The 72,089-nt window shown below is 41.6% G+C and overlaps 2 protein-coding genes across 2 annotated transcripts in view; one reads left to right on the plus strand and one right to left on the minus strand.

The window, feature by feature from the left end:
- Positions 1-10,492: 10,492 nt before the first annotated feature.
- On the minus strand, positions 10,493-38,192 carry LOC122692861 (zinc finger protein 721-like). Its single transcript, XM_043900674.1, is given in 8 exon segments — positions 10,493-11,708; positions 13,534-13,698; positions 16,238-16,364; positions 26,481-26,553; positions 29,744-32,021; positions 34,951-35,046; positions 35,552-35,678; positions 37,784-38,192. Coding segments are annotated over 8 exon segments (4,029 nt in total). The 5' UTR covers positions 37,799-38,192; the 3' UTR covers positions 10,493-10,560.
- A 26,854-nt stretch (positions 38,193-65,046) lies between these two features.
- The window catches only part of LOC122692862 (zinc finger protein 420-like), a 9,859-nt gene continuing 2,816 nt past the window's right edge, over positions 65,047-72,089 (plus strand). Inside the window, exons 1-3 of the mRNA XM_043900675.1 lie at positions 65,047-65,079; positions 67,922-68,048; positions 68,555-68,650. Coding sequence (XP_043756610.1) covers positions 65,047-65,079; positions 67,922-68,048; positions 68,555-68,650 — 256 coding nt within the window. The remainder of the gene's footprint in view (positions 65,080-67,921; positions 68,049-68,554; positions 68,651-72,089) is intronic.

Below are 72,089 nucleotides of genomic sequence, written 5' to 3' on the forward strand. Positions count from 1 at the left end.
CTATAAGGAAAAAAAAAGCAATCTTGTGAATCAGTAATAATAATGTGCCAATTTTGAGGAATAATAATAGGTGATGGGATCTCTGGTTGTAATGCACACATAGGTTTCATAGAAGAATTAACTTTTCTAAAGTCTGTTAAGAGACACCATTTGTTAGATTTCCTTTTTATAACAAAAATAGGAGAGTTCCAAGAAGAGTAAGATTCCTCAATATGTTTCCATTTTAATTGTGTGTTTATAAGTTCTTTAGTAGCTTGTAATTTTTCTTTCACAAGGGGCCATTGCTTTGTCCAAATAGGCTTATAATTTTTCTCAGTTGTTTTAATAATTGTTTTGTTTGTTAAATGAGCAGTGGCCTCTAGGAAAAATGTGGAAGGTATATCTGAGTTTGCCATTGCATAAGTAAGTCCTTTCCTATTAGATTAAGGGGTGCATCTATCACATAAGGTCTTAATGTTGTAGGTTGGCCTTTTGGTCTATCATATGGGTAGATTTGAATATTTTGATAAATTTCTTGAACTTTGGTTTGAGAAATTCCTGCAATTTGCAAGAGACCTTTTGTATAGGTCAGGATTTGGGCCATAAGTGTTAGGAAATAATAGTAATATTAGATCAACTGCCAAGGAGACCAGAAAATCTTTTACCATTAATTTTGATATTTATATTTGGTAGGGCATATTCAAATACCAATGATGTCCATAAGGATTGTTTTTGACCTGTATTGCCAAATCTGCCTGTCCATACAATATTAGAGGAGTTAATAGAAATGTAAGGCAAAAGAAATAATCGAGCAATTTTGTCCATAGAATCTGAGCTGACATCATAATTTGAATCTCTTCTTTATAATCTGAACCAATTATTCCAGGGTGAACAGTAATTCCTTTAGAAGCCAAATTAGATCAGCCAAGTAAAAGACTGAAGGTTTGTGGGGGCAGGGGTCCAAAAAGTCCAGTAGGTACTCTAGAAGGGACTGCTTAAGGGTAAAGGAAAAAATCATTTAGGGCTGGTATATTAATGGCAGCACTGCTGGACGTTGAGGGTTAGAGGGAAAAGATAGAATTTGCCCCTGGTTTTTGTTGTAGGGGACCTGGGGGGGTCCCCTGTTTGGAGTTTCCTGGAATAGGTTTTCCTTCAATATCAAATTTAAATTTACAATCTTTGGCCCAATGCATTCCTCTATGGTAGCAAGGGCGAATTCTTGGAGGTTTTTTATTAGCCTTCTTAGGGCAGTCCCTTTTTAAATGGTTTTTATCTCCACATGTAAAGCATCCTTCATTTCCCTTTTTAAAAGGTAGTAGCCATTGTTCCAGCTAGTATTTGCATCTTTTGAGTTTTTGATCCTAGATTGTGACAAGCCTTCAAATAATCAGTAATAGTCTTAGTCTCACAAATTGCAGCTATAGCTCTTTGACATTTCTGATTTGCATTCTCTCTCTCTCTCTTTGATTTGCATTCTCTTAAACAAGTAATTTCTCTAGCTGTTTCTTGGTTTCTTCTCTGATTTAGTATGGGAAATAGCAGCTTCTAATCTAGCTAAACAATTAGCATAACTTTCATTAAATTCCAACAAAGGAGAGACTTTTGGAGTTGCAACCGTTGGCAGAGGAGGAGCATTTGGAGCAGCCAGGGCAGGGTTAGTAAGACAACTTTGAGATACTTTGTATTGTTTTAATTGGGCCTTTTGTAGAGTTTTATCATTTAATTTATACTTATGTAATAAGTGTTCTGTCTGTTGCTGAATATTGGAAGGGCTAGAATGTACCTTGAAATGGCAGAATTACAGCTTTAATGAGAGCCCATAGGGGCTAGAGATCAATTGGAATATTTTTTCCTTGTTTGGCAGCTCATTTAACATTTCCTTTGACCCGGAGCCAAATTTCTAAATCAAAACTGCATTTATCAGGGAACTAAGGATTATGTTCAACTACTGTTTGAAGGCAAGCCTCTATTCATTGGCGTGAAACCAGAACTCCCTGAACTTTAAACAAATGGTGAAGTAAAGTAGAAAAATAATGGGGCTGGCCAGCCGTTTAACCCATGCCTTAGTACTTACCGACCTCAATAGGTCCCTGAGTCACTCCGCCCCATATGCCACGTATACCAGTGTCCCTGTTTCTTGGCGCCATTTGTTGGGGTCCTTTAATGGACTGGAACCTGGTGGTATGGAGTCGACGATAAGAAAGTAAAAGAGAGAAAGAGGCTGATATCCCCTGGTTTACGTAGAGGACCAATAAAGCCCTTGACACAGGACTTGAATCACTCATGAAGGTACCAGGCGCCCTCTCGAGGGGTGAAGGCACAAAGTGCCTTCTCAAGAGGGTCTTAGAAGCCCGGGCAAGAAAGTGAGCATGATGGGTCTCCACGCTCCAGAGTCAGCCAGGAAAAGAGAGAGAGAGAGAGACAAAAAAAGATCCAGGGACCTAAGTTCTGATGGAGCAAAGGTGCTTTAATGATTTTTCTATGAGTATATATAGGCTGTGGCACGAGAAACTTCTTTCAGGAATGATAGAAATCAGAAAACCAAACGTACAGCAACCGTTACCAAGGGAACAAGGGGTAATGTTAGTCACAAGGTCAGGCGACAATCCATATCTCAAGAAAGGGGAGCAAGACTAAGCAGTTTTGTCCTAAAGAGAATGTTTACTAAAGGAGATGCAAGCCTGCCTCACACAATGACCTCAGTCCCTGGGAGCAGCGTGCTGTTCCGCTTGAAGAGAGACAAAGGACTCATGAGAGACAGCACGTAGGAATCCTCCCGTCAAACATTCCCTGACACTGGGAAAAATATCAATAACCTCAGATATGCAGATGACACCACCCTTATGGCAGAAAGTGAAGAGGAACTAAAAAGCCTCTTGATGACAGTGAAAGAGGAGAGTGAAAAGTTTGGCTTAAAACTCAACATTCAGAAAACTAAGATCATGGCATTTGGTCACATCACTTCATGGGAAATAGATGGGGAAACAGTGGAAACAGTGCCAGACTTTATTTTTTGCACTCCCAAATCACTGCAGATGGTGATTGCAGCCATGAAATTAAAAGATGCTTACTCCTTGGAAGGAAAGTTATGACCAACCTAGACAGCATAATAAAAAGCAGAGACATTACTTTGCCAACAAAAGTCCGTCTGGTCAAGGCTATGTTTTGTTTTTTTTTGTTTTTTTTTTTTTTTCATTTTTTTTACAAACCCTTGTGTCGAGGGCTGACTTTCAATAGATCGCAGCGAGGGAGCTGCTCTGCTACGTACGAAACCCCGACCCAGAATCAAGGCTATGGTTTTTCCAGTGGTCATGTATGGATGTGACAGTTGGACTGTGAAGAAAGCTGAGCACCAAAGAATTAATGCTTTTGAACTGTGGTGTTGGAGAAGACTCTTGAGAGTCCCTTGGACTGCAAGGAGATCCAACCAGTCCATCCTAAAGAAGATCAGTCCTGGGTGTTCACTGGAAGGACTGATGCTGAAGTTGAAACTCCAAAACTTTGCCCACCTCATGTGAAGAGCTGACTAATTGGAAAAGACCCTGATGCTGGGAGGGATTGGGGGCAGCAGGCAAAGGGGATGAGAGAGGATGAGATGGCTGGATGGCATCACCGACTAGATGGACACGAGTTTGGGTGGACTCTGGGAGTTAGTGATGGACAGGCAGGCCTGGTGTGGTGCGATTCATGGGATTGCAATGAGTCGGACATGACTGAGCGACTGAACTGATGACTTATTATCAGATAGATAATCCAAAAGGACCTACTAAATAGCACAGGGAAGTCTACTGAACAAAGTGAAAGATCCTACATGGGAAAAACCCTGAAAAGGAATAGATATAGGTCTATGTATAACTCAATCAAGTTCCTGTAAACCTAAAACAAACACAACAATGGAAATCAACCCTACTTCAATAGAAAATAAATATTAAGTAAGCCAAAACAAACAGACAAAACAGGAAGCGTGAAAAAAATGCTACTAACCTGTGGCCACTTTTGGTTACTGAAAAACACAGTTAATACTGAATACTCCAGGCTAGGGGTAAAGAAGGAAAAAAATCTGTCCTCAACAAATATCCTCAGGTAGGCCTTGGAAAAACAATCAAAACAGGGCAGACCACCAAGAGGCTACTCTTGAGAGGTCAGTTTTACATTTCTTAAAAAAAAAAAAAAAAAAAAAAAATAGCGAAAAAGTTTCAACCTCCTGAAATCTTAGAAAAATGCAAATCAAAATTACAATGAGGTATCACTTCTCACTGATCAGAATGGCCTTTGTTAAAAAGTCTACAAACAGTAAAGTTTGGAGAGGCTGTGGAGAAAAGGGAACCGTCCTACACTGATGCTGGTAATGTAAATTGGGAACAGCCACCAAGGAGTATGAGGCGCACGTTCCTTAAACAAAAGAAAAGAGAGTGAAATTATGACAACTCCCTAACCCCATACAAAAAAAAGGAACTTGAAATCAATTAAATATCTAAATGATGGGATGATTACTCTAAATCTCCTGAGAAAAATAAATGCTTTGATATAAATCACAGCAAGTTCTTTTTGGAACTACCACTTAGAGAAATGAAAAATAAAACAAAAGTCAACAAAATGGATCTCATTGACCTTTAGGAAACCCTAAAGGAAAGAAAAAGTCAACCCTCAGAATGGGAAAAAAAATGTAACAAACAAAGACCTACATGGACTTCATCTCCAAAACATGTAAACTGCTCATGCAGCTCAAACTCATATGGAACAGCTAAACAAGAGAAATTTTTTTGCCTAAAAGTCTGAATACAACTTATATGTTCTTTTAAAAAAGAATCCTTCTAAATTATATTTTTTAATTGTGTCTGTGCACACGTAGAAAGCAACTATTTTAGACCCTGGCATGGGTTCCAAGCCAGGAGATAAACACAGAAAATGGAAAAAATCATTCCTAAAAAGCTCTAATGAAAAATTAAAAAATTAAGAGTTGTAAAATATGCAAAGACTCACTGACATATCAACTAAACCTTTGTGATTAAATTATACCATGGTTCAAACACCCCTTGAAGGAAGTAGACAAAAAACCTAGCGATTACTTCTTGCTAGAAGTAATCTGAAATATATGAACAAAGCATTTTCATAGATCTGGGATACCTGCTAATTATCTCCTTCTTACCAAATATATGTTCATTCAAGCATGTTATATCTTTTAGATAAAGTCATAGATGATTTTGATATAAAACTGATCAGAATGTAAAAATATAGGAGACCAAGGATTTTGGCTCCTATGGAGTTGAAGGAGCCAAAACAAGCTGAATTCTAACTACATATCTGGTTCATAAATGGCCATTGTGAATGGCACAGAGGTGAAACAGCCATGTAAGAAATCTTAGTTAAGATTGAACTTAAAGCATTATACAGATTTTACAGGTTTAATAGATTACAATTTTACAGGCTTAATAGATTTGTAAACCTAGAAAAAACAATCCTTTAGACTATTTATATACTATATATCTAACAGTTTTTTACTTTTCAATCTTGAATGAGCCATATAAATAATTTTAGATCAATAATAATGCTATCCAAAATTGTTTTGAATATTTGGTCAAATATTCAGGAAATGGTAGAGCTTGGGATTTGCCTCAGTGGATCGGAGCTTGAGTTTCTCTAAAAAGAACAAAGGCAGCACACAGACAATTCTAATGGATGTTTTACCCAAATGAGGTAACTGGCAAAAATATCAGAAACAGAAAAAATGAATCATTTAATGTTAACATTTTCATGCACACATACATACACTACTTAGGAACTATATACATATTAAAAGTGATAGAGAAAACCTATTCATGTCAATAAAATCAAGAATAGATTTCCCTGTTTAAATCTTATAATTTATTTCTGGCTGATTCTCTGTCTTTTTTAAACATGCTAGGGCAAAAACACATGACGGTATGATATAAATTAAAGCTCTTGCTTCTGAACGTTTTATTCTTTAGAAAATCTCTATCACTAATGTTGAGTGCTATTTTAGATTTAACAGAGTTGAACATATACTAGTAATAAGATTCTTGTAAATATTATAGAAAATACAAAGATGTGAAAAGAATTCTATTTTGGGAATATGTTGTTCAGTTGCTCAGTCGGTCCGACTCTTTGCGACTCCATGGACTGCAGCACGCCAGGATTCAGTCTGTCACTGTTTCCATTGTTTCCCCATCTATTTGCCATGAAGTGATGGAACCGGATGCCATGATCTTCATTTTTTGAATGCTGAGTTTTAAGTCAGCTTTTTCACTCTCCTCTTTCACCTTCATCAAGAGTCTCTTTAATTCCTCTTTGCTTTCTATCATAAGGGTGGTGATACCTGCATATCTGAGTTTACTGATATTTCTCCCTGCAATTGCGATTCCAGCTTGTACTTCATCCAACCCGGCATTTCGCGTGATGTACTCTGCATATAAGTTAAATAAACAAGGTGACAATATACAGTCTTGATATACTCCCTTCCCAATTTTGAACCAGTCCATTGTTTCATGTCTGGTTCTAATTGTTGCTACTTGACCTCCATACAGGTTTAGAAGGGGGCAGGTAAGATGATCTGATACTTCCGTCTCTTTAAGAATATTCCACAGTTTCTTGTGACCTACACAGTCAAAGACTTCAGTGTAGTCAGTGAAGTAGAAGTAGATGTTTTTCTGAAATTCTCTAGCTTTTCCTATGATCCAGTTGGTGTTGGCAGTTGGTTCCGTGGTTCCTTTTCTGCCTTTTCTAAACCCAGGCTGTGCACCTGGAAGTTCACATACTGTTGAAGCCTAACTTGAAGGATTTTGAGCATTTCTTTGCTAGCTTGTGAAATGAGTGCAATTGTGCAGTAGTTTGAATATGAGTGCTGAGTATATTAAAAATGGAAATAATCAGACCTGAGCTTAAGTAATGAAAACTCACAAAACTCAAGAACCCTACTAAACACAGGTGAGTGTTCATTTTTCCAAAGCAAACAGAGGAAAACACGGATTTCTCATTAACTGTGGCAGCTTATTCACACGCCTCACTAAATCGTTCAAAGATTTTTATTAAAGATAAAGAGAAAAAGTATGAACACTTAGTGCTGGAATCTCAGAGAGCCACCTGAACCAATGGAACATGAGGTGTAATGGGATAAATGTTAGCAGTGATCTGAAACTCTCCTGAAAAAAATATCAGTTTTATGCAAATTTCACTTCATATATAACTTCCAATGTTCTGTATATTAAAAGTACAGTTCAGCATGAGTCCTTCCTGCCAATATAGAGAAGAGTGTCTCACATTTTTCTTCTCCATTTTTTCCCCAAACTTTCTGTAGAATTCTGAACCACTGAGGTAGTTCTATTTATAAGGACATTTTCTTAATCCTTTTCTAAATGTCTGAAGTTGCACCTACATGTAAATTCATCACTAATTTCCCCCTATTTCTCTAAGGTCCCAAGACTGAAGCACATCCCAATAGGATTCTCAGGACCTATGCCTCCCTGGGTTGATCTCACACAAAGGAAATGTTTTCACCAGTTGAGAGTCATTAATTCATGTTGAGAATCTGTCATACTCCATAGAAAGCCGGGATACAGACAATGCAGAAGACTCTAGGACTAAGGGAGATGTAGTCTAAAGAGCCGGTCTTCACTACTATAAGAAAAAAAGGAAAAAAATAAGTTGATAACAAATGCCCCGGGCAGAAATATTAGAAGCAGAGAAGGTTTGCAGACTCTCAGTCCAGGAATTTCAGGAGGAAAAGCAGACACAGCCCCAGACCTGGGACAGGACATGTACCCGAGAAGCTGCCATTTCCTCTTCTTCCTCCTGCTCTGTCTTCTCTGGGGATGTTATGCTGCAAATTCACACCTGTGTCTTGAGATACGTTCAAAGGCATCCGGACAGCTCTTTAACCTGCAACCACCTCACCTAGACAGAAGGACCTTGAAAAGCTGAAAAGACCCACCTCTCCTGTTCTGTCTCAGGAAATATTCAGGAACAATCACTTCCTACCTGGAGACCAGCCTGTGAATTTACTTGTTGATTGTTCACTCCCCACAGAGAGCTCCTAACCCTCTGTTCACACAGACCATGTGAGCTGACTGACTTCCCCGGTCCAAATCCAGCTAGACCAATGCTGCTGCCTCTCCTCGGACTGAAGCCGGGCCTCAGCTCTCACAAATGGACCAGGAGCCACGTTCTTAAGCCGGGATCTCCCTCAGAATCCCCTGAAGCACTTCCTACACACCACACTGATGCCCCCACAGGACCAAGAGAACTCTGTGGGGAGGTCGCTTCCTGACACTGGTCACGTGACCCTGATGGGAAACAGACGGAAACCACTTGGCTAAGGATTCTTTCTGAATCATTTCAGTGAACACAAATCACTCAAGGCCAGGGCCCCACTCTAAGAAGCTACGAATCAGCAGGTCTGAGGCGCAGAAATGAGTCTTTACCAGGCTTCCCATGTGTTCTGATGTGTCTTCCCCAAGCCCACATTCAGACACCCAGAGCGCAAGCCCTCACACTCAGCACACCTGAGACCTCTCTGTAGCGAGGATTTAGAATGGGAACTTCTGAGGGAGGTCAAGGCTAGAATCAGGCAGAGAAAGTTCCAGTACTTAGGGTTCAGGCCTTTCTAAGTGACCCTGGGTGAAGCGCTGTGGGCTCCTCAGGCTGAGTGTGGATGGGTCCATTCAAACCAGAGGAGCAGGATTCTGGTGAGCTCTGAGGGTGTCACTGAAGGGGGGCCTGTGCAGTAGACACTGGGGTTCAGCAAGACTGCTGGTCTCAAGGAAGGGGGTGATCTAGGGCAGGTGCTCCCAGGACTGGCTGGTGTGAGTTCAAGGACCTGCAGGCTGCCTGTTCCCCAAACAGATGCTGAGAACAAAGGATGAGAACAAAGATGCTGAGAACAAAGGACAACTGAAACAGGTGAGTACATTACTCTAGGTCCTGAGAGAATTCACAGCAAGCTCTGAGTGACGTCATGGATAGAAATGAGCAGAGAAAGAGGCAGTAATTGCGGTTCAGATTTTTATAAGAGGCCCTGGGTGAAGTGCTGTGGGCTCCCCAGGCTGAGTGTGGATGGGTCCATTCAGACCAAAAGGACTCCGATTTTGGTGGCTCTGTGAGGGTGGCATTGAAGGGGAGCTTGTGAAGTAGCCCTGGGGTTCAATAAGCCTGCTGGTCTTAAGAAAGGGGGTCTTCTGGTGCAAGTGCTCACAGGACTGGCTGGTGTGAGTTCAAGGACCTGCAGGCTGCCTGCTCCCCAGACAGATGCTGAGGCAGCAACAGCATGGAGTAGTTCAGGGGAGCTCTCAACAGTACTCTGTATGATCCTTGTTATTAGAACCGTCACAATGTCCCTGCAGTTACAGAGAGGGGGAAAAGTACAATGGAGAAATGATGGGAAATACATGATCAAATGATTTGAGGCTTAAGGGCAGTAAGGAAACTAACTGTTACAGATGCCATCCCACTGTGCTGCCAAAGATTTCACTGTCATGTGCTCTTCCATGCAACCTTAAATAAGATGGGAGAGGTTAACAGTGGAGGTAGGTTAACACTTCATTCATTCACACCAACTTTACCACAAGAAGCCATTCAGTTTTATTGATTAACATGTATGAACATCACACACAATCAGAATAAAGCCTTTTATACTCCATTGTGTAACTTTGATTAAAAGACAGATTGCAAGCATAAACAATATTCATTCCTCTGATATAATGATCTGACAACTGTGATTTCTACGGTTACAAAATGGAGGCTAATCATTTAAGAAAGAAGACTTACAATAATTACAGGAATTTTCTGGGAAGGGTTTCCCATACATTTTAGGGTATCAGAGGTTATTTGAAATATGTTAAACATTCATAATTTCTGCTGATATTATAAAACACATCAAGATTTCAGTGAACTGTCATTATATTAACCTTTAAAAGCATAACTTAATAACTTACGTCTTTAGTATGTGGAATTATTCCCTGAACACTTACATCATGGTGACCTACAGGGATGTGTGACATGAATGACAAACACCACCATTTAGATGTTTACTGTACATGTTACATTACTGTGTCCTTAATCTTCTAATGGAGAATACATATAAATGATTTCTCCCTAGATAGAAGGGCTTCTCTCATCTTTGAGGTACCAACTATCAAAAACATAAGTTTGCATGCACACTAGAAATGAATCATACCTTGGAGTAAGTAGAGAGTTGAACTACATTCATTCTCAAATAATCACAAATCATGTCAGTATAAACAAGGATACATTGCTAATAATTGTACCTTTATAAACATCAACCTTTCATCTTGTGATCCACACTAACATATCAATTTTCTATCTGTTTTAACTGTTGATTACTATCTATAGTACTTCTCTGTAAGAGGAACTTCGGAAAACAGGATTGATGTAAAGTTTTCTAGTATGGATTTTCTGGTATTTATTTAGATTTCAATTTTCATTAAATCATTTTCTACACTTTTTTTTCTTTTACATTTATACATCATTCCATATCTTTCTCATATAAATGGTCGCGTGTTTTCCGATGTGTATGTTTAGGACAAACTTCTTCCATCACTTATTTCATTATGAGGGTTTCTCTCCAGTATGTGCACTGAGATGCCTAGTGAGATGACTGCTATGCCTAAAGGCTTTTCCACATTCTTTACATTTATAAGGTTTCTCTCCAGTATGAATTCGCTGGTGTTTAGTAAGAGTTGAGGATTGACTAAAGGCTTTTCCACATTCTTTACATTTATAAGGTTTCTCTCCTGTATGAATTAACTGATGTTGTGTAAAGCCATAGCGCTGGCTAAAGGCTTTGCCAAAATCCTTACATTTATAAGGTTTCACTCCAGTATGAATTCGCTGGTGTTTAGTAAGAGTTGAGGATTGACTAAAGGCTTTTCCACATTCTTTACATTTATCAGGTTTCTCTCCAGTATGAATTCGCTGGTGTTTGGTAAGGGTTGTGTTTTTATTAAATGCTTTTCCACATTCTTTACATTTATAAGGTTTCTCTCCAGTATGAATTATCTGGTGTTTAGTAAGAGTTGAGGATTGACTAAAGGCTTTTCCACATTCTTTACATTTATAAAGTTTCTCTCCAGTATGAATTAACTGATGTTGAGTAAAGCCAACGCGCTGGCTAAAGGCTTTGCCACAATCCTTACATTTATAAGGTCTCTCTCCAGTATGAATTCGCTGGTGTTGAGTAAGACCATAGCGCCGGCTAAAGGCTTTGCCACAATCCTTACATTTATAAGGTTTCTCTCCAGTATGAATTTGCTGCTGGTGTCGAGTAAGACTTGAGTTCGGATTAAAGGCTTTGCCACACTTTGCACATTTATAAGGTTTCTCCCCAGTGTGAATTTGCTGATGGTGACTAAGATTTGAGAAATAAATAAACACTTTGCCACATTCGCTACATTTATAAGGTTTCCTGCCAGTATGGATTTGCCGATGTTGACTAAGATTTGAACTCTGATTAAAGGCTTTGGCACATACTGTACACTTCAAAGGTTTCCTTCCTGAACATGTTTTCCTGTGTTTACTTATATTAGATGAGGTACTGAAGACTTTCCTACATTTATTACACTTGTAATGTTTCCGTGGATTCTGAATTCTCTGCTGCTTAATCAGATTTGAAGACTGATTAGAAACTTTACCATATTCACTACAATTGTAAGTTTTCTCTCCACTATCAATACTCTTATTTAGAGAAAGATCTGATGCTTGATAAAAGATATTCTTACATTTACTACTTTTAGAATCCTTGTGTGAAGATTGAGCTCCCTGATGTTCCATAAAGTTTGAGTCTTGTTCAAAGTTATGCCCAGGTTCATTGCATGAATAGACCTTCACTCCATCATGAATAATTGTGTAATTATTGGAGCTGGAGGTCTTACTTAAGGTCTGACTCATTTTGTTACACATGGAATGTACTTCCCTATTAACCATATCATGCGATGTATTGAACAATGCTGGTTGGATTACATCTCTTCCATTATCATCAACATTATACATCTTGGAATGGAGAGAAAATATCTGTTTCTGGAAGAATAATGACTTCCTAATCACAGATCCCTCAAATTGATTATATTGTGAGTTTTCCCCATCATTTTTAGATTTCTGGTTTTCAGACATGTTTAAATATATGTTGAATCGAAGCCTATGCTCAGAGTGGTTTGAAGGAGTATGTACAGTAGAGACTGGAGGACTTCCCAGATTTTCCACATTTCCTTTCAGAGAACAAGTATGTTTCAAAAAACGATGTAAATTTTTTCTGAAAAACATACACTTCTCGGCAGATGTTGAAGACTGAAATGAGTGTTTCCCCCAGTTTGACTCAAGTAGCTCATTTCGTTCTATAGTAATGTCTGCATTATGTGTAACTGTCTCAATTTCTTTATGTCCATGTAAACATCCTCTCTGTCTTTCACACGCCCTTGTATGTTCTGAGTCTTTCATTAATTGCAAGTTTCTGAGGTGAAATCTTTCATATATTCCTAGGTTTGCTTTTGGGAACAAATCTTCTACCCTTGGTTTCTTTGGCATCAAATCCTGGGTGTCTTGAGGAGATACAGCTGAAAGATACCAAAGAAGTTGCCAGAGGATTAGGCAGACATGGACTTCATCTCTCTCCACAAATGCATCAAGCATACATCAGAAATGGAACACTTCTCACAGAGCCCAGCTGAACACTAGCAGAGGACCTTGGAAATCTAAAAGGACAAGAAAGATTCCTGCTGAGCTAGGTAGGGCAAAAGAAAAAAGAAAGAAAAAGAACAGGAAAGGAAATGGGATGGGGCCTGCAACCCTGGGGGGATCTGAAGAGAGGAGAGGTCTCCACCTCCGGGGAAGGGCCTCACTGGGGGAGCCCAGCTGGGACAGAAGGGGAGCCTCATCCTCTGTGGGAGGAGAACACGGCAGCAGTCAAAGGCAGCAGGACAGAGGAGACCTGCACATGGGGTACTGCCCCCAGCCCTGCCCACCCAGCCTGAGAGGGTGTCCACCGCTGCAGACAAGGGCTGGGTGCTGAAATGTGGGGTCTGGAGAGCAGACCCAGGCAGAGCACTGCTGTGGGCTGTGAGGAGACGTCCTGTGGGAATGGCAGGGAGGGAGGAGCTCTGCAAACAGGAATGCTTGGGGAGGAAGCCTGAACCACCATAGAGCAGAGCGCCATTGCTGAGTCATGCCCCAAGCGAAGACCCACCATTGTTTGTAGCCTCTCTCCCCCTGTGCTGGCCCCTCCTCAGCAGGCATGAGGAAGGGCTCCATTAGGGTGGGTGCTCTCATGAACCCAGCTCTTGCCTCTTCCACTGTGCCCCTCACTTCCAGGGTAGACTGGTGGACTTTGGGAAACCTCGGGAGCAGCGGCCTGTAGTTTATCCACATGCCCAGAGCGGGCTGAAGCACTGCTGAGCCCCAGGGTCTGGGAATTTAAGGAAGCACACCTGATATCTCCACTGGAAGTTGCACAAACTCGTTTCTATACCATCACAGCTGTCTTTGTAAACTCAGCACCTTTAGAACGTCTGAGTGGACAAGGACAGCTACCCCAGTCACAGCAGGTGTAGCTGTAGCAGCGGTAGACTTCGTAGGCTCCCACACTGGGGGGCAGGGCCAGGCCGGAGTCTGAGCTGCCCCCACAGCACCACAGCAGGTCCAGCTCCATGATGAATGCAATCCTGGGCCCTGACTTCAAGGATCTATGCTGGTGACCTGGTGAAAACAACATCTGAGAGACCCCAGGGCCATGTGCCAGGGTACCCATGGGTGAGGTGGGGCCAAGGGCAGTGCCAACCAGGGTCACACGAGACTCACCCAATGGGTGAAAGTGACACACAGAGCACATCCCAAGGGGAACATCCCCAGAGCAGCAATCCTCAGGGGCTTCTCTCCTGGGGGTGTGCTCCAATCCCACCTGCCTCCACACAGATCAGGATCACAGCAAAGAAACAGATCTGGGGGCTCTGCTCCACAAACCAGGGCGCAGACCCACCACAGACAGGGCGGTGACAGCCACAGAGCAAAGGGGAAGCTCCCCTCAATATCCAGGGCAGGCTCGGGTCACAGAAACAGCAGTCAAAAGTCCATCAAGGGGGTTAGGGCACAAACCTCTAGACCAACCTCACCCACCAGGGGACAGACACCAGGAAAAACAGGAACTAGGGTCCTGCAGCCTGCAGAATGGAGACCACAAACACAGAAGATGTGACAAAATGAGAGGACAAAGAAGTGTGTTGTAGAGGAAGGAGCAAGATAAAAACCTGCTTAGATAAAAACTAAGTGAAGATGAGAGAGGCAATCAAATGATTACTTTTTGCTTAAAGTCCTCTTAAATTGAGACACCAAACATTTTCACAAGTGCTAGGTGCCTACTAATCCTTTCATTTACTTCTTATCACCTGTGTTTTTACTTGAGAATGTTGTATTAGATGTTTGAATCTAAAAATCATAAATGATATGACACAGAACTAATGCCCTAGCAAGTGAGGACATATAAGACAGAGTCCAGGGAAGCTCGGGATGAACAAGATAAGTTAACAAAGTAGTAGTTCTTAAGAAATTAAATAAGAAGTGAGACTTTAAAAATATGATGGATCTAAAAATAAAAAAAATATGATGGAAACACATGGGACTCTACTCAGTACTCTTTGGAGACCTAACTGGGGAGGAAATCTAAAACAGAGTGGCTATATGTATGTATAATTGATAATGTTTTCTGTACAGCAGCAGAACTTTGTAAAACAGCTACACTCCACTAAGAATTTAATAAAAAGATTTCTATATTTTATCGAAAAATCTTAACAGTTTGAAACAACCATTACAAATATGGAAAATGTTCTAAGTTCTATATGCCAATTTATTTTAAAATTTTTTGAGGTAATTGAATATATTAAAGTGTTTTACCATTCAGGAATTGGGACAAATACACTTAAGTATTTAACATGAGTTCGTATAAAGAGAAGAGAAACTTTAAAGCAACCATGAGACTTTCATTTTCCCATTTTAGGGAGGTTTTGCTTTATGCAGTGAAGACATTACTTAAGTTTGAAATGAATAAGGTCATATCTGCAGTTTCCAGTGGATTAGAAACTATAAATCAGAAAAACAAAACAAAACAAAACAAAACAAAAAAACAAACCTGTCCCAACTATTCCTAGGACTTTGGCAGTATGTCTATGACTCCAATTACACAGTTCTGTTTAAAGGTAGGAACAAACTTTAAAAGGAGTATCATATAGTCACTCAGAAGTGTGCACAGTTTTCCAAGGATCGCCAAGAAATGAAAGAGCAGCCAACTCATGCAGGTTGTCACAGGCCAAGAGGAGAATTTTAGTTCTCACTGTGAGTGAGAAAAGCAATCACTGGAGATGAATTCATGAATGATTCAAGAGACAGAATGGGGCAGGTGATAGCCATCTATGACAGCAACAGAAATAAACCCAGACTTCTCCAAAAGCATTTCCACTGAATCAGATCTTCCCAAACCACATGATACAGGATGACTTCCTCACTGACCCTCACAGAATCAACCATACGTATATAGAGCCACTCTGTTTTAGATTCCCTTCCCAGGCAGGTCTCTCACTGTACCTCTCACCTGAGTCATCGGCTCCATCCATTCACACCTACCTGGGTATATGCCTGTTGTCTGCATTCTCCTTATATTCCTGAGATCCTTCATTTGCTCCAGAAAGGTGACCAAGGCTGGCTTAGAGACCACAAGACCTGTTCATCAGAGAAAGGAATATTTGTTGTGCTAGAGATTCATCAGTTTCCAATCCAATATGTATTCAGGCGAGAAGAGAACACATGGGTGAATGTTAAAACAGCCCAGAGAATGATTCCCCAGATGCTCCCCCCCGCCCCCCAAATACTTTATTGAAAGTACCTATATAATGCTAACTAATACAAAAAGTTAGGTCCTGAGATTCTGGTCAAGTGCCACTAAGGCAAAAGTAAGTAGTGGAAATGTGAAATTAAGAGAAGGTACAACTATTTAATACCACAGAACTTACACAATTACCAATGACCTAGAAGGAGGCAGATTACATAAAGGAAGATAAAGGTTACAAGCATTATGAATCATCATAACGAAGCCTTTCTTTCTAAACTCACAGATACTCATTTCCACCTACAAAGCAGAGATCTGAAACAAATGTGCAGAGCAGAAAATTTCAGAACACATTCTAGAAATGAAGGAACCAAAACCCTGAGGTTTAGATAAGCGACTCTGGAAGGCAGTTGTCCTCACCCAAGGAGGCCAGGTTCCTATAGTTCTCTACCATCATGTCCGTGTACAAGTCCCGCTGACCGAGGTCCAGGCATTCCCACTCCTCTTGAGTGAAGTCTATGGCCACATCCCGGAAGGTCAGCCGTCCCTGAAATACAAAGTACAGATGCCCTGGGGCCATGGGAAGTCTTCCTTATGTGACCCAAGATGGAAACAGCAAGTTCAGAGACCTGGTTTTCCTTTAGGCGAGTGGCTGCTATTACACAAGAATATAATTTTACACAGTAGTATTTTCTTTTTTGGGTGTTAATTCTAGAAAGTCTTGTAGGTCTTCATAGAACTATTTAACTTCAGCTTCTTCAGCATTACTGGTCGGGGCATAGACTTGGATTACCGTGATATAGAATGGTTTGCCTTGGAAATGAACAGTGATCATCCTGTCGTTTTTGAGATTGCATTCAAGTACTGCATTTCAGACTCTCTTGTGGACTATGATGGCTACTCCATTTCTTCTAAGCGATTCCTGCCCACAGTAGTAGATATAATGGTCATCTGAGTTAAATTCACCCATTCCAGTCCATTTTAGTTTGCTGATTTCTAAAATGTCGATGTTCACTCTTGCCATCTCCTGTTTGATTGCTTCCAATTTACCTTGATTCATGGACCTAACATTCCAGGTTCCTATGCAATATTGCTCTTGACAGCATCAGACCTTGCTTCCATCACCAGTCACATCCACAACTGGATGTTGTTTTTGCTTTGTCTCCGGCTCTTCATTCTTTCTGGAGTTATTTCTCCACTGACCTCCAGTAGCATACAGGGCACCTATCAACCTGGGGAGTTCATCTTTCTGCCATTTCATACAGTTCATGGGGTTGTCAAGGCAGGAATACTGAAGTGTTTGGCCATTCCCTTCTCCAGTGGACTACATTTTGTCAGAACTCTCCACCAGATTTGGGTGGCCCTGCACAGCATGGCTCATAGTTTCATTAAGTTAGACAAGGCTGTGATCCATGTGATTAGATTGGTTAGTTTTCCATGATTGTGATTTTCAATCTGTCTACCCTCTGATGGAGAAGGATAAGAGGCCTATGGGAGCTTCCTGATGGGATAGACAGACTGAGGGGAAAACTGGGTCTTGTTCTGGTGGGCAGGGCCATGCTCAGTTATTCTTGAATCCAATTTTCTCTTGATGGGTGGAGCTGTGTTCCCTCCCTGCTATTTACCTGGGGTCAAGCTATGGTTGGTTTCCCTGGTGGCTCAGATGGTGAAGCATCTGCCTGCAATGTGGGAGACCTGGGTTTGATCCCTGGGTTGGGCAGATCCCCTGGAGAAGGAAATGGCAACCTACTCTAGTACTCTTGCCTGGAAAACTCCATGGATAGAGGAGCCTGGTAGGCTATAGTCCATGGGGTCACAAAGAGGAGGACACGACTGAGTGACTTCACTTACTAAACTATGGTTGAGGGAATGAAGATAATGGTGACCTTCCTCAAAAGATCCCATGCATGCACTGCTAGTCTGTGCCCCCAACCCTGCAGCAGGCCACCACCAACCCTTCTAGAATTAACACCCCCCAAAAATGTACTTTTCATTATAGGGGACTGGAATGCAAAAGTAAGAAGTCAAGAAACACCTGGAGTAACAGGCAAATTTGGCCTTGGAGTACAGAATGAAGCAGGGCAAAGGCTAATAGAGTTCTGCCAAGAGAATGCACTGGTCATAGCAAACACCCTCTTCCAACTACACAAGAGAAGACTCTACACATGGACATCACCAGATGGCCAAAACTAAAATCAGATTGATTATATTCTTTGCAGCCAAAGATGGAGAAGCTCTATACAATCAGCAAAAACAAGACTGGGAGCTGACTGTGGTTCTGATCATGAACTCCTTATTTCCAAATTCAGACTTAAATTGAAGGAAGCAGGGAAAACCACTGGACCATTCAAGTATGACCTAACGATTATACAGTGGAATGGGAAGTAGATTTAAGGGACTAGATTTGATAGACAGAGTGCCTGGTCAACTATGGACAAAGGTTCATGACATTGTACAGGATGATCAAGACCATCCCCAAGAAAGAAATGCAAAAAAGCAAAATGGCTGTCTGAGGAGGCCTTACAAATAGCTGTAAAAAGAAGAGAATCCAAAAGCAAAGGAGAAAAGGAAAGATATACCCATTTGAATGCAGAGTTCCAAAGAATAGCAAGGAGAGATAAGAAAGCCTTCCTCAGCAATCAATGCAAAGAAATAGAGGAAAAAGACAGAATGGGAAAGACTAGAGATCTCTTCAAGAAAATGAGAGATACCAAGGGAACATTTCATGCAAAGATGGGCTCGATAAAGGACAGAAATGGTATGGACCTAACAGAAGCAGAAGATATGAAGAAGAGGTGGCAAGAATACACAGGAGAACTGTACAAAAAAGATCTTCATGACCCAGATAACCATGATGGTGTGATCACTTACCTAGAGCCAGATATCCTGGAATGTGAAGTCAAGTGGGCCTTAGAAAGCATCACTTCGAACAAAGCTAGTGGAGGTGATGGAATTCCACTTGAGCTATTTCAAATCCTAAAAGATGATGCTGTGAAAGTGCTGCACTCAATATGCCAGCACATTTGGAAAACTCAGCAGTGGCCACAGGACTGGAAAAGGTCAGTTTTCATCCCAATCCCTAAGAAAAGCAATGCCAAATAATGATCAAAGTACTGCACAACTGCACTCATCTCACATGCTAGCAAAGCAATGCCCCAAATTCTACAAGCCAAGTTTCAACAGTGTGAACCATGAACTTCCAGATGTTGAAGCTAGTTTTAGAAAAGGCAGAGTAACCAGAGATCAAATTGCCAACATCTACTGGATCATCGAAAAAGCAAAAGAGTTCCAGAAAAACATCTATTTCTGCTTTATTGACTATGCCAAAGCCTTTGACTGTGTGGATCACAATAAACTGTGGAAAATTCTGAGATGGGAATACCAGACCATCTGACTTGTCTCTTCAGAAACCTGTATGCAGGTTAGGAAGCAACAGTTAGAACTGGACATGGAAGAAGAGACTGGCTCCAAATGTGAAAAGGAGTACGTCAAGGCTGTATATTGTCACCCTGCTTATTTAACTTATATGCAGAGTATATCATGAGAAACACTGGGCTGGAAGAAGCACAAGCTGGAATCAAGATTGCCAGGAGAAATATCAATAACCTCAGATATGCAGATGACAGCACCCTTATGGCAAAAATGAAGAGGAACTGAAAAGCCTCTTGATGAAAGTGAAAGAGAGGAGAGTGAAAAAGTTGGTTTAAAGCTCAATATTCAGAAAACTAAGATCATGGCATCTGGTCCCATCACTTCATGGGAAATAGATGGGGAAACAGTGGAAACAGTGTCAGACCTTATTTTTGGGGTCTCCCAAATCACTGCAGATGGTGATTGCAGCCATGAAATTAAAAGACGCTTACTCTTTGGAAGGAACGTTATGGCCAACCTGGATAGCACATTTAAAAGCAGAGATATTACTTTGCTAACAAAAGTCCCGCTAGTCAAGGCTATCGTTTTTCCAATAGTCATGTATGGATGTGAGAGTTGGACGGTGAAGAAAACTGAGCGCCGAAGAACTGCTGCTTTTGAACTGTGGTGTTGGAGAAGACTCTTGAGAGTCCCTTGGACTGCAAGGAGATCCAACCAGTCCATCCCAAAGGAGATGAGTCCTGGGTTTTCATTGGAAGGATTGATGTTGAAGCTGAAACTCCAGTACTTTGGCTACCTCATGCAAAGAGTTGACTCATTGGAAAAGAGCCCAATGTTGGGAAGGATTGGGGGCAGGAGGAGAAGGGAAAGACAGAGGATGAGATGGCTGGATTGCATCACCGACTTGATGGACATGGGTTTGGTTAGACTCTGGGAGCTGGTGATGGACAGGGAGGCCTGGCGTGCTGTGATTCATGGGTTCACTAAGAGTCAGACATGACTGAGCGACTGAACTGAACTGAACTAAATATATCTTTCTGACAGTTTTTCAGAGTCTTCAATGGGCAACAGAAATAATTTAAAATGAATAATGTTGCTGTTGTGTTGTTTGACAAATATTTTAACAGACATTCTTTAAAGGGCAGAGCCGAAATTTTATTTCACTTGCTGGACTGTAGACTCTGGACACAGACAAATATACAGAGATAACTCTAATGAAAGTTAATAGAAACTTCTGTATTTGTAAATCATACTAATAATGAGAAAAATGTTAGTTACTCCGTTGTGTCCTACTCTTTGGGACCCCAGGGACTATAGCCTGGCAGACTTCTCTGTCCATGGGAGTCTCCAGGCTAGAATACTGGAATGGGTAGCCATTCCCTTCTCCAGGGGATCTTATGGAAAAAAAAAAGAAACAATTCGATGTAATCATGCTAACATGTTTATACACAGAGACGTATACTACAATGAGACTACATACTCAGTAATAGTAATAGAGAAAAACTGTCATGTCAACAATATCAGGATAATTTCTAACTGATTAAAAATATACATAAGGACTTCCCTGGTAGCACAGTGGAAAAGAACCTGCCTGCCAACGCAGGGGACAAAGGTTCGATTCCTGGTCGGGGAAGATTCCACATGCCTCGGAGCAACTAAGACTGGGTGCCACAACTATTGAGTCCGCACTTCAGAGCCTGAGCTCTGCAACAAGAGAAGCCGCAACAGTGAGAAGCCTGAGCACCACAACTAGAGAAAGCCCTTGCACAGCAACGAAGATCCAGTGCAACCAGAAATAAATAAAATTATAAAAAAAATATATATATATACATAAATATTTGAGGATGATATTATTTTAATTTTTAAAAATAGACTAGGGTACAGACATATACAACGATATAAAATAAAGTGGAGCTCTGATTCTGAATTTTTAAATTTCCTGGAAGCCTGTATCATTTGCACTGAACTATATTTTAAAACTTGACACAGGGGAAGAAAAGAAAAACAAAAAACAACCAACCACTTAACACTGTTGAACTTAGATTAGCACTAATATGATTCTTGTAAACATTTTGGAAAATACAGAAATAGGATGAAACTATGTCTGTGATGTGAGCGTGGAGCGGACTGGAAATGATAAGACCGAGGCTTGAGTGATGAAAACCCCCACTCCCCAAACCCAGCATCTCTCCTAAACACATGCGAGTGTTGTCAACTACAAGCTGGCACTTGCCAAGAGTATTGCCAGCAACCGAACGACAACAAGGGCGTTTGTCATCTGCCTCTGTGGAAAATGAACCCTATGGTGCTTCAAGTGCTGACTTCAACCGCCCCTGAGGGAGTTCAGGCTGCACTGAGGCACTCTGCTCCAGGGAATCTGGGGGAACAGGTCTTTAGAGAGTTAGGTATTTTCGGGAGCTGATTCCATGATCCCAATCCTTGCATCTCTTCATATCTGTGTGGGCTGGGCTTAGTCACTTAGTTGTACTCTGTCTGTGGGCATTCTCCAGGCAAGGACACCAGAGTGGGTTGCCACGCCCTCCTCAAGGGGATCTTCCCAACCCATGGATCAAACCAAGGTCTCCCGCACTGCAGGCAGATTCTTTAGCATCTGAGCCATCAGGGAAGCCCCTTCACATCTAGAAAAGCACCAAATCACTGAACGGCGACATCAGCTCCTCACGACTGGCAGAAAAGCTTTTCTAAAGTAAATGCTTGACTGCACTGAACTCCCCCTTCACTAAAATCTTATCTACTGACCTTCCCCGCTGCCTCTTTAGTGCAGTCTCTCAGAGTTATCTGAGGTGCTGTCTTCTGGGTTGCTGTCCTTATTTTGCTCTAAATAAAACTTAACTCACAATTTTCAAGTTGTGTGTCTGTTTTAGCCAACAGTGTTCATTGTTTAAAGGGAAGAGAAACCAAGATGATAAAGAGTTTCCCCACTAACTGTGATAGTTGCGCATATCCCTCAGTTTTTCTTTCCAAGACCCTTTTTGAAGAGAGACAAAAAAAAAAAAAAAAAAATGCACTGGAATCTCACAGAAGCACCTGAACCAGTGAACATCTGAGGTCATGGGGGTAAGAAGTACATGGAAAAATGCGTTACCACTGCCAGGTATTTTAGCAATATTATGAAAACCATGATCTCAATCTACTATGAAAAATATCCGTTTTATGCAAATTCCACTGCATATATACCTCGCATGATCTGGAAACTGATAGTACATTTAATAGTAAGTTTAAAAAAAAAAAATAGTAAGTTTTTCTTATCGATATAGAGGCTAGTCATTGTACTTTTTTCATTTCTGAAAATTTTCTGAAAAGTTCTAAACTGCTGAGTTCACACTACTTTAAGGGCATTTTAAACTCCTGTTCTAAAGAACTGAATTGCATCCACATGTAAACTCATCATGGCATTTCCCCTACTTCCCTAGGATCCCAACACCGAACCACATTCCAACGGGAGTCTCAGACACCTGTGTTCATCTCTCACAAAGGGAATATATTCACCAGTTGAAAGTCACTAATTCATGTCGAGGATTCATCAGGACAGAAAGAAGAAAAGGCTGTGGGACACAAGCGAGAAGCAGGCTAAAGAGCCGGTCTTCACGATTATGAGAAAAAAAGACAAAAGAGGAAGTTGACAACAAATCCCCAGGGAGAAACCCTGGACTCAGAGAAGTAAAGGTTTGCGGATTCTCAGTCCAGGCATTTCAGGAGGAAAAGCAGACACAGCCCCAGACCCGGGACAGGACGTTTACCTGAGAAGCTGCCATTCCCTCCTCTTCCTCCTCCTGCTGTGTCTCTTCTGGGGATATTATGCAGCAAAAACACGTCTACGTATTGAGAAAACAGCATCCACACAGCTCTTTCACCTGCAACTGCTGCAGTGAAAAAGAAGAAAGAGTTTTCTTGGTTCTCTCTCCCTTTCCCGAGCTCTTTGGTCACTTTCTCTGTTCCTGAGCTGTAGTGGGTAATCAAGATGAGGCTGAATCACATCCTGGGTTTGGTGCTCAGTTTCGTCACTCTCTTTGCAGACTACCCCTGCTATTTCTTCTCTTATTTTTCACATTAGAGAGAGCAGGCCACAGAACAATTCACAAGAGAACATGGACCCAACTTCCAAGCAACCTGACTCTGACTCTGAGGACGTTTAAAACTATGCAGGAGGCAGACCTTCCAGGAGCCCTGAGCTTGAGCCCTCAGCTCTGCCAGCCCCAGAGCTCTGGAGGGAGGATTTAGGGCGGGAACTTCTAGAAACAAAGAACCTCAGCCTGATTCCCTGGGGAGGGGCTCTTTCTCGGATGGGTGTGGCCCTGCCAGGCCTGTGCCCTTGGGGGAGGGGAGGGGAGGGGTGAGTGTTTGGTGGGAATCACCTGGGGGCCCTGGGTTCCTGCAAGGCTTTGCTCTCAGGATTCTAGGAAAGATGGCCTGAGTCCTTAGGTTTGTTGTTGTTGTTTTTACTCCCTTCTGTAACCTGGGGACACTGGTTTTCACAAAATGATTTGCACTGTGAACACCTCTGTGCAGGTGGGGGCCCTCCTACTTCAGAGACAAGGGGCCTGGAGGTGTTTCCATCACAGCTTTCTTTAAAAATAAACCAGAGGCAGCAGTGGACCTTGGGTTAACAGTCTATGGGCAGGGACAGATGCCTTTCAAAATGATGCCCTAAAAGCTATCTGATGACCAACCAAAGAAATAATGATCAGTGTTATGTCATTAGTGAACTTACCCACAAATTAGTACATGAAAGGGATTCTCTGGTGGTTCAGATGATCAAGAGTCTGCCTGCAAAGTGGGAGACCCAAGTTTGATCCCTGGGTCAGGAAGATCCCCTGGAGAAGAAAATGACAACCTTCTCCAGTATTCTTGCCTGGAGAATTGATGGATGGAGGAGCCTGCAGGGCTACAGTCCATAGGGTTACAAAGAGTCAGACACGACAGAACGACTTCACTTTCACTTTCAACACAGAAAAATGTTGCTGCTCTACCTCATGTTGGTATTTCTAGGTTTTATGAATCATCTGCTACAGTTTGTTCTCTGATCTTTTTAAATAGCTCTATTCTCTGACATCTTTAAGGGGTAACTGACTAAGGAAAAATTAAATAGAGGAGCATATCCATTTTTCTAATAGTGTCTATTCTAAAAAATACTCAGTGTGCATGCACCAGTACCAATATCTTAGATGATTCAGTTTCACAGCAGAAATGAGAGTAAGGTACAGAGATTTCCCATATACATCCTGTTCCCACACATAGACAATCTCCCGACTTTTCTTTCCCCACCTGAAGATACCTTTGTGGCACTGATGAATCTACGCAGACATTACATAAAGTTTCTAGTTTCACCTCATGTTTGTCTTTTAGGAATGTGTACAGCCATCCTGGAATGTGAAGTCAAGTTGGCCTGAGGAAGCATCACTACAAACAAAGCTACTGGACATGATGGAATTCAAGCGGAACTATTTCAAATTTTAAAAGACGATGCTGTGAAAGTGCTGCACTCAATATGCCAACAAATTTGGAAAACTCAGCAGTCGCCACAGGACTGGAAGAGGTCAGTTTTCATTCCAATTCCAAACAGAGGTAATGCCAAAGCATGCTCAAACTACCACACAATTGAACTCATCTCACAGGCTAGCAAAGTAGTGTTCAGAATTCTCCAAGCCAGGCTTCAACAATACGTGAACCACGAGCTTTCAGATGTTCAAGCTCGTTTTAGAAAAGGCAGAGGAGTCAGCTATCAAATTGACAACATCTGCTGGATCATTGAAAAAGCAAGAGATTTCTGAAGAAACATCTATTTCTGCTTTTTTGACTATGCCAAAGCCTTTGACTATGTGGATCACAATCAACTGGAAAATTCTGAAAGAGATGGGAATAACAGACCACCTGACCTGCCTCTTGAGAAATCTGTGTGCAGGTCAGGAAGCAACAATTAGAACTGGACATGGAACAACAGACTGGTTCCATATAGGAAAAGGAGAACGTCAAGGCTGTCTATTGTCACTGTCATTATTTAACTTCTATGCAGAGGACATCATGAGAAACGCTGGGCTGGAAGAAGCACAAGCTGGAATCAAGACTGCTGGGAGAAATATCAATAACCTCAGAAATGCAGATGACACCACCCTTATGGCAGAAAGTGAAGAACTAAAAATCCTCTTGATGAAAGTGAAAGAGGAGAGTGAAAACGATGGCTTAAACCTCAACAGTTAACAAACTAAGATCACGGAAATTGGTCCCATCACTTCATGGCAAATAGATGGGGAAACAGTGGAAACAGTGACAGACTTTATTTTTGGGGACTTCAAAATCGCTGCAGATGGTGACTGCAGTCATGAAATTAAAAGATGCTTACCCTTTGGAAAGAAAGTTATGACCAACCTAGACATCATACTAAAAAGGAGAGACATTACGTTGCCAACAAAGGTCTGACTAGTTAAGGCTATGGTTTTTCCAGTGGTCATATATGGATGTGACAGTTGGACTATAAAGAAAGCTGAGCACCCAGGAATTGATGCTTTTGAGCTGTGGTGTTCGAAAAGACTCTTGAGAGTCCCTTGGACTGCCAGGATATCCAAGCAGTCCATCCTAAAGGAGATCAGTCCTGGGTTTTCATTGGAAGGACTGATGTTGAAGCTGAAACTCCAATACGTTGTCCACCTGATGCGAAGAACTGACTCATTGGAAAAGACGCTGATGCTGGGAAAGATTGAAGGTGGGAGGAGAAGGGGACAACAGAGGATGAGATGGTTGGATTGCATCACCAACTCAATGGATATGAGTTTGAGTTAACTCTGGGAGTTGGTGATGGACAAGAAGGCCTGGCGTGCTGTGGTCCACGGGGTCTCAAAGAGTCAGACATGACTGAACAACTGAACTGACTGACTCTATGGGTCTGGGCAAATTTATAACTTGTGTCCATTACAACAGTTTAACACAATGATTTCATGGTCCTGAACTCAGGGTATTCATAGCCCCTCCTTTAAAACCCATGGCAACCCCTGACCATTTTAATCTCTTCTACATTCCTGACTAGATTCTCAAGTGGCTCTGTGGTAAAAAATCCACCTGTCATTGCAGGTGACCCAAGTGATGTAAGTTCAATTCTTGGGTAAGGAATTCCCTGGAAAAAGAAATTACCACCGACTCCAGTGTTCTTTCCTGGGAAATCTCATAGACAGAGGTACCTGGCAGGCTACAGCCCATTGGGCCCCAAAGACTCAGACACAATGGAGCACATAAGAACATTTACCTACACCAAAATAACATATTGTAAAAATCATACTTTTTGTAGCATTTTCCGATGGGCTTCCTTCACATAGTAAAATGCATGGAATGATCGTCCATGTATTTTACACCTTGAAAGTTTAATACAAAAAAGCTTAATATCTGCACTTCTAGCCTGCTTATTAAATAGGTTCACCAATAACATTTTCTAGATTCATATACATATATAGGATTAATACCATATAGGTTGATACCATATTTTCACGAATGTAGAGATTAGACCTGTGGACACAGCGGTAGAATGAGAGGGGGCCCAATTGAGAGAATAGCCTTGACATATATTCACCACAATGTGTAAAACAGGGAGCAGGTGGGAAGCTGCTCCATAGCACAGAGAGCTCAGCACGGGGCTCTGTGATGGCTAGAGGGGGGAGACGGAGATCGCGGGAGGGAGGTTCGAGAGAGAGTGTGTGTGCATATAACTATGGCTGATTGATGAGGTTGTCCAGCAGAATCTAACACAACATTGTAAAGCAATTATATTCCAAAAAATACATATTCATCTCAAAAGAAAAAAGAAAAACCAGACATAACGCAGTGCTTAGGAACCCCCCTGACAGTGCAGGGCACTCGGGCCTCATCCCTGGTCCAGGAATACCCCATGCGCTCTGGGGAGAGGAAGCCTGTGCGCCTCAGCTGCTGAGGCTGGGTCGGGGGTGGGGGTGGGGGGGCGGGGGCGACTTGGTCCTTTAGATGGGCAGGAGGCAAAAGAGAGATGCTCAGCATCGCTAAACAATAAGAAATGCAGAGCAAACCGACAGTGATACATCACCTCCTGACAGTCAGAGTAACAACTAGCAGAAAGCCCACTAATAATGTCATAAACGCAGAAGAGGCTTGGAGATCAGGGAACCTCCTGAATGGCTGGAGGGAGTGTAAGCGGGTGCAATCACTTGGGAGGACAGTGGGGAAGTTCCTTAAAAACATAACCTCCTGACATTTAAAGAAATGAAATCCCAGAATAGTAGACAAAATAGATTAATTGACAAATTTATAAGATTTGCAGTTTTAGTAAACCATCTGCCCTTCTGAAATGAGTGGTTGTGGCCTAACATTTTTAAATCCTATGAGTAAATGTGTATGAATACACACACACTCACATGTTCCTTGTGTTTCTCACGGCTAGCATTTATACCTTCAGATATTGATTTATTCTATTCAATGTATGTTATATAAATTATATAACATATATACTTTCAGATATTTATATATTGCCTTCAATGTATGTCACAGCCATGAGAAAACTGTTCCTTTAAGCCAAGGCAAGAAACATGTGGTAAGAAGTAAACAGGGTAAAATATTATAAATCTTAGTTCAGAATTTTACCATCATGGCTTTTTTTTTCTTTTTTTCATTTTTTTTTTTTTTTCTCATCATGGCTTTTAAGTATTCTTTTGACAAATGGTAAATTTACATTTGCTTAAATGAGCCCATGAAAAGTCTTACTTCGCTCAACAGAAGAACAAAGGACAACTGAAGCAGGTGAGGTCATGACTCTAGGTCCTGAGAGAATTCACAGCAAGCTCTGAGTGAGGTCAAGGATAGAAGTGAGCAGAGAAAGAGGCAGTAATTGGAGTTCAGGTTTTTATAAGAGGCCCTGAGTGAAGTGCTGTGGGCTCCCCAGGCTGAGTGTGGATGGGTCCATTCAGACCAAAAGGACTAGGATTTTGGTGGCTCTGTGAGGGTGGCATTGAAGGGGAGCTTGTGAAGTAGCCCTGGGGTTCAGTAAGACTGCTGGTCTAAGGAAAGTGGTCTTCCGGTGCAAGTGCTCACAGGACTGGTTGGTGTGAGTTCAAGGACCTGCAGGCTGCCTGCTCCCCAGACAGATGCTGAGGCAGCAACAGCACGGAGCCGTTCAGGGGAGCTCTCAACATTACTCTGTATGATCCTTCTTATTAGAACCATCACAATGTCCCTGCGGTTAAAGAGGGGAAAAGTACAATGGAGAAATGATGGGAAATACATGATCTAATGATTTGAAACTTAAGGGCAGGAAGGAAACTAATTATTACAGACTTCACCCATCTATGCTACCGAAGAGTTTCTCGTTAGGTATTCTTTCCTGCAACCTTCAATTGCTAGGCTAACACTTCATTCATTACATACCAACATTTACACAAGAAACCATTCAGTTTTATTGATTAATATGTATGCTTATCACACACAGAATAAAACCTTTTACACTCCGCTATGAAACTTTGCTTAAAATATAGATTATAAGCATAAACAATGATAATCGTTCCCCTGATACAATGATCTGAGAACTACGATTTCTATGTTTACAAAAGGGAGGCTGTTCATTTAAGAAAACGTACACTAATTACATGACTTCTCTGGGAAGGGTTCTCCGTACATTTCTAGGGTAGCAGAGATGTCTTTAATTGAAATATGTCAGCTGATATTCATGACTTCTGTTCATATTATAAAATACATCAAGATTTTAGTGAACTGTCATTATATTTTACTTTAAAAGCAAGTGATGTAACTATTGAAAATGGACATCTTACTTTAATCTGTGGAATTATTCCATGAACACTTATATCACGGTGACTTAGAGGGATGTGTGACATGAATGACAAACACCACCATTTAAATGTTCACTGTACAAGTTACATTCCTGTGTCATTAATCTTATAATGGAGAAAACTGTAAATGTTTTCTTCCCTAGATAGAAGGGCTTCTCTCATCTTTGAGGTAGCAACCATCAAAAACATAACTTTTCATGCACACTAGAAATGAAGTGTAGCATGGAGTAATTTGAGAATTCAGTTACATTCATTTTGGTTTTCAAATAATCACAAATCATGTCAATATAAACAAACATACATAGCTAGTAACTGTACATGACTAAACATCACCTCTTCATCTCGTGATCCATACTAACATATCAATTTTCTATCTATTTTAACTATGAATCACTATCTACAATATTTCTCCCTAAGAGAAACGTCAGAAAACAGAATTTATGAGATACTTTCTAGTATGCATTTCCTGATATTTATTTAGATTTGATTTTTTTATAAATACTTTCCTACATTTTCTTTACATCATTCCATATCTTTCTTATATAAATAAGTCTTTTGTCTCCTGAATTGTATGTTCAGGACAAACCTCTTCCATGTCTTACTTCATTACTAGGGTTTCCCTCCAGGACATGCTCTCTGATGTCCAGTGAGGTGAGAGAGCTGATTAAAGCCTTTACAGGTTTCCTTACATTTATGAGATTTCCTTCAGTATGAATTATCTGATGGTAAGGAAGACCAATGTGCTGGGTTAAAGTCTTTGTCACAATCCTTACATTTATAAGAATTCTCTTCAGTATGAATTCGCTCGTGTTTAGTATGCGTTCCATAGTGACTGAAAACTTTTCCACATTCTCTATATTATTAAGGTTTCTCTCCAGTATGAATTCTCTGATGGCAAGTAAGACCTGAGTTCCGGCTAAAGCCTTTGCCACAATCCTTACATTTATAAGGCTTCTCTCCAGTATGAACTCTCTGATGGCAAGTAAGACCTGAGTTCCGGCTAAAGCCTTTGCCACAATCCTTACATTTATAAGGCTTCTCTCCAGTATGAGCTCTCTGATGGTAAGTAAGACCTGAGTTCCGGCTAAAGCCTTTGCCACAATCCTTACATTTATAAGGCTTCTCTCCAGTATGAACTGTCTGATGGCAAATAAGACCTGAGAGCTGGCTAAAGCCTTTGCCACAATCCTTACATTTATAAGGCTTCTCTCCAGTATGAACCCTCTGATGGCAAATAAGACCTGAGAGCTGGCTAAAGCCTTTGCCACAATCCTTACATTTATAAGGCTTCTCTCCAGTATGAACTCTCTGATGGCAAGTAAGACCCGAGTTCCGGCTAAAGCCTTTACCACAATCCTTACATTTATAAGGCTTCTCTCCAGTATGAGCTCTCTGATGAGATATAAGGTCTGAGCCCTGCCTAAAGTCTTTGCCACAATCCTTACATTTATAACCCTTTTCTCCAGTATGAATTCGCTGGTGTTTATTACGATTTGCCTGTTGACTGAAAGCTTTTCCACATTCTTGACATGTATATGGTTTCTCTCCAGTGTGAATTCTCTGATGGCAAGTAAGACCTGAGAGCTGGCTAAAGCCTTTGCCACAATCCTTACATTTATAAGGCTTCTCTCCAGTATGAACTCTCTGATGGGACATAAGGCCTGAGCCCTGGTTAAAGTCTTTGCCACAATCCTTACATTTATAAGGCTTCTCTCCAGTATGAATTCGCTGGTGTTTACTAAGAGTTGTGTAATGACTGAAAGCTTTTCCACATTCTTGACACTTATAAGGTTTCTCTCCAGTGTGAATTCTCTGATGGCAAGTAAGATCTCTGTGTTGAATAAAGCCTTTGCCACAGTCCTTACATTTATAAGGCTTCTGGCCAATATGGATTCGCTGATGTTGACTAAGTTTTGAACTCTGATTAAACGCTTTGTCACATTCTGTACCTTTGAAAGTGTTCCATCCTGTATGAATTTCCCTATGTTTACATAGGTTGAGTATGTTAGCAAAGACTTTCTCACATTTCTTACACTTGTAGTTTTTCTGTGGATTCTGAATACTCTGCTGTTGAATAAGTTCTGAAGACTGATTAGACACATCATATTCACTACAATTGTAAGTCTTCTCTCCAGTATCTGTACTGTTATTTAGTGAAAGACCTGATGCTCGATAAAAGATATTCCTACATGTATTACTTTTAGAATCCTTATCTGAAGATTGAGGTGTCTGATGTTTCCTAAGATCAGAGTCTTGTTCATTGTTATATCCACTGTCATTGCATGAACAGTTTCTTGCTCCATCATAAATACTCTGGTAACTATTGGGGTTGGAGCTCCTACTTAAGGCCTGGCTCGTGTTATTACACATGAAAAGTTGTTTTATATTAACCCTATCACGATATGTATCAAACAGTGATGGCTGAATTAAGTCTCTTCCATTATTATCAACATTACACATTTTGGATTGGAGAGAACCTGTCTGTTGGTGGAAGAATAATGACCCGCTGCTCACAGACCCCTCAAGTTGATTATATTGTGAGTTTTCTCCACCATTTGTAAACTTCTCCTTTTCAGACGTGGTTGAATGTATGTGTAATCGAAGTCTATGTTCAGAGTGGTCTGAAAAAGCATTTGGAGTAGAGACTGGATGGCCTTCCAGATTTTCCACATTTCCCTTCAGAGAACGTGTGTGTTTCAAAAACTGATGTGAGTCTTTGCTTACAAAGATACACTGCGCGGCAGACGGTGATGACTGAATCAGGTGCTTCCCCCAATTTGACTCCCAGTGCTCATTTCTTCTGAGAGTCATGTCCACAGTATGTGAAATGGTCTCAATTTCTTTATGTCCATGGAAACATCCTCTCAGTCTTTCACATACCCTTGTATGTCCCCAGTCTTTGGTTAAATGGTCATTTCCGAGGTGAGCTCTTTCATATAGGTTTGCTTTTTGCATTAAATTTTCAAACCTTGGATTCTTTGACATCAAACCATGGGTGTTGTGAGAAGACACAGCTGAAAGATACCAAATAGAAGCTTTCTTATCTACTATTCTCAGTGAATATCCCTGAAGATTTAGAGAAAATGGGGACCCAAGGATCAAGGTACCAGAGGATTAGGCAGATTGGACTGCATCTCTCTCCACAAATGCATCAAGAATACATCAGAGTTGGAAGAATTCTCACAGAGCCCCCTGTGAACACTAGCAAAGAACCTACACCACCTAAAAGAACAAGAAAAATTCCTGCTGAGCCAGGTAGGACCAAAAAAGGAGGAAAAGGAAGAGGAGAGCAACTGGGATGGGACCTGTAAGCTTGGGGGGATCTGAAGAGATAAGAGGTGTCCACATCCGGGGGAGCCCCTCACCGGGAGAGCTCAGTTTGGACAGAAGGAGAGCCTCATTCTCTGTGGAAGAGAACATGGCGACCCGCGTGTGGCAGAGGGGAGTGAGAGCTGCAGATGGGGTGCTGACCCTGCCCTGCCCACCCAGCCTGAGAGGGTGTCCACCTCAAGGGTGTCCACCACTGCAGACGAGGGCTGGGTGCTGGAACGTGGGCTTTGGGGAGCAGACCCAGGCAGAGGACTGCGGTTGGCCATGAGGAGACATCCTGAGGGGACGGGAGGGAGGGAGGAGCTCTGCAAATGGGACGCTTGTGGAGGAAGCCTGCACCACCAAAGCGGACAGCGCCATTGTTGAGTGAGGCCCAAAGGGAAGAACCCCACCGCAGCCTCTCTCCCCCGTGCTGGCCCCTCATCCCTGGCAGTAGGGAGGACCGCCACCCGGGTGGGCTCTATTGAGGCCCAGCCACGGCCTCCCCCATGCCCCTCCTCCACCGTCAGCAGACCCCTGTGCTCTGGGGCAGCCTCTGGAGCAGACACCAGTGGGTGGGTCACATGCTCAGATGGAGCTGAAAGCACAGCTGAGCCCCAGGGTTAAGGAAGAAAAGCTGAGGTCTCTGCTCGCAGCTGCACTAACCATGCTTTTACACAGGCAACCGGCTTTGTCAGCTCAGCCCCTGCAGAGCATCTGAAGGACAAGGGGGACGCCCCGGTAACAGCAGGTGTGGCTTTAGCAACTGTAGACTTTGTGGGCTCGGACACGAGGGGACGGGGCCAGGCCGGGGTCTGAGCTGCCCCCACAGCACCACAGCACCTGGGACCTAGGCCCTGAGTTCAGGGGATCTATGCTGGTGACCCGGGGAGAACAACATCTGAGAGACCCCAGGGCCGTGTGCCGGCATACCCATGCGTGAGGTGGGGCCAAGATCAGGGCTAACCAGGGTCACACGAGACTCACCCAATGGGTAAAAGAGACGCACAGAGCACATCCCAAGGGGAACATCCCCAGAGCAGCAATCCTCAGGGGCTTCTCTCCCGGGGGTGTGCTCCAATCCCACCTGCCTCCACACAGATCAGAATCACAGCAAAGAAACAGATCTGGGGGCTCTGTTCCACCAACCAGGGCGCAGACACCATAGACAGGGCGGTGACAGCCACAGAGCGATGGGGAAGCTCCCCTCAATATCCAGGGCAGGCTCGGTTACAGCAATCAAGTGCCCATCAAGGGGATCAGGGCACAAACCTCAGGACCAAACTGAGCCCCTAAAGGGCAGGCACAGGAAACAAGAGGAACTAGGATCCTGCAGCCTTCAGGGCAGAGACCACACACAGAAAACGTAATAAAACCAGGGGACAAGGAGTGTGGAGCAGAGGAAGGGGAAAATAATAAGCTACAAGAACCACTAAATGAAGCGGAGACACGCAGTCTAATGATTACCTTTTGCCCTAAGTCGTCTTAAATGGAGACACCAAACATTTTCAGAAGTACTAGGTGCCTTCAATTTCTTTAATCCACTTCTTACCACTTGTGTTCTATTGGAACACATTCTATTAGATGTTTGTATCTAAAAATCATAAATGATATTGACATACAACTAATTAGAACCTGAGGGCCATTGGAAACTGATAACAAATGAGATAATAAAGTCTTAAGCAATTAAATAAGAAGTGAGATTTTAAAAAATATGTCGGGATCACAGAGAACTCTACTCAGTTCCCTGTGGAGACCCAAATGGAAGGAAATCTAACAAAGAGTGGCTATTTATATATATACTTCATTCTCTTTGCTGTACAAGAGCACAACATTTTAAAACAATAAGGATTTAAATCCAATAAGGATTTAAAGGACTTAAAAGGACTTTATATGATCTAAAATGTTAATAGTTTGAAACAACCATTAGAAGTATGGTGGAAAATGTTCTAAACTATTTTGCCAATTTATTTAAGAAATCTTTGAGTTAATTGAATATATTAAAGTATTTTACCATTGAAGAATAGTGGCAAATACACTCCAGATATTTAAAATGAATTCACATATAGAAATGTGAAACATTGGTGTAACTCATAGATTTGCATTTTCTCATTTTAAGGAAGTTTTGCTTTATACACTGAAATGAGTTTAAAATGTATAAGGTCATATTTGTAGCTTCTAGTGTTTTAGAAAATATAATTCAGAAAGAATATTCTGTCTCCAATATTCCTAGAGTATTGGTAGTTTGTTTACAATTCCACTCAAACACTTCTTTCTAGAGGTAGAAACAAACTTTAAAAAGAGTATCTTATATTTACTGGTCAATGGGCAGTTTTCCTAGGACCCCCAAGACATGAAAGAGCAGCCAACTCATGCAAGTTGTCACAAGCCAAGAAGAGAATTTGAATTCTCACTGTGGATGAGAAAAGTAATCATGGAGCTGAATTCATGAATGATTGAGAGGCAGAAGGAGCCAGGCAATGTCTGTCTATGACAGCAACAGAAATGAACCCAGAGTTGTCCAAAATCATTTCCGTTGGAGCACGTCTTCCCAAGCCACAGGACAAAGGCTGACTTCCTCACTGCTCCTTGGACCTCTCACCTGAGTCATCAGCTCCATCCATTCACACCTACCTGGGTATGAGGCTGTTGTGTCCGTTCTCCTTACATCCCAGGGATTCTTCATTTGCTCCAGAAAGGTGACCAGGTCCGGCTTAGAGACCACAAGACCTGTTCATCAGAGAAAGGAATATTTGTTTTGCTAGAGATTCATAAGTTTCCAACCCAATATGTATTTGGGTGAGAAGAGAACACACGGGTGAATGTTAATACAGCCTAGAGGATGATTCCCCCAAATACTTTATTGAAAGCACCCTTACAATGCTAACAAATACATAAAAATCAGATCCTGAGATTCTGGTCAAGTACTACAAGGCGAAAGTAAGTAGTGTAAATGTGATTTTAAGAGGAAGGTGTCACTATTTAATACCATGGAACTGATTCAATCACCACCACGCTAGAGTGAAGGAGGCAGATTACATCACAGAAGAAAAAGGTTAGAATCATACTGAATCACCATGAAGGCTTTCTTTCTAAACTCACAAATACCCATTTCCTGCTAGAAAGCAGGGATCTGAAGGTGTTGGTGGAAGCAGAAAATTCCAGGAGACGTTCTAGAAATGCAGGAACCAAACCCAGTGCTGGAAAAGGGATTCTGGAAGGCAGTTCTCCTCACCCAAGGAGGCCAGGTTCCCGTAGGTCTCTAACATCACATCCCTGTACAAGTCCCGCTGACCGAGGTCCAGGCATTCCCACTCCTCTTGAGTGAAGTCTATGGCCACATCCTGGAACATCAGCCACCCCTGAAATACAAATCACACATGCATGTACTTTGGGGTCACAAAGAGTCAGACACAACTGAGATCGCAAAGAGTCAGACAGGACTGATGACTGAATGACTGAACTGACTGACTGTCATATGACCAAGAGAAGACTTCCTAACCTGACCCTAAACGAAAGCTGTAATTTCAGAGAACTGATTTTGATTTAGTGTAGTTTCTGATATCACACAGTAACATTTTCTACCACATTTTTAACCCCAAGAAAAGAGGATATGATTCACAAGAAACTATTTTGATGTGGAAGACAAATTATAATGTATTCAGATCAACACTGGCATATTTATTTTTGAGTGTTGTACTCGTGTGACCCAGGATAAATTGGCTACCAAAAAACAGGAAACATTTTTAAGAAGCAGATTCTGATCCAAGAGTTCTAGAGTGGAGAAATTGTGCCACATTTTTACCAAGCTTATTTGAACTAGTAATGTTGCAAATTCTGCTCCACAAATGACCATTCTGAACAGCAATGAAGGAGAATAGTAGGGAAGAATTCACACTTAAATCTGAACTTGAAGTCTTTTACAAATTTTACAGGTGTTATAGGATAGTAACCTTGCAGCAAGAATCATTTTAACTATTTAGTATATACTGTATATCTTTCTGACAGTTTTTACAGAATCTTGAATGTGCGAGAGAAATAATAACTCCTCTGTTATTCTCCAGGCAAGGATACTAGAGTAGGTACCTATTCCCTCCTTCTGGAAATCTTAAAAAAATAGATAAAAAAAACAGTGATCAAATCATGTTAACAGGTTTGTGGACACAGACATATACTATAATGGAACTATATACTTATTAATAGTTAATAGGGAAAAGTTGTCATGTCAATAAAATCAAAATTTTTAACTTATTAAAAATGTACATAAATATAATGGGGTGATATTATTTTTATTTCTTTAAATAAACTAGATTACAGACATACAGAATGATGTAACATAAAGTAAAGCTCTGGTTCTGAATTTTTTAATTTCCTGAAAATCTATATCATTTCCAAAGAGCTATAGTTCAAATTTTAATACAGTTGAACATAGATTAACACGAAAAAGATTCTTATAAACATTTTGGAAAATACAAAAATGTGATGAGACTCTGCGATGTGAGCATGGAGTGTACCTGGAAATGATCAGACCTGGGCTGGGGTGACAAAAATCCCCCAAACCCAGCATCTCTACTAAACACAGTCATCTTCCAAAGCAAAGAGAAACTTAAGAGCATATGGGATTCCCCCATTAACTGTGATAGTTTAGGCACATCCCTCACTTTTTTTCCCCAAGACACTTGTTAAAGACAAAAGGAAAATACATGAGCTGCGTAGCATGGGAATCTCACAGAAGTACCTAAACCAGTGACCATCAGAGTCATGGGGTTAGAAGAACATGGAAGAATGCATTACCACTGCATGGGTATTTTGGCAATATTATGGAAACCATGATCTGAATCCATCATTAAAAAATGTTAGTTTTAAGCAAATTTCACTTCATATATACCTCTCGTGTCAGGTAGCCTAATACCACATTTAATTAGTAAGTCTTTCTTATTGACACAGAGGAAGAGGATAGTCTCAACTACACTTTTTTTATTTGTGAAAAAAATCTGAACCACTGATTCCACTCTGTTTCCAAAGACATTGCCTTTTGCTCCTATTCCAAAGACCTGAAGTTGCATCCAGATATAAACTCATCATGGCATTTCCCCTACTTCCCTAGGATCCCAACACAGAACAGCATTCCACTGGGAATCCCTTATACCAGTGCCTCCCCGTGTTGGTCTTTCACAAAGGGAATATGTTCAACATTGAAACTGACGGTACAATGTTGAGGATTCATCATGCTCTATAGAAAGCCAGGATACATACATTGGATAACAGGCTCTGGGACATAAGGAAGAAACTGTCTAAAGAGCCAGTCTCCTCTAACACAAGAAAAACTGGAAAAAAATAAGCAGTTGGCAACAAACACCCTAGGTAGAAAACTTAGAAGCCGAGAATTGAAGGTTTGCAGATGTTCAGACCAGGCATTTCAGGAGGAAAAGCAGACACAGCCCCAGACCCGGGACAGGACATTTACCTGAGAAGCTGCCATTTCCTCCTCTTCTTCCTCCAGCTCTGTGTCTCCTCTGGGGATTTTTATCACAAACTCACATCTGGGTGTTAAGTAGATAACTTACAAGGCATCCACACAACTCTTGAATCTGCAACTGCTGCAGTGATCGAGAAGAAATAGTTTTCTTGTTTCCCTTGGCCGTTTTCAGAGCTCCTTTGTTACTTTCTCCTTCCTGGTCTGCAGCGGATAATCCAGACTAACCTGATATGCTAATCACATCCTGTGTTTGGTGTTCACCTTTCCTGCCTTCTCTATGCAGACCACCCCTGCGAGTTCTTCTCCTTTCTTTCTGCCTTACAGAGTGCAGGCCACAGTACAATTCCCAAGACATAATAGACAGAACTACCAGGTTACCTGACCCAGCCTGTGAGGGTTTTTGAGACAATGTAAGAGGGAGACCCAGGTCCAAGATCCAAGAGCTGCAGCTCAGCACCCCTGTGACCTCAGGAAGGGAGCATTTAGGGCGGGAACTTCTAGAAACAAAGAATGTCAGCCTGATTGATTGGGGAGGGGCTCCTTCTAGGATGGGTGTGGCCCTCCAAGACCTGGTATCTGTGCCCACGAACTATTTATTTCCAAATTCACACTGAAATGCAAGAAAGAAGAGGAAACCACTAATCCATTCAGTTCAGTTCAGTCACTCAGTCATGTCCGACTCTTTGCCACCCCATAAACCGCAACACGCCAGGCCTCCCAGTCCATCAACGACTCGCGGAGTATACCAAAATCCACGTCCATTGAGTCGATGATGCCATCCAACCATCTCATCCTCTGTCGTCCCCTTCTCCTCCTGCCCTCAATCTTTCCCAGCATAAGGGTTTTTTCCAATGAGTCAGCTCTTCACATCAGGTGGCCAGAGTATTGGAGTTTCAGCTTCAACATCAGTCCTTCTGTTGCAGGAAGGGGGACCCCTTCCAGGGCCCCAAATTGGGCTCTTGTCTAACACTCGGAAATGAATTGTCCGAGGAGACACATGCTGACAAAGCAAGAGACTTTTTTGGGAAAGGGCACCCGGGTGGAGAGCAGTAGGTAAGGGAACCCAGCAGAACTGCTCTGTCGTGTGGCTGGCAGTCTTGGGTTTTATGGTGATGGGATTAGTTTCCGGGTGGTCTTTAGCCAATCATTCTAATTCAGAGTCTTTCCTGGTGGCGTAAGCATCTCTCAGCCAAGATGGATGCTAGCAAGAGGGATTCTGGGAAGTGGACAGGTACGCGGTGTCTCCTCTCGACTTTTCCCGAACTCTTCCGGCTGGTGGTGGCTTACTAGTTCCGTATTCCTTATCAGGATCTCCTGTCATAAAACAACTCATGCAAATGGTTACTATGGTGCCTGGCCAGGGTGGGCGGTTTCAATCAGTGTGCTTCCCCTAACACTTCTAATGAACACCCAGGACTGAGGTCCTTTAGGATAGACTGGCTGGATATTCTTGAAGTCCAAGGGACTCTCAAGAGTCTTCTCCAACACCACAGTTCAAAAGCATCATTTAGAAGAAGGAATTCGTAGGGCCTGGACTCCATCTCGGGCCTGTCTGTGCTGATCGTGCTCGGCCACCTCTCCAGTGGACTCTGAACTCTCTGCTTAGTGCCTGTGGGAATGACAATGGAAGGATGAGACCCCTCCGGACAGGGGAACCTTGAAGATCATATCCAGGTTACTGATCACCTAAGAGAAAACAGACACTAATCACCCCTGCCTCCAGACAGTATCTATCAGAATGTAAGCACAGGCTTAAATTGGTTATTAACTGGTTGGAATGTAACCGCGGGCTTATTGATTATTAACTGTTTGAACACATAACACGTGAATGATGGGGTTATTGTGATTGTATTTACCCTTCCTTTGTAAGAATCAAGGGATTGGGGTGGTGGGTTTGGAGACGTACACATGGGATATAAAAGATTTTCACAAATGCTGATCGGGGTCCTTGGCTAAGAGGAGACTCTGCCTTGGGCCCGCTGGTGTAATAAACTGCAATCCACTATCTGTATTGTCCTTCTGAGTGAGTTTGTTTCCCGGAAAGCATGGCTATAACAAATTCTTTGGTGCTCAGCTTTCTTTATACTCCAACTCTCACATTCATACATGACCACTGGAAAAACCATAGCCTTGACCAGATGGACCTTTGTTGGCAAAGTAATGTCTCTGCTTTTTAATATGCTGTCTAGGTTGGTCATAACTTTCCTTCCAAGGAGTAAGTGTCTTTTAATTTCATGGCTGCACTCACCATCTGCAGTGATTTTGGAGCCCAGAATAATAAAGTCAGCCACTGTTTCCACCGTTTCCCCATCTATGTGGCATGATGTGATGAGACTGGATGCAATGATCTGAGTTTTCTGATTGTTGAGCTTTAAGCCAACTTTTTCACTCTCCTCTTTCATTTTCATCAAAACCATTCAGGTATTACCGAAATCAAATCCCTTATGACTATACAGTGGAAGTGAGAAATAGATTTAAGGGACTAGATCTGATAGACAGATTGCCTGATGAACTATGGACAGAGGTTTGTGACATTGTACATGAGATGGGAATCAAGACCATCCCCAAGAAAAAGAAATGCAAAAAAGCACAATGGCTGTCTGAGGAGGCCTTACAAATAGCTGTGAAAAGAAAACAAGCCAAAAGCAAAAGAGAAAAGGAAAGATAGACCTATTTGAATGCAGAGTTTGAAAGAATAGAAAGGAGAGATAAGAAAGCCTTCCTCAGCAATCAATGCAAAGAAATAATGGAAAACAATAGAATGGAAAAGACTAGAGATCTCTTGAAGAAAATTAGAGATACCAGGGGAACATTTCAAGCAAAGACGGGCTCAATAAAGGACAGAAATGGTATCGACCTAGCAGAAGCAGAAGATATGAAGAAGAGGTGGCAAGAAAACACAGGAGAACTGTACAAAAAAGATCCTCATGACCCAGATATTCACGGTGGTGTGATCACTCACCTAGAGCCAAACATCCTGCAATGTGAAGTGGCCCTAAGCAAGCATCACTACAAACAAAGCTAGTGGGGGTGATGGAATTCCACTTGAGCTATTTCAAATCCTAAAAGATGATGCTATGAAAGTGCTGCACTCAATATGGCCCCAAATTTGGAAAACTCAGCAGAGGTGTTTTCATTCCAATTCCAAAGAGAGGCAATGCCAAAGAATGCTCAAACTATTGCACAATTGCACTCATCTCACACGCTAGTAAACTGATGCTTAAAATTTTCCAAGCTAGGCTTCAGCTATACGTGAACCATGAACTTCTGAATGTTCAAGATGGCTTTAGAAAAGGCGAAGGAATCAGCAATCAAATTGCCAACACCTGCTGAATCATCGAAAAAGCAAGAGAGTTCCAGAAAAACATCTATTTCTGCTTTCTTGACTGTACCAAAGACTTTGACTCTGTGGATCACAATAAACTGTGGACAATTCTGAAAGAGATCGGAATACCAGACCACCTGACCTGCCTCTTGAGAAACCTGTATGTAGGTCAGGAAGCAACAGTTAAAATTGGACATGGAAGAACAGACTGGTTCCAAATAGGGAAAGGAGTACGTCAAGGCTGTATATTGTCACCAGGTTTATTCAACTTATATGCAGCATACATCATGAGAAATGCTGGGTGGGAGGAAGCACAAGCTGGAATCAAGATGCCAAGAGAAATATCAATAACCTCAGGTATGCAGATGACACCACCCTTATGGCAGAAAGCAAAGAGGAACTAAAGAAGCTCTTGATAGGGGTGCAAGAAGAAAGTGAAAAAGTTGGCTTAAAACTCAACATTCACAAAACCAAGATCATGGCCTCCTTTCCCATCACATCATGGCAAATAGATGGAGGAAAAGTGGAAACAGTGACAGTATTACCTTCATCCGGCTCCAAAATCATTGTGGATGGTTACTGTACCATGACATTGAAAGACACTTGCTCCTTGGAAGAGAAGCTATGAAAAACCTAGACAGCATATTAAAAAGCAGAGACATCACTTTGCCAGAAGCTATGGTTTTTCTCCTGGTCATGTATAGATGAAATAGTTAGACTATAAATAAGGCTGAGCACCAAAGAATTGATGCTTTCTAATTGTGGTGCTGGAGAAGACTTCTGAGAGTCCCTTGAACTGCAAAGACAGCAAACCAGTCAATCCTAAAGGAAATCATCCCTGAATATTCATTGGTGAGGCTGAAGCTCCAACACTTGGCCATCTGACAATGAGCCAACTCACTGGAAAACAGTCTGATGCTAGTGTTGAGTAAAAAGATGCTCAACTTGAGATTTGCAAGTTAAGTTTTATTTGGGGCAAAATGCTTCCATTGTTTCCCCATCTATTTGCCATGAAGTGATGGGACTGGATGCCATGACTTTAGGTTTCTAAATGTTGAGTTTTAAGCCAACTTTTTCACTCTTCTCTTACAGTTTCATCAAGAGGCTCTATAGTTCTTTTTCGCTTTCTTCTTGCTGAAGCTGAAACTCCAATACTTCTGCCACCTGATGCAAACAAATGATTCATTGGAAAAGACCCTGATGCTGGGCAAGATTGAAGGCAGGATGAGATGGTTGGATGGCGTCACCAAGTCGATAGATATGAGCTTGAGGAAGCTCTGGGAGTTGGTGATGGACAGGGAAGCCTGGCGTGCTGCAGTCCATGGGTCGCAAAGAGTGGGACACGACTGAGCGACTGGACTGAACTGGGGCAAAATAAGGACTGCTGCCTGGGAGGCAGAATTTCAGATAGCTCTGAGGGACTGCTCCAAAGTGGCAGTGGGGGAAGGTCAATGTATAAGGTTTTGGTGAAGGGGGAGTTCAATGCCATTAAGCACTCATTTTACAAAAAAGTTTCTTGCTAATCTTGAGCATCTGATATAACCATGAAAGGATTCAGTGCTTCTCTAGTCATGTGATGCAAGGATTGAGATAATAAAATATGTTCCTCAGTCCAGTTCAGACGCTCAGTCATGTTCGACTCTTTGCGACCCCATGAATCGCAGCACGCCAGGCCTACCTGTCCATCAGAAACTCCTGGAGTTTACTCAAACTCATGCCCATTGAGTCGGTGACGCCATCCAGCCATCTCATCCTCTGTCGTCCCCTTCTCCTCCTGCCCCCAACCCCGCCCAGCATCAGGGCCTTTCCCAATGAGTCAACTCTTCGCATGAGGTGGCCAAAATATTGGAGTTTCAGCTTCAGCATCAGTCCTTCCAATGAACACCCAGGACTTATCTCCTTCAGGATGGACTGGTTGGATCGCCATGCAGTCCAACGGACTCTCAAGAGTCTTCTCCAACACCACAGTTCAAAAGCATCAATTTTTGGGTGCTCAGCTTTCCAACTCTCACATCCATACATGACCACTGGGAAAACAATAGCCTTGACCAGACAGACCTTTGGTGGCAAAATAATGTCTCTCCTTTTTAATATGCTATCTAGGTTGGTCATAAATTTCCTTCCAAGGAGTAAGCATCTTTTAATTTCATGGCTGTACTCACCATCTGCAGTGATTTTGTAGCCCCTCAAAAATAAAGTCTGACACTGGGGAGAAGCAAGCACAGTGATGGGTCTCTTTGGAGGAGGGGGTGAAGTGGGGAGCTTAGAGAGAAGGGGCTGACCTGGCCAGGGCCCAGTGATAATGAAATTAACACTTTTGATAAACCTGACACATAAACTGGCACATCTGGCTTTTTTCCTGTTTTTTTTTTTTTTGTTGTTGTTGTTTTTTGTTTTCAAGTGATTTATGGACTTTCCTAGTGGTCCAGTGGCTAAAACTCTGGGCTCCCAGTGCAGGGGGTCCAGGTTCGATCCCTGCTCAGGGAACTAGATCCTGCATGCCACAGCTAAAAAATCTCACATGCCGCAAATAACACCTGGCACAATCAAATAAATGCATAAATAAGCAGACATTTAAAAAATAAAAAATGAAAGTGACTTATTTCACCAACCATTGTAGGGTCAAATAAAGCTGTCTTGACCAATGGTAGGAGGCAATTTTGTCTGTGGAGCAGTAACAGGAACAAGAATGAGATCAGTTGTATTACGGGCTTCCACTTGGAGGACTTTTTTCTCCAGAGGAAGCATTGACAGAAACAATAGTAATAAACAAATTGAAACTGTCCTTAAGACCAAGAGAATGAGGAGAACTACTTGGAAAATAATCATAAGGATATGATCATTAGAACACCTTCATTTCAGATTCTCTCTTCCAGGTGAACCTTAGAGTCAAAATTTCCCACAATCTTGAAACTGTTTACCTCAGATTGGGACTTGAACCCACAAGGCTGGGACTCAAACCCAGCCAAAACCCACAGTACCTGGGTTCAGGACCTAATGAAGCTCAGGTTTCTGATGTCTCATCACAGAAAGATTTCAGCGAGAGACAAAGTGATAGGTAGGAAGTGGATTTATTCAGATTCAGAGAGAGGCACACTCCACAGACAGAGTGTGGGCCATCAAAGAGGGTGAGTGTGCCCCGAAATATGGCGTGGTTAGTTTTTATAAGCTGGGTAATTTCATATGCTAATGAGTGGGATTGGCGTGCTGCAGTCCATGGGAAAAAATTAAAAAAATAAATAAATAAAACTAAAGTCTGACACTGTTTCCACTGTTTCCCCATCTATTTCCCATGAAGTGGTGGGACCAGATGCCATGATCTTAGTTTTCTGTATGTTGAGCTTTAAGCCAACTTTTTCAATTTCATCAAGAGGCTTTATAGTTCCTCTTCACTTGCTGCCATAAGGGTGGTGTCATTTGCATATCTGAGGTTATTGATATTTCTCCCGGCAATCTTGAATCCAGCTTGTGCTTCCTCCTGCCCAGCATTTCTCATGATGTACTCTGCATATAAGTTAAATAAGCAGAGTGACAATATACAGCCTTGACGTACTCCTTTTCCTATTTGGAAGTAGTCGGTTCTTCCATGTCCAGCCCTAACTGTTGCTTCCTGACCTCCATATAGGTTTCTCCAGAGGCAGGTGAGGTGGTCTGGCATTCCCATGTCTTTCAAATTTATGCACAGTTTATTGTGATCCACACAGTCAAAGGATTTGGCATAGTCATTAATGCAGAAATAGATGTTTTTCTGGAACTCTCTTGCTTTTTCGATGATCCAGCGGGTGTTGGCAATTTGATCTCTGGTTCCTCTGCCTTTTCTAAAAGAAGATTGAACATCTGGAAGTTCACTGTTCATGTATTGCTGAAGCCTGGCTTGGAGAATTTTGAGCATTACTTTGCTACCGTGTGAGGTGAGTGCAGTTGTGCGGTAGTTTGAGCCTTCTTTGGCATTGCCTTTCTTTGGAATTGGAATGAAAACTGACTTTTTCCAGTCCTGTGGCCACTGCTGAGTGTTCCAAATTTGCTGGCATATTGAGTGCAGCACTTTCACAGCATCATCTTTCAGGATTTGAAATAGCTCAACTAGATTGCCATCAGCTCCACTAGCTTTGTTCGTGGTGATGCTTTCTAAGGCCCACTTGACTTCACATTCCAGGATATCTGGCTCTAGGTGAGTGATCACACCATCGTGATTTTCTGGGTCATGAAGATCTTTTTTGTACAGTTCTGTGTATTCTTGCCACCTCTTCTTCATATCTTCTGCTTTTGTTAGGTCCACATCATTTCTGTCCTTTATTGAGCCCATCTTTGCATGAAATGTTCCCTTGGTATCTCTCATTTTCTTGAAGAGATCTCTAGTCTTTCCCATTCTGCTGTCTTCCTATTTCTATTTCTTCCTATTTCTTTGCATTGATTGCTGAGGAAGGCTTTCTTATCTCTCCTTGCTCTTCTTTAGAACACTGCATTCAAATGCTTATATCTTTTCTTTTCTCCTTTGCTTTTCACTTCTCTTCTTTTCACAGCTATTTGTAAGACCTCCTCAGACAGCCATTGTGCTTTTTTGCATTTCTTTTCCACGGGGATGGTCTTGCTCCCTGTCTCCTGTACAGTGTCACTAACCTCCATCCATAGTTCATCAGGCACTCTGTCTATCAGATCTAGTCCCTTAAATCTCTTTCTCACTTCCACTGTATAATCATAAGGGATTTGATTTAGATCATACCTTAATGGCCTAGCGGTTTTCCCTACTTTCTCCAATTTAAGTCTGAATTGGGCAATAAGGTGTTCATGGTCTGAGCTACAGTCAGCTCCTGGTCTTATTTTTGCTGACTGTATAGAGTTTCTCCATCATTGGCTGCAAGGAATATAATCAATCTGATGTTGGTGTTGACCATCTGATGATGTCCATGTGTAGAATCTTCCCTTGTGTTGTTGGAAGAGGGTGTTTGCTATAACCACTGCATTCTCTGGGAAAAACTCTATTAGCCTTTGCCCTGTTTCATTCCCTACCACAAGTCCAAACTTGCCTGTTACTCCAGCTGTTTCTTGACTTCCTACTTTTGCATTCCAGTCCCCTATAATGAAAAGGACATCTTTCTTGGGTGTTAGTTCTAAAAGTTCTTGCAGGCCTTCATAGAACCATACAACTTCATCTACTTCAGCATTACTGTTTGGGGCACAGACTTGGATTACTGTGATATTGAATGGTTTGCCTTGGAAATGAACAGAGATCATTCTGTCATTTTTGAGATTGCATCCAAGTACTGCATTTCAGACTCTTGTTGACCATGTTGGGTATTCCATTTCTTCTAAGGGATTCCTGCCCACACTAGTAGATATAATGGTCATCTGATATGAATTCACCCATTACAGTCCATTTTAGTTGGCTGATTCCTAGAAAGTCAACGTTCACTCTTGCCATCTCCTGTTTGACCTCTACCAATTTGCCTTGATTCGTGGACCTAACAGTCCAGGTTCCTATGCAATATTGCTCTTGACAGCATCGAACCTCGCTTCTATCACCAGTCCCATCCACAACTGGGTGTTGTTTGTGCTTTGGCTCCATCCCTTCTTTCTTTCTGGAGTTATTTCTCCTCTGATCTCCAGTAGCACATTGGGCACCTACCGACCTGGGGAGTTCCTCTTTCAGTATCCTATCATTTTGCCTTTTCATACTGTTCCCCTGTTTAGTATCCTACTATCACTTAACTAGGAAGTGTTAGCATTACAGAGGACAGGATCTCCTAATTATCTTTTTATTTGTGAAACTTTTCTGAAAAATCTGGACCACTGAGTCGATTCTATTTACAAGAGCATTTTCTCAGTCCTGTTTTAAAGAGCTGAATTGCATCCAGACGTAAATTCCTCTGGGCATTTCTCCGACTTCTCTGAAGATCCCAACATCGAACGACATCCCAGTGGGAATCTCAGATACCAGTGACTCCCCATGCTGATCTCTCACAAAGGGAGTATTTTCACCAGCAGAAAGTCACTAATTCATGCTGAGAATTCATCATGCTCCATAGAAAGCGGGGATGTAGGAAACGGAGAAAAGGCTCTGGGACACAAGGGAGAAGTAGTCTAAAGAGCTGGTCTTCGCTATTATAAGAAGAAAAGGAAAAAGTAAGTTGATAGCAAAGACCCAAGGCAGAAAAATTGAAGTAGAGAAGTAAAGGTTTGCAGATTCTCACCTCATGCATTTCCTGAGGAAAAGCAGACACAGCCCCAGGCCTGGGACAGGATATTTACCTGAGAAGCTGCCATTTCATCTTCTTCTTCCTGCTCTGCATCTTGTCTGGGGACGTTATGCAGCAAACTCACACCTGCGTATTGAGAAGATACCTTCAAAGGCATCAACACAGCTCTTTAACATGCAGCTAATGCACCTACAGACAGAGGACGTTGAAAACCTGAAAAGACCGACCTCTCCTGACCTCTGTCTCAGGAGAGATTCAGGAACAATCATTTCTGACCTGGAGACCAGCCTGTGAACTAATTTCTTGATTGTTTTCTCCTCAGAGAGAGCTCCTAACCCTCTGCTCACACAGAGGGTGTGACTTGACTGACTTCCCTGGTCCAAATCCAGCTAGACCAACCTCTCCTCAGACTGAAGCCTGGCCTCAGCTCTCTCAAATGGATCAGGAGCCACGTCCTTAAGCCGGTCCTCCCCTTAGAATCCCCTGGAGCACATCTTACGAACCACACTGATGCTCTACAGGACCCATAAAGAATTCTGTGGGGAGGGCACTGGTGAAGTTACTGCTTAACACTGGTCACTTGAACTTGATGGGAAACCAGATGGAAACCACTTGGTTAAAGATTCTTGCTGAACCATTTCCGTGAATACAAAGCCCTCCAGGTCAGGGTCCCACTCTGAAAGATTATGAATAGGCAGGTCTGAGGTGGGGACATGAAAAGAGTCTTTCCAATGGGAACTTCTAGACACACAGAAGGCCAGCCTGACTCCCTGGGGAGGGGCTCTTTCTTGGATGGGTGCAGTCCTCCAGGACCTGATGTCATGCCCTTAGATGAGGGGAGGTGGGAGGTGAGTGCTTGGTGGGAATTACCTGGTGACCTTGTTTTTGTGAAGGCTCTGGTCTCAGAATTCTGCAAAGATACCTCAAGTCCTTAGCTCTTTTCACTCCCTCCCAAGTCTGGGGCCACATGTTTTCACAATATGATTTGCATTGTGATCACCTATCTGCAGGTAGGGGGCCTGCATCTTTTAGACCAGGAGTCTGAAGATGATTCCATCACAGCTTTCTTTGAACATAGACCAGGAGCAGCAGAGGACAATGGGTTAAACTTGTTCAAATGAAGAAACTTAGACTTTGCAAATGGTGCCCTAAATGCATATTTAGACCATCAAAAGAATGATCTGAGTTATAAAATGAGTGATACTGAAGAAAATGAACACATGAGTGTGTAGTTGTTGTTCTATTTAGTGTGTGTATCTTTCTAGGTTTTTTTGGAATCATCTTGCTGCAGTTATTCTCTGCTCCATTTTCAGACTTATAATATTTTCTCATAGCTTTAAAGGTAATGATAAGAAAATTAGAAGAAGCATATTCATTTTATTATATTATATGACTTATCTGAATATTTTGAATATTCAGTACAATTTATTCAGTGTGCATGCACCGGGACCAATGACTTTTCTTTTTATTTTAGAGATTTTTTTTTTTTTTTTTTTTTAATGGATCGTTTCATTTCACAGCACCACTGAGAATAAGGTGCAGAGTTTTCCCTTATAGCTCATGCTCGCCCACATGGAGGGCATCTCTACTTATCTTTCCCTACTAGAGGAGACATTCATCACCACCACTGAATGTACTAGCATTTAAGGGGGCCTCTGAAGTGGAACCCGGGGTTCAGCAAAACCGCTGATCACGAGAAAGGTGGTCATCTACTGCAGGTGTTCAGAGGACTGGCTGGTGTGAGTCTAACACCTGCAGGCTGCCTGCTCCACACACAGAGGCTGAGGCAGCAACAGCAAGGAGCAGTTCAGGTAAGCTCTCAACAGGACTCTGCCTGATCCTTCTTATTAGAACTCTCACAGTGTCCAAGTAGTTACAAAATGGGAGCGGTGGTACAACAGGGATATGGTGGAAAATATATGAAAGTATTAAAGGTTTAAAGCCAGTAAGGAACCAATTTCTACAGATACCAGCTCTCTGTGCTACCAGATAGTTTGTTATAATCTCTTCTCTATAACTTTAAGTAAGGTGGGAGAGGTTAATGTTGGTGGTGGGTTAACATTTCATTGATCACAATCAACCAAAACCCTAAACACCATTCATTTTGATTAACTGTGTGTGCTTAGTCGCTCACTTGTGTCCGAGTTGTGGCGACCCCATGGACTGTAGCCTGCCAGGCTCCTCTGTCCATGGGGATTCTCCAGGCAAAAATACTGGAGGAGGTTGCCATTTCCTTCTTCAGGGGATCTTCCCAACCCCGGAATCGAACCCAGGTTTTGCACACTGTGGGTTGATTCTTTCCTGTCTGAACCACCATGGAAGCCCATACATGTATTAATTTCACACATATTTGACATTTTACAATTTCACAGTTTCACACATCATAACCTTTTACAATCCACTGTGTGATCCGTAATTAAAATACAGACTACAAGCATAGAGAAAAACTTATTTTTCTGATATAATAGTATGTAAATTGTGATTTATATGGTTTACACAACAGAGGATAGCAAACATTTAGGAAACATGGCCATACACTAATTACAGGCCTTTTCTAGGAAGGGTTTCCCATACATTTCTCTTTTATCACAGAAGATATATTTCAACATTGTCAACTAATATTCATGACTTGTGTTGATGTTATGATGATACAACACTATTTTAGTGAACTGTCATTGTGCTATCTTCACAAATTAAGTGATATAACTACTGAAAATTTAGAACCAACCTCTGTTGCACTTTAATACATGCAAAGAGTCCATGACCACTTACATCATGGTGACATCTAGGGATATTGACATCAAAGACGAACACCTGCATTTAGATGTTCATTGCACATTTAACATTCTGGTTCCATTTTGTAATGGAGAATAGATAGAAATGGTTGCAACACAATATAGAAGGGCTTCTCTTATCTCTAAAGTACAAACCATAGAAATAATCTACATTTGCATACACACTAAAAATGAAGCACCGTATGGATTTCACAGTTGAGGTACATTCATTCTCAAATAATCTCAAATCATGTCATTATAAGCAGGATGCATTGCTAATAATTGTAACTTTCTAACCATCAACCCTTCATCTTGTGACCCCTATGAACATATTCACTTTCTATCTGTTGTAATTTTGCATTACTCTGCATAGTAATTCTCCTTCAGAGGAAGTTCAGAAAACAGGATTGATGAAATCCTCACTACCTTTCAGTCTCTGATATGTATTTAGATTTGTGTTTTGATGAAATACATGTGCACATATTGGTTACATTATTTCCATATGTTTCTTGTATAAACGCTCATGCTTTCTGATGTATGTTTAGGGCAAACCTCTTCCATCACTTGTTTCATCCCTAGGGCTTCTCTCCAGTGTGTGCTCTCAAGTGTTGAGTGAGATCACTGCTCTGACTAAAGGCTTTGCCACATTGCTTACATTTGTAAGGTTTCTCTCCAGTATGAATTCTCTGATGTTGGGAAAGACCTGAGCTATTGGTAAAGGCTTTGCCACATTTGGTACATTTCCAAGGTTTCTCCCAAGTATGAGTTCGCTGATGTTCAGTAAGATTTGAGCAATGGATAAAGGCTTTGCCACATTCTGTACATTTGTAAGGTGTATCTCCAGTATGAATTCACTGATGTTGAGTAAACTTGATATCTGGTGAAATGTATTGCCGCAATCCTTACATTTTTAAGTTTTCTCTCCAGTATGAATTTGCTGATGTTAAGTAAGATTTGAGTTCTGATCAAAGGCTTTGCCACACTTTGTACATTTAAAAGGTTTCTCCCCAGTATGACTTTGCTGATGTCGATTAAGATTTGAGCAATAGATAAACAATTTGCCACATTCCTTACATTTATAAGTTTAAAGATTTCTCGCCAGTATGCATTCACTGATGGTGACTAAGATGTGAAGTCTTACTAAAGGCTTTGCCAACTATTGTACTTTTGAAAGGTTTCCCATCTGTATGAATTATCCAATCTCTACTTAGATTGGATGAGTGAGTAAAGACTTTGATACATTTCTTACACTTGTTTTCTTTTTGTGGATTCTGAAGAGTCTGCTGTTGAATAAGTTCTGAAGACTGATTAGACACTTTACCATATTCACCACAATTCTAAGTCTTCTCTCCAATAGGAGTATCTTTATAGAAAGACCTGATATTTGACAAATGGAACATCATAGTTACTCAGAAATGTGCACAGTTTTATTAGGACTCTCAAGAAATGAAACAGCAACCAGATTCATGCAGGTTGTCACAAGCCAAGAAGAGCATTTTAGTTCTCACTGTGAAAGAGAAAGGTAATCACCAGACAAGATTTCATCATGGTTTAACAGGAAGAAGGCAGCAGGTGATAGCCGTCTATGACAGAAACAGAAATAAATCCAGACTTCTCCTAAATCGTTTCCAATGAAGCAGATCTTCCAAAAACACAGGACACAGAATGACTTCCTCGCTGATGCTTGGACCTCTCACCTGAGCCATCGGCTCCATCCACTGACACGTACCTGGGTACCTGGCCATTGTCTCCATTCTCCTTCTATTCCTGGTATCCTTCATTTGCTCCAGAAAAGTGACCAGGTCCACCTTAGAGACCACAAGACCTGTTCATCAGAGAATGGAATATTTGTTTTGCTAGGGATTCCACTTTCCAATCTAATATGTATCCAGGTAAGAAGAGAATGCATGGTAGAATGTTAAGACAGCCTAGAAAAAGATTTCCCCAAATACTTTATTGAAAGCACCTATACAACACTAACTAATACATAAAAATCAGATCCTGACATTCTGGTCACATACTACAAGGCAAAAGTAAGTAGTGGAAATTTGATTTGAAGAGGAGGGTGACACCATTTTATATCACAGAACTTATAGAATTAGCACTTACCTAGAAGAGGCAGATTACATCAAGGAAGAAAAAAAATTAAATCATCATGAAGTCTTCTTTTTAAATTCACAGCTTCCCATTTTCCCATACAAAGCAGGGATCTGAAACGCTGTTAAAAGAAGCAGAAGACTCCAAGAGACATTCTAGAAATGCAGGAACCAAAACCCTGAGAGCAGATAAGAGATTCTGGAAGGAAGCTATCCTCAACCAAAGTGGCCTGGTTCCTATAGTGCTCTAACATCATGTCCCCGTACACTTCCCATTGACTGAGGTCCAGGTAACCCACTCCTCTTGAGTGAAATCTATGGTCATATCCTGGAACATCAGTTGTCCTGGAAATACAGAGTACAGATGACATGTGTCCATGAGAAGAATTCCTAATGTGCCCCAAGATGACAAAAGCAGCTCACAGAACTGCTTTTGATAAAGGAGAGCGTTTGGGGTATACTTTTTACACAGAAATATTTTCTACCGAATTCCTAACCCAAGAAATGATGAGAAGTGACTCACAAACCATTTCAGAAACTATTCTGATCTAGAAGAGAAATGATAAAATTATCAGAACTACATTGGCTTTTTTTTTTTTTTGGCCACACCACTTGGCTTGTGAGATCTTAGTTCCCTGACCGGGGAATGAACCTGGGACCCCGCAGTGAAAGTACCAAGTCCTAACCACTAGGCAACCTAGGAATTCCCAGCATATTTATTTTTGAGTGTTGTATTTGTATGACACAGGATGAATTGTCTATCAGGGAAACAGGTCATATTTTTAAAAAGCACACTCTGATCCAAGGGTTCTTGAGTGGGACAAACGTGCTGTTTATTTTAACAAGCTTAGTTTTTTCTTAGTATTTTTAACAAGCTTCTTTAAACTAGTAATGTTGAAAATTCTGCTCCATGAATGACCGTTTTGAACAGTAATGAAGTACGATAAGTACTTATAATAAGTACTTGTAATAATAAGTAATGTACGCATTCATACTGACTGTTGAAGTTCAAGTGTTTTACAAATTTTACAGTTCTAATAAGATAGCATCCTCAGTAGCAACAATCATTTTAACTATGTACTATATACTATATATCTTTCTGATAGCTTTTATAGAGTCTTGAATGTGCAACAGAAACAATTTAAAATCAATAATGTTGTTGTTCCACCTTTCTGCAAATATATAGCAAACATTCCTTAAACAGCTTAAATTTATTTCACTTCATGTACTCTAAACTTTACTAATAATACACAGACAATTCTGAAGAAAGTTCACAGAAGTTTTTCTAACTGTGAGGAATATAAAAAACAAGAAAAATAATTGATCAAATAATTTGAACATTTTCGTGTATACATATACTAAAAAGGAACTATTTATTCATTTCGCTACAAGGAAACAATCTAAGGACATGGAAAATATGTAAGAACAATTTTTGAAGGTTGGAATAAATAAAAATATTCATGAAATGATGATGTCTTTTATATATACCCTAGGTTTCTGCCGGAACACACAGATGCACACATAAAGACACTTAAGGGAAAAGGAATCTTCCATAAGTAACAGATCTTTTGGAAGAAACATTCTTAATCTACCTTTTTTTAAAACTCATGTGTATTTTTGCATTTATGGTAAAAAAAAAAAAAAAAAAAATCCTAAATTGTGCATCAATGCGTGCTAAGTCACATCAATCATGTCCAATTCTTTTTCACCCCATGGACTGTAGCCATGCAGACTTCTCTGTCCATGGGATTTCCCAGGCAAGAATACTGGAGTGGGTTGCCATTTCCTTCTCCAGGGGACCTTCCCAACCCAGGGATCAAACCCAGGTCTCCTGCTCGGTAGGCGGATTCTTTACCACTGAGCCACCTGGGTTCACTAAAAACAATTTTTCCTCTTTAGTAACAGTAATTAAAAACACAATATGAGAAACAGTCTACATTTTATGAGCAAATATACCATGACACCGATTTAGAACACATTTCCAGACGTATGTGAAGAAACTGTAAATCTTTACTGAAGCACATAAAGCCTGAAAATCACAAGCTTTACTTGGAAGATGTAGTGATCTAAAGACTTCAGTGACTGCAAATTCAAAACAATCAAACTCAAAGCAAACATGGATATTTCAAATATAAGTCTCAGCTGTATCTAGGGGAGCCAACATAATTTCGAATTTAAAAAACAAAAACACCTAAATAAAGGGAACCTGCCAAATTACAGGTGAAGCTATCACTGTATAGACTAGTTGAAATTTCAAAAGAAATGAAGCAAAATACCTTCCAAGGTAGCCAAAGAAGCCCACATAAAGAGAGACTTAGACATTATTTTGAACAATAAAATAGAAGTCTTAAACACAACATAATATTTGGTAATCATGCAACAGGTGAGGTATTCCAAGGTAACATCAAAAATAAGAGGGGGGAAAAAATCAAAGGGCAGAAAGGAAACATTAAGGTTTCAAGGTTGTGTAATAAAGAATTTAAGGACTTGCCTGATGCTCCAATGGGTAGAAATCTGCCTGTCAGTGCAGGGGACACGGGTTCCATCCCTGGTCAGGGGAGATTCCACAAGCCTCGGAGCAACTAAGCTAGTGTGCCACAACTGCTGAAGCCCACATCCTCCAGAGCCTGCCAGGGATTAATACAACCACTGAACCCGTGCCTTAGAGCCAGAGCTCCACAACAAGATAGTAGCCCCTCCTAATCATAACAGAGAAAGCCCAAGACCATCAGCAAAATCCCAGTATAGCCAAAACTAAATAAATACTAAAAGTTAAAAAGAATCTCGAAGGCTTTGGTCCCCAGGGTCTGGAAGTTTTTAAACTACTCTTGGAATTTAAGTTTTCTCACTCTTGTAAATTCCTTAGTGACTGCAGTGGCTTTATTACTCTCCGTAGGCCCTGATAATTTATGCTAACAAGATGACTTATGGTGGGCCCCTAGTTTAATAATGGGATGACTCAGGTTGTGAGGCTGGGCATTTCACAAAGACCAATGGAGTGACTAGAGGTTTGGGGCTTTGAGCCAGGTGGGTTAGTCCAACCTCTAAGGAGGGCAGAATGCTGGAGATGTTATCAACCATGGCTACCTGGCTAAACCCCAATAAAAACTCGGGACTTAAAAGCTTGAGTGAGCTTCTTTGGCTGACAATAGTGTTTTCTGTCACACTGATGTGCCAGGAGGGCAACGGGTCCCTTGGGATGATGACTATGGATAAGTCCAAACAAACCCATTCAGAAGTTAAGAAGTTTATCAAGTCCAAAGAAACAGCATTTCAGGAGAGACAAAAGAAACAAATATAGGTCTCTTACCTGGGAACGCGTCATTTTTGACTCCTTGCTTTCCTCTTCCTCTGGGCTTCCTTCTAAGGTAAGATCAGTCTTGCGAAGTGACCCCAGAAAACAGGCCGTTCAATGCTTAGAAAAACATAGCGAGCTCCCTGTAACACAGCCTCACATAGAGGGAGGATCTCAGCAGGTACAAATCACAATCCTCTATGGCCACTGACACAGCAGGGATTCTGGAACACAGAATCAAATGAGGTGGTTTTAATTTCATTCTTTTCTTCAGAATCGCGGCCCCTCCTGTGAAAACCACATAATCTACGCTAAACCTCCCCTTCACACTATAGGCGAGGCCCTGACCAACCTGCATACAGAATAGAGCCTCGTTCAACTCTTCATGGATCAGAGACGGAGGGGTTGAGCAATGCAGGACTTCAAGCAGCGGCGTCTACACGTTAGAAGGTAGGACTGCCAGAGAAAGATATGGATCCTAGAACGATATTAACAGAAATGTGATGTGGGCCCCAGGGATCCGGCAGTTAAGATAAGGGATTTCAGAACTTCTCTCAGAGCGATGCTGGGACACACCGGGGGCGGGAAGGTGGGGACAGTAGTTTTAACCTCCACCAGTTCAGTTCAACCACTCAGTCGTGTCCCACACTTTGCGACCCATGGATCGCAGCAAGTAAGGCTTCTCTGTCCATCACCAACTCCGGGAGCTAACTCAAACTCATGTCCATCCAGTCGGTAATACCATCCAACCGTCTACTCCTCGGTCGTTCTTCTCCTCCTGCCTTCAATCTTCCCCAGCATCAGGGTCTCTTCAAATGAGTCAGTTTTATGCGTCAGGTGGCCAAAGTATTGAAGTTTCTGCTTCAGCATCAGTCCTTCCAGTGAATATTGAGGACTGATTTCCTTTAGGATTGACTGGCTGTATCTCCTTGTAGTCCAAGGGAAACTCAAGAGTCTTCTTTAACGTCCAAAGACACCCCGGAAACTCACGTGTGGAGGACAACAGGCTGTGGGACTACGAAATCCGGGTTTTAAACAAACAAAGAGAGCAAACTCACTGGAACTCCTCCGTCGCTAGTCTACATTCACTTCCGGGTCTGCAGGCTACTGCGCCCGCGCAGGCGGAGGAAGTGGTACAGAGGGAGGTGATTGGGCTACGCCAGGGCCAATGAGACGGAAAATAAGGGCAGTGGGTGGGACCAGGCCTGAATCGCAATTGCGTAGGGGCGGGACCAGAGGGGGCGGAGCCTTATCTCCCCTCGCCCTGCCCCTGTCCATTTTGGGATCTGTTGATCCTTCTGTTGGGAGAAATATGCCTGAGAAATATCAATGACCTCAGATATGCAGATGACACCACCCTTATGGCAGGAAGTGAAGATGAACTAAACTTGGTGAACTCTTGATGAAAGTGAAAGAGGAGAGTGAAAAAGTTGGCTTAAAGCTCAGCATTCAGAAAACTAAGATCATGGCATCTGGTGCCATCACTTCATGGGAAATAGATGGGGAGACAGTGGAAACAGTGTCAGAATTAAATTTTTTGGGCTCCAAAATCACTGCACATGGTGACTGCAGCTATGAAATGAAAAGACGCTTACTCCTTGGAAGGAAAGTTTTGAACAACCTAGATAGCATGGTGAAAAGCAGAGATATCACTTTGCCAAACAAAGGTCCGTCTGGTCAAGGCTACGGTTTTTCCAGTGGTCATGTATGGATGTGAGAGTTGGACTGTGATGAAAGCTGGGCACCAAAAAATTGATGCTTTTGAACTATGGTGTTGGAGAAGACTCCTGAGAGTCCCTTGGACTGCAAGGACATCCAACCAGTCCATCCTAAAGGAGATCAGTCCTGGGTGTTCATTGGAAGGACTGATGTTGAAGCTGAAACTCCAATACTTTGGCCACCTCATGTGAAGAGCTGACTCATTGCAAAAGACCCTGATGCTGGGAGGGATTGGGGGCAGGAGGAGAAGGGGACGACAGAGGATGAGATAGCTGGATGGCATCACCGACTCGATGGGCATGAGTTTGAGTGAACTCCGGGAGTCGGTGATGGACAGGGAGGCCTGGCGTGCTTCGGTTCATGGGGTCACAAGGAGTCGGACAAGTCTGAGGGACTGAACTGAACTGAACTGATCCTTCTGTCCAACAGTGCTTCATTTCTCTGCTTTTTGATGCTTTTAAATCTCTTTGATTTCCTCTGGAGCAGAGCACTTCCTGCCTGTTCTAAGTTAGTGTTTCACACAACTTAAGGCAAAAGAGAATTTTGAGAGCCGGCTCTATGGGAAGCCAAGATGCTTTCAGCTAGTTGAAAAAAGGCAAAATTCCTCTTGGTGTGAGTGTTTGAAGATGGGTGTCTCGTAAGTGATGAAAAGTAGAATGCAATCACTTAGATGATCCGTTGGGAGGAAGCCTCAGTAATTGTAACCAGAGACCGGGCTTACAAGAGTACAGCTGGCTTTTCCCTTAGGAAATGATTCCAGAAGGAAAGAGGCAGACTGGAATCCAGTGTCATCTATAACCTAACCACAGAAATGACATACTCCTTAGCCTCCAACTAATAATAAAAAAATTAAAAAAAAAAAATAAATGAAGGTCAAAACACACACACACACACACAAAAAAAGAAATGACATACTCCTGCCAGAATCTGTTGATACAGAGATTAGGTGCTACACCAGATATCAGTTCCCAATGCCTCCTAATATATCTTACTATAATTCTTTTTGAAAAAATATTTACTAATTTGGCTGTACCTGAATCTTAGTTGTGGCATATGGGATCTAGTTCCCTGATGCGGGCTCAAACCTAGGCCTCCAAACTCTTCCACTCCCAACACACATTGGGAATGAGGCGTCTTAGTCACTGGACCACCAAGGAAGTTGCAGTATAGTTTTTGTGACAGTGACTGGTATTGTTGAATCCAAGTGATATGGAACCTGATTTATAAAGTAACTAATGACTGGAATTGCAGAGATCTCTCTGAAATCATGAAATCATACATTTTTAGGGTTACTATATGTATGCCAATAGCACCTCCATGATTAATAAAAATAAATTAAATCTATAGAAATGATCTCTTATAGAAACAGCGTATAGAGTTGACAATTGTGTTCTTAGTCCATCAGTCGTGTCTGACTCTTTGCAGTGCCACGGACTGTAGCCCACCAGGCTCCTCTGTCCAAGGAAGGTTCCAGGCAAGAATACTGAAGTGGTAGCCATTTCCTTCTCCAGGGGACCTTCTTGACTCACGGATCGGACCCTGGTCTCCTGCATTGTAGGCATAGTCTTTACCATCTGGGCTTCCAGGAAGCAGTAGAAACACCTTCTCTAACGCTGGAATTTATAAAGTGCTTAACAAAGACATTGTTTTGTACTGAAAACTTCCATACTTGACTGATTTGGGTCAGACCATTTTCCAAAAGTAACTTCAAAAATGGGTTTCAGAGAGCAGCTATCAGACATAAAAGCATAATGTGTCCTATTCTCTGATTTGAAAATATTCTCAAAATTTATAGTTGTATAACTTCATTTTATAAAACAAAAAGACATCACTTTTTAAAAATGGCATTTTCTATAAATGTGATATAATGTTTCTTAATACTTAAAGTGTGACTTACTACTTTTCATGTCACATTAATTAACCGATCACTTTATGATTTACAATTAGTCACTTTTATTTTCAATGTCATACCAGTTTATCACACTGTTATTTCCAGTATCATAGTTTAGGTTATAGACTTCCATGATTCCTGATAAAGGTTTATTCAATACCTTTCAAAAAACCAATTAGTATTTCTGTTGCCAAGCAAGTAAAGAGCTTAGAGTGCCTTTGAAAAACAAAATTTGTCAAACAAAATATTTTTTAATTTTAAAAAAATTGTTTATATTTATTTGAAAGAGAATAGGTTTAAAGAATTTTATTGTTTACTGTCAAACCTCAACATGAATTAGCCGTGGGTATACATATATCCCGTCCCTCCTGAACTACCATCCCATCTCCTTCCCCCATCCCACCCCTCTAAGTTGAAAAAGTGAAAAGTGAAAGTGAAGTCACTCAGTCGTGTCCGACTCTTTGCGACCCCATGGACTGCAGCCCACCAGGCTCCACCTTCCATGGGATTTTCCAGGCAAGAGTACTGGAGTGGGTTGCCATTTCCTTCTCCAGGGGATCTTCCCAACCCAGAGATCGAACCCGGGTCTCCCGCATTGCGGGCAGACGCTTTACCGTCTGAGCCACCAAAGGAGCCCCTATTTGAGTTTCCTGAGACATACAACAAATTCCCACTGGCTACCTATTTTACCTGTGGTAATGTAAGTTTCCATGTTACTCTCTGCATAGATCTCACCCTCTCCTCTCCACTTCCCATGTCCGTGAATCGGTTCTCTGTCTGTTTCTTCAATGCTGCCCTGCTAATAAATTTCTTGGTACCATTGTTCTAGATTCCATATATATGCATTGGTATATGATATTTATATTTCTCTTTCTGACATACTGCACTCTGTATAATTTATAATATTTTTCATTTGCATATAAATTATATGTACCTACATAATTTATATTTAAGGTTATATAATTGTATAACTTTTAATAAAAAATAAAATTTGTCATAGAAATGTGAAAGTCAATCAGTCATTTCAGGCACTTTTCAACCCCATGGACGACACAGTCCATGGAACTCTCCAGGCCAGAATACTGGAGTGGGTAGCCTTTCCCTGCTCTAGGGGATCTTCACAAGCCAGAAATCGAACCGGGATCTCCTGCATTGCAGGTGGATTCTTTATCAACTGAGCTATCTGGAAGCCCTGTCATAGAGCAGGCCTCTAAAGCAGACTACAATGAGGGCTTCCCTGGCAGTTCAGACAGTAAGCAATCTAACCGTGGTCCAGGAGACCCACGTTCAACCCCTGGGTCGGGAAGAGCCCCTGGAGTAGAAATGGCAACCCACTCGAGTATTCTTCTCTAGAGAATTCCATGGACAGAGGAACCCAGCGGATTACAGTCCATGGGGTCACAAACAGCTGGACACGACTGAACACGGCTGAATGGCTAATACTTTCTACTTCTTTCAATATACCTACATTTGATTAGATGCAAAAAATTTATTCTTACTCCCTATTGACTTAATAGCAAGAGTTCCAAGATAAAGAGAAACTTGCTACCCAAATAATACATTTAGAAATGCTACCAAACTTAAAATTAAATGACAAGGCATGATATGTTTTATTTTAAAACATAACTACTTTTGTAAAATACATTAATATCATCATTATTAAATACAATTATTTTATAAATCAAGTAACGTTCACAATAAAGGACAGAAACGGTGTGGACCTAACAGAAGCAGATGATTTTAAGAAGAGGTGGCAAGAATACACCAAAGAACTATACAAAAAAGATCTTAATGACCCTGATAACCACGATGGGTATGATCATGCACCTAGATCCAGACATTCTGAAGTGCAAAGTCAAGTGATCCTTAAGAAGGATCACTTACAAACAAAGCTAGTGGAGGTGATGGAAGTCCAGCTGAGCTATTTCAAACCCTAAAATATGATGCTGTTAAAGTGCTGCACTCAATATGGCAGCAAACTTGGAAAACAGCCCTGGCTGCAGGACTGGAAAAGGTCAGTTTTCATTCGAATCCCAAAGAAAGGCTATGCCAAAGAATGCTCAAACTGAGACACAGTTTTGCACTCATCTCACATGCTAGGAAAGTCGTGCTCAAAATTCTCCAAGCCAGGCTTCAATAGTATGTGAACCAAGGACTTCCAGATATACAAGCTGGATTTAGAAAAGGTAGAGGAACCAGAGATCAAATTGCCAACATCCCTTGGATCATAGAAAAAGAAAGACCATTCCAGGAAAACATCTATTTCTGTTCCATTAATTATGCTAAAGCCTTTGTGTGGATCACAAGAAACTGTGGAAAATTCTTAAAGAGATGGGAATACCTGACCACCTGACCTGCCTCCTGAGAAATCTGTATGCAGGTCAAGAAACAACAGTTAGAGCTGGACATGGCACTACAGACCGGTTTCAAATTGGGAACGGAGTACATCAAGTCTGTATGTTCTCACATTGCTTATTTAACTGAAATGCATGGAAGGTCATGTGAAATGCTGGGCTGGGTGAAGCACAAGCTGGAATCAAGATTGCTGGGAGAAATATCAATAACCTCAGATATGCTCTCCCATCAGAAATGTTCCATAAGCCTCTAACCCTTCTCCATCAGAGGGCAGACAGAATAAAAACCACAATCACAGAAAACTAGCCAATCTGATGACATGGACCACAGGCTTGTCTAACTCAATGAAACTATCATGTTTGTCATGTTTGGACAAAGTCATGTTTCTCATGGCTTTGACATACATTGAATGCAATATATAAATATCTGAAAGAATATGTGTTATATAATTTATGTAACACACATCGAATACAATAAATATATATCTGAAGATATACAGGCAGTGAGAACATGTGAGTGTGTGAGTATTCATACATATTTTCTTAAAGAATTTAAAAATTCTAGTTCATAGCTGGTCATTTCAGAATTGCAGATGATTTACGAAAAACTGCAAATCTTATAAATTTGTCAATTAATCTATTTTGTCTACTATTCTGGGAATTCATTTCCTTTAATGTCAGGAGGTTATATTTTTTAAGGAACTTCCACACTGTCCTCCCAAGTGACTGCACCTGCTTATATTCCCTCCAGCCATCCAGGAGGTTCCCTGATCTCCAAGCCTCTTCCGCGTTTATGACATTATTAGTGGGCTTTCTGCTAGTTGTTATTCTGACTGTCAGGAGGTGATGTATCACTGTCGTTTTGTTCTGCATTTCTTATTATTTAGTGATGCTGAGCATCTCTCTTTTGGCTCCTGCCCATCTGAAGGATCAAGATGCCCCCCCCACCCAGCCTCAGCAGCTGAGGCGCACAGGCTGTCTCCCCAGAGCGCGTGGAGTATTCCTGGACCAGGGACGAGGCCCGAGGGCCCCGCACTGTCAGGGGGGTTCCTAAGCACTGCGTTATGTCTGGTTTTTCTTTTTTCTTTTGAGATGAATATATATTTTTGGAATATAATTGATTTAAAATGTTGTGTTAGATTCTGCTGGACAATTTCATCAATCACCATAGGTATATGTACACCCACTCTGTCTTGAACCCCCCTCCCACGATCTCCGTCTCCCTCCTCTAGCCATCACAGAGCCCCACGCTGAGCTGTCTGTGCTATGGAGCACCTTCCCACCTGCTACCTGTTTTACACATTGTGGTGAATATATGTCAAGGCTCTTCTCTCTATTGGGACTCCTCTCATTCTCCTACTGTGTCCACAGGTCTATGCTCTATATTTGTGAAAATAAGTTTTAACATAAATACATATGGAATCTAGAAAATGTTCTTGATGGTATTATTTAAAAAGCAGGACTAGTCGTGCTGACATCGATTTTAAACATTTTTATATTAAGCTTTCAAGGTATAAAATACATGGACGATCGTTCCACGCATTTTACTATGTGAAGGAAGCCCATCTGAAAAATGCTACAAAAAGGAAGATTTTCACAAGATGGCATTTTGATGTAGGTCAATGTTCTTATGTGCTGCATTGTGTCTGAGTCTTTGGGACTGAATGGATTGTACCTGCCAGGTACCTGTGTCCCTGAGATTTCCCAGGAAAGAACACTGGAGTGGGTGGCCATTTCTTCTTTCAAAGTATCTTCCTTACTCAAGGATTGAACCCACATCACTCGGGTCACCTGCATTGCCAGGTGCATTCTTTACCACGGAGCCACATGAGAATCTATTCGGAAATGTAGAAGAGATTAAAATGGTCCGTGGATGCCACGGGTTGCAAGGAGGGGCTACGAATATCCTGAGTTCAGGACCGTGAAATCATTGTGTGAAACTGTTTTAATGCACACAAGTCATTAAACATTTGCCCAGATCCTTAGAGTGAACACCCCCACAAGAGAAACATAAGGTGAAACTAGAAACTTTGTTTAATGTCTATGTATATTCATCAGTGGTAGCAAATGTACACACTGGTGGGGACATAAGTAGGGAGATTGTCCTCGTGAGGGAACAAAAGGTATATGGGAAAGCTCTGTACCTTACTCTCAATTCTGCTGTGAAACTAAATCATCTGAGATAGTGGTACTGGTGCATGCACAGTGATTATTTTTTAGAATATATACCACTAGAAAAACGGATATGCTATATTTAATTTTTCCTTAGTCAATTATCCTTTAAAGATATGAAAAATAGAACTCTCCATAAAGAGCAGAGAACAAACTGGAGCAGATGATTCATAAAGCCTGGAAATACAAACATGAAGTAGAGAAGCAACATTTTTCTGTGTTGAAAGTGAAGGTGAAGTCGCTCAGACCATGTCTGATTCCTTGGGACTCCATGGACTGTAGCCCGCCAGGCTCCTCTGTCCATGGGATTTTCCAGGCAAGAATACTGGAAATGGTGGCCATTTTCTTCTCCAGGGGATCTCTCTGACCCAGGGATCAAACTGGGGTCTCCCACATGCAGGCAGGCTCTCCTGTCTGAGCCACCACAGAATCTGTTTCATGTGTTAATTTATGGGTAAGTTCACTTATGACTTAACACTGATCATTATGTCCTTGGTTGGTCACCGGATAGATTTTAGGGCATCATTTTCAAATGCATCTGTCCCTGCACATACACACTGTTAACCCAACGTCCACTGCTGCCCCTGGTTTATTCTCTAAGAAAGCTGTGATGGAAACACCTCCCGGATCCTGGTCTTGCTTTATGTAGCAGACCGCCCACCTGCAGAGAGGTGGTCACAGTGCAAATAATTTTGTGCAAACCTGTGTCCCAGGTTACAGAGGGGAGTAAGAAACAAACCAAAACTAAGGACTCAGGCCATCTTTCCTAGAATTCTGAGAGCAAAGCCTTGCAGGAACCCAGGGCCCCCAGGTGATTCCCACCAAACACTCACCCCTCCCCTCCCCTCCCCCAAGGGCACAGGCACAGGCCTGGCAGGGCCACACCCATCCAAGAAAGAGCCCCTCCCCAGGGATCAGGCTGAGGTTCTTTGTTTTTAGAAGATCCCGCTCTCAACCCTCGCTCCAGAGCTCTGGGGCAGGCAGAGCTGAGGGCTCAAGCTCAGGGCTCCTGGAAGCGGGTCTTCCTGCTGCATTGTTTCAAAGACCCTCAGAGGCAGAGTCAGGTAGCCCAGAAGTTGGGTTCCTTGTTTCTTGTGAATTGTTCTGGGGCTTGGTCTCTCTAATGCGAAAACAAAGAGAACTCTCGGGGTGGTCTGCAAAGAGAGTGGGGAAAGTGAGCACCAAACCCAGGATGTGATTAGCGTATCAGCTTAATCTTGATTACCCACTACAGCTGAGGGACAGAGGAAGTCAGAAAAGAGCTCAGAAAAGGGAGAGAGAAAGAGGATGTTCTCTTCCTTTTCACTGCAGCAGCTGAAGGTGAAAGAGCTGTGTGGATGCCTTTAAAGGTATTTTCTCAGCCTGTGTGAGAGTTTGGGACATAATATCCCCAAAGAAGACGCAGAGCAGGAGGCAGAAGAGGAGGGAATGGCCGCTTCTCAGGTGAACGTCCTCTCCCGGGTTGGGGGCTGTGTCTGCTTTTCCTCCTGAAACGGCTGGGCTGAGAAGCTGCACACCTTTACGCTCTGATTCTAATTTTTCTCCCTGGGGGGTTTGTTGTTGTCAACATCTCTTTTTCCTTTATTTCTTATAATGGTGAAGACCGGCTCTTAGGCTGCTTCTCCCTTGTGTCCCACAGCCTTTTCTTCGCTCTATCCTGGCTTTCTGTAGACCACGATGAATTCTCAAGAAGAATTAGTGACTTCCCTTTGTGAGAAATGAACACTTGGGGTCACTGGTATCTGAGATTCCCAATGGAAATGTTTTAGCCACGCGTTCCAGGAAACAAACGCAGTCAGAAGGACAATGCAGATAGTGGAGTGCAGTGGACCCACACAGGTGGGTCCAAGGCAGAGTCTCCTCTTGGCCAAGGACCCCGACCAGCGTTTGTGAAAATCTTTTATACCCCATGTGTACGTGTCCAAACCCACCGCCCCAAATTCCTTGAGACTTACATAAATTAAGGAAGGGTAAATATAATCTCAATGACCCCATCACTCATGTGCCATGTGCTCAGACAGTGAAACAATTAGCCAATAATCAATAAGCATGAGTTTACACTTGACAGTTACAGAAAAATGTGTGGCCTGTCTGGAGGAAGGGGTGATTAGTGTATGTGTTCTCCTAGGCAAGGAGTAACCTGGATATGTATTATTAGGTTACAGGTCATGGGAGGAATATATGCAGTGGAATAGCATAATTATTATTTTTCATAGTAGATTGAGATAATGGCTTTCATAATGTTGCCAAAATACCTGGCAGTGATAATACATTTTCCCATGTACTTCTTACACCATGACCTCAGATGTTCATTGGTTCCTGTGCTTCTGTGAGATTCCCATGCTATGAAGTTCTTTTTTCTTTTTTTTTCTTCAGAAAAGGTCCCTGGAGAAGGGAATGGCTACCCATTCCAGTATTCTTGCCTGGAGAATCCCATGGTGTGAGGAGCCTGGGAGGCTACAGCCCCCGAGGTTGCAAAGAATAGGAAAGGACTGAGTGACTAACATGTTTCTTGCTTTTAGTATTATTTAGGAATACAGAATTTTCTGTAAACTTTCAGCAGAGTTGTCTCTGTATATTTGTCTGTGTTTTATTACTGTCTAGAGTCCATAAACTGATGTAAAATTTCAGCTCTGCCATTTTAAAAAATGTTTGTTAAAATATCTTCTAAAGGATGCAAGAGCAACATTATTGATTTTAAATTATTTCTGTTGCACATTGAAGATTCTGAAAAACTGTCAGAAATATAGTTCAGTTCAGTCTCTCAGTCGAGTCTGACTCTTTGCGACCCCTTGAATCGCAGCACGCCAGGCCTCCCTGTCCATCAGCAACTCCCAGAGTTTATTCAAACTCAAGTCCATCGGGAGTTGGTGATGCCATCCAGCCATCTCATCATCTGTCATCCCCTACTCCTCCTGCCCCCAATCCCTCCCAGCCTCAGGGTCTTTTCCAATGAGTCAACTCTTCGCATGAGGTGGCCTAAATATTGGAGACTCAGCTACAGCATCAGTCCTTCCAATGAACACCCAGGACCGATCTCCCTTAGGATGGACTGACTGGATCTCCTTGCAGTCCAAGGGACTCAGGAGTCTTCTCCAACACCACAGTTCAAAAGCATCAATGCTTCGGCCCTCAGCTTTCTTCACAGTCCAACTCTCACATCCATATATGACCACTGGAAAAACCATAGCCTTGATTAGATGGGCCTTTGTTGATAAAGTATTGTCTCTGTTTTTTAATATGGTATCTAGGTTGCTCATAACTTTCCTTCCAAGGAGTAAGCATCTTTTAATATCATGGCTGCGATCACCATCTTCAGTGATTTTGGAGCCCAAAAAATTAAAGTCTGACACTGTTTCCACTGTTTCCCCATCTATTTCCCATGAAGTGATGTTAGCAGATGGCACTATCTTAATTTTCTGAATGTTGAGCTTTAAGCCCACTTTTTCACTCTCTTTCATTTTCATCAAGAGGCTTTTAAGTTCCTCCTCACTTTCTGCCATAAGGTTAGTGTCATCTGCATATCTGGGGTTATTGATATTTCCCCTGGCAGTCTGGATTCCAGCTTGTCCTTCCTCCAGCCCAGCCTTTCTCATGATGTACTCTGCATATAAGTTAAATAAGCAGGGTGACAATATACAGCCTAGACGTACTCCTTTTTTCTATTTGGAACCAGTCTGTTGTTCCATGTCCAGTTCTAATTGTTGCTTCCTGACCTGCATATATAGTAGGTGCTAAATAGTTAAAATGATTCTTGCCACCAAGGTTACTACTAAGAGACCTGTAAAATCTGCAGAAAACTTAAAGTTCAAAGTTAAGGATGAATTCTTTCCTTACTATTCTACCTAACAGCTCTTCAAATTAGTCATTCATGGAGCAGAATTTTAAACGTTACTAGCTCAAGTAAGCTTGTTAAAAATGTGGCACATTGGTCCCACTGCAGAATGTTTGGAATGAAATGTGTTTTTAAAAAAAAATATTTCCAGGGTTTTTTTTTTTTTTTTTTTTGATAGTTTATCCTGTGTCACATGAGTACAACAGTCAAAAATAAGTATGCCAATATTTATTTTATAATTCCTCTTCCTAGTCATGCTACTTTCTGTAGTAGTTTGTGGATCATATCTCATCCTCTTTTCTTGGGGTTAAAAATACGGTGAAAATATCACTGTGTAAATGCTATATTCTTGTGTAATAGCAGGCACTCTCCTAAAGGAAAACCAATTCTCTGAACTTGCTGTTTCCAACTTGGGTCACATAAGGAAGTCTTTCCATGGCCACATGGCATCTGTACTTTGTATTCCAGGGACGGCTGACGTTCTGGGATGTGGCCATAGACTTCAGTCAAGAGGAGTGGGAATGCCTGGACCTCAGTCAGCGGGACTTGTACAGGGAGGTGATGTTAGAGAACTACAGGAACCTGGCCTCCTTGGGTGAGGAGAACTTCCTTCCAGAATCGCTTACCTACCCACGAGGTTTTGGTTCCTTCATTTCTAGAATGTCTTCCGAAATTGTCTGCTTCCCACAGTGGTTTCAGATCTCTGCTCTCTAGGGTGAAGTGAGTGTCTGTGAGTTTAGAGAGGAAGGCTTCATGATGGTTTGCTATGCTGGTAAGCTTTTTCTTCCCTGATGTACTCTGCCTGCTTCATTCTAGCTGAGTGGTAATTGTATACGTTCTGTGATATTAAATAGTTGCACGCTCTGTTAATTTTACATTTACACACTTACTTTTGCCTTAGCAGCATGTGACCAAAATCTCAGGATTTGATTGTTATGTATTTATTAGTGTTGTAGAAGTGCTTTGAATATAGTATTTGGGGAAATAATTTTCTAGGCTTTATCAACATTCTCCAATGCATTCCCGTCTCACTTGAATACATACAGGATTGAACACGGATGAATCTCTAAGAACACAAATATTCCTTTCTCTGATGAACAGGTCTTGTGGCCTCTAAGCCGAACCTGGTCACCTTTCTGGAGGAACTGAACGACCCCAGGAGTATAAGGAGAATGGACACAGCAGCCATACACCCAGGTAGGTGTGAGTGGACTCAGATGAGAGGTCCAAGGAGCAGAGAGGAAGTCAGCCTTTGTCACGTGATTTAGGAAGATGTTCCTCAGTGGAAATGATTTTGGAAAACCTGGCTTTATTTTTACTACTGTGACAGAAATGGATCACCTGCCCCATTCTCTCTCTTAAATCATGCATGAATTCATCTCGTGATTACTTTTCTCCATCACAGTGTAAACTAAAAGTCTTCTCTTAGCTTGTCACAAACTGCATTTATTGATTGCTCTTCCGTTTCTTGGGGATCCTAGGAAAATTGTGCCATTTATGAGTAACTGTATGACTGTTCTTTGAAAGTTTCTTTCTACCTCTAGAGAAAAATGTGTGAGTAAAGTGGTAGAGAAACTGCTAAACTTCTAGGAATACTGGGGACAGGTTCTTGTTGTCTGATTTATAACTTCCTGTCCACTGGGAGCTAGAGATAGGACCTTCTAAATAAATTTCAAATTCAAGTAATTTTTTCACTGCAGAAAGTAAAACCTTCTGAAAATCAAAGAATGCACATCTCAGGTTTACTTCAAAGTTTCTCTTTTCCCTCTATGATTTCATATTAAATATCTGAAGTGTATCAGGCCTGATACTAAAATGCTAAACTACTTTATTTTTTATTTTTTTAAATCACTTTAATATATTTATTTACCTCATAGAATTTTAAAATAAATTGGCATAAAAGCCTAGCACACACACACACAAAAAGCCTAGCACATTTTCCACCCATATTCTTAATGGTTGATTGAAACTATAAGAATTTCTAGATTGTAAAAAGAAATCTTTTAAAAAAGTTCTAATTGGAATACAGCTGTTTTATAATTTTCTACTACTGTACACTGAAAAGAATCAATTATACCTATCAGTCAGTTCATTCAGTCTCTCAGTTGTGTCCCATTCTTTGCAAACCCATTGAATGCAGCACACCAGGCTTCTCTCTCCATCACCAACACCTGGAACCTGGTCAAACTCACGTCTATCAAATCGGTGATGCATACAACAATCTCATCCTGTGTTATCCCCTTCTTCTCCTGCCCTCAATTTCCCCCAGCATCAGGGTCTTTTCTGGTGAGTCAGTTCTTTGCCTGAGGTGGCCAAATTATCGGAGCCTCAGCTCCAGCATCAGTCTTTCCAATGAATATTCAGGACTGATTTCCCTTGGGATGTAGTGATGTGATCTCCTTGCACTCCAAGGGACTCACAGTCTTCTCCAACACCTCAGTTTAAAAGCATCAGGTTTTCGGGACTCAGCTCTCTTTATGGTCCAACTCTCACATCCATATATGACTAGTGGAAAAACCATAGCTTTGACTAGACAGACATTTTTTCAGCAAAGTAATGTCTCTGCTTTTTAATATGCTGTCTAGGTTGCTCATACTTTTCCTCCCAAGTGAAAGGCTGTTGATGAATCATGCAAAGACGCCGGGGTTCTTGGCGTCTGGAGGAGAAAAAATCAATCTGGGGTCAGAGAGAGGCTTGATCGCTCAGAGCTTCTGTGTAATAAAATTTTATTAAAGTATAAAGGAGATAGAGAAAGCTTCTGACATAGACATCAGAAGAGGGCAGCAAGAGTACATGCTTGGTATTGTTAGCAATGGAGTTATATACTCTTCAATGAATCCAAAGAATGTCTGGAGCTTGTAAAGTCCTCACCAAACCTATTCCCATAATTTACATTTTAAAATATCAGAATTAGCCACAAGGTTTAATGCGGAGACTGTCCTCAGGCAGGATACATTGTTATATAAACCTTGTAAAGACTAGACCTACTCCCATAATTTACATTGTAAAATAACAGGACTAGCCAGAAGGTTTAATCCAGAGACTGTCCTCAGGCAGGATACATTATTGTTATATAATCCTAAGGAATGTAGAGGAAAAAAAGTAAAAAGTTTGTCCTTTCTTCCTCCTTGAGTATTCCAGACCTCTCTCTCCTTGGGGACCCCTAGATTTCTTATCAACCTACCTAGGAAATGGCTCTCACACAAGGAGCAAGTATCTTTTAATTTCATGGCTGAAGTCAACATCTCCAGTATTTTTGGAGCCCCGAAAAATAAAGTCTGTTAGTGTTTCCATTGTTTCCCCAACTATTTTCCATGAAGTGATGGGACTGGATGCCATGATCTTGGTTTTCTGAATGTTGAGTTTGAAGGCAGCTTTTCACTCTCTTCTTTCAGTTTCATCAGGAGACTCCTCAGTCTCTCATTGCTTTCTGCCATGAGCATGGTGTCATCTGCATATCTGACGTTGTTGATATTTTCCCTGTATCTTGATTCCAGCTTGTGCTTCTTCCAGTCCACCATTTAGCATGATGAAAAGTGAAAGCGAACGGTGCTCAGTCATGTCCGACTCTTTGCGACTCCACAGACTATGCCGTCCATGGAATTCTCTAGGCCAGAATCCTGGAGTGGGTAGCTTTTCCCTTCTCCAGGGAATCTTCCCAACCCAGGGATCACCCAGGGCTCATGCATCATGTACTCTGCATATAAGTTAAATAAGCAGAGTGACACTATACAGTCGTGACATACTCCTTTCCCAATTTGGAACCAGTCCGTTGTTCCATGTCTGGTTCTAACTGTCTTTTCTTGACCTGCATAGCGATTTGTCAGGAGGCAGGTAAGGTGGTCTTGTATCGCCATCTCTTTCAGAATTTTCCAGTTTGTTGTGATCCACACAGTAAAAGGCATTGATATAGTCAATAAAACCAAAGCAGATGTTTTTCTGGAACTCTATTGCTTTTTCAATGATCCAAGGGATGTTGCCAATTTGATCACCGGCTCCTCTACCTTTCCTAAATACAGCTTGAACATCTGGCATTTCTCAGTTCACATTCTGTTGAAGCCTTACTTGGAGAATGTTGAGCCTGCCTTTGCTAGTGTGTGAAATTAGTGCAACTGTGTGGTCATTTTAACATTTTTGTGTATTGCCTTTCTTTGAGTTTTGAATGAAAACTGACGTTTCCCAGCCGTGTGGCCACTACTGAGTTTTCCAAATTTGCTGGCATATTGAGTGCAGCATGCTCATAGCATCATCTTTTAGATTTGAGATAGCTCAGCTGGAATTCCATCACCTCCACTAGCTCTGCTGGTAGTGATGCTTCTTTAGACCCACTTGATTTCAGACTCCAGGATGTCTGTCTCTAGGTGAGTGATCACCCCATCCTGGTTATCACGGTCATTAAGATATTTTTGTATAGCTCTTCCACCTATTCCTGATACCTTTTGTTAAGAACTTCTGCTTCTGTTAAGCCCATAACATTTATGTCCTTTATTGTGCCCATCTTTGCATGAAATGTTCCCCTGGTATCTTTAATTTTCTTGAAAAGATCTCTAGTCTTTCCCATTCTATTTCCTTCCCATTTAGGTCTCCACAGAGTAATGAGCAGAATTTCCAGTGTTCCAAGGATATTTTCAAAGTC

The sequence above is a fragment of the Cervus elaphus genome, chromosome 4, assembly GCF_910594005.1.
Source record: "Cervus elaphus chromosome 4, mCerEla1.1, whole genome shotgun sequence".
In the NCBI taxonomy this organism is placed as follows: Eukaryota; Metazoa; Chordata; class Mammalia; order Artiodactyla; family Cervidae; genus Cervus; species Cervus elaphus.